The sequence below is a fragment of the Solanum pennellii genome, chromosome 10, assembly GCF_001406875.1.
Source record: "Solanum pennellii chromosome 10, SPENNV200".
Taxonomy (NCBI): Eukaryota; Viridiplantae; Streptophyta; class Magnoliopsida; order Solanales; family Solanaceae; genus Solanum; species Solanum pennellii.
In genome coordinates this window covers 2487123-2551755 of record NC_028646.1, presented here as the reverse complement: position 1 = coordinate 2551755, position 64633 = coordinate 2487123, and the positions used below count along the sequence as shown (strand labels likewise).

Sequence of the window (64633 nt, the reverse complement as noted above, 5' to 3'; positions counted from 1 at the left end):
GGGGGGGGGGGGGAGGGAGGCGAAACGGGTGAAATGTGGGACAGGTTAAAAAAGAATACGAAATGAGATGAATTGCGAATTATGTGATTCTATATGGTTTTAAATTTAATTTTAATTTTTATATATGTCATAAAAGTGATAAAAAATTATCTTAATAAAATCTACTAAAATATTGAAGAAAGTTCTAGCTCTTTGTGGAACTAAAATAGTCTCTTTTGTTTGAAGATGGAACAATTGAGATATAAAAATTCATTTCCTAGTTTAATAGGATTTAGCATTTTAATATTAAGATATTGTATATTAATTTGCATTATTACTGTAAGATACAGAGATGTTACACTTCTGATGTTTTTCTTTCCTAATTTATTATCTCATGATCTTTTTATTCATTACGAGAAAGAGTTTCTTAATTATAATATAGTTCATACATAACCTTTATTTGTGTTTGGATAAAAATGATCTTTGTCGTTTATGTTTTTAAATCGCCAATACCCTTAAAATATTGTTTTTTTTTATATGTGCTGACATGACAGTCCATATAGATAATCCAACATGACAAAAATCTCTTCCGGTTAATTATGTGTTGTTTATCCTTATTCATTTTTATCATAATTTTTTGTTGTTTTTTTTTTGAAAAATAAATATCAAAATGGTTATCTCATTGTCTTGCTTGAGTTATTGTTCGAACTTTGAAATTCCAATTATGAAGTGTGTTGAAGTTCGTTTAAGATAATAGCTATGTGCTGAGTGATCGAGTTTATTGTTTGGATTTTGATTTTATTGAATCTGAGGCTGAAATTTAGTTCTCAGGGTTGAAAGATGTTGAAGAACTGTTGAAGTCATTCTTTTTATGTGGAACTCGAAAATAGCTACTCATTTGAAAGCTTGTTGATGAGAAATTTCTAGCTTTTATTGGATTTTAAAGTTCAAAAATTTGAAGACATTTAATTAAATACTAAAAATTGCTTGGATATTGCAATTGAAGCTGGAAGTTGAGAGTTAACACTTGATTTCTTAGCTTGAAGATTAATATTTGAAAATTGGGATGAGTCGAAATTCCAAAAAAGTATTTAAAAAATATATATGAAAGAATTCTTAAAAAGCTTGAAAATCCAAAAATCAAATTTTGTGAATCTGTGACCCCAATATTCAAACAATGAACTTGATTCTTCAACACGCAATCATAACCTCAAACAAACTTCAACAAACTTTGAAGTTGGAGATTCAAAATATGAACAACAACGCAAATCAGAACAATAGAAGAATTATATTTGATTTTCCTTTTGTGATAGGATGAACAAGAAGAAAGAACAACACTATTGAGAAGAAGGTACTTTTGTCATGTTGGACTGTTGAGGTGGACTGCGATGTCAATTCTAATGGTAAAAATAACGTTTTAAGAATATTTGTGATTCAAAATATAGACGGCAAGAGCAATTTTAATTTCAAACATAATTAAAGTGTATATATGAGCTATTTTGAATAATGACCCTGTTCCGTAAAAACAAAACAAAACTAATTCAATAACCTTTTTGAAATATTAATTCCTAAATTATTCAATAATTTATTGGTCGTCATTGTGACCTTTGACATTTGCTTGCTTGTGTTTTGGTTCCCCAAGAAAAACAACAAAAAAACAAAAAACGAAAGAGTAAAGAAAAACAAATACATATTTTTCAACTTTCACCACATAAATTCAATCTAAAATCTTAAATTGACTGCAAAATGTTCTATATTTGTCAAAAAGTAGAAAAAAAGTGTTTGTGAGTAACAAATTATTTTCTCCGTTTCATATCAGTTGATTATTTCACTAAATATAATTGTCTCATATTAGTTGTTCAACTAACTAAATAAGAAAATATTAATTAAGATTTTTCTATATACCCTTGCAATTAGTTCTTTTTGAAAGTGTTCACAATTGTTTATAAAATTTTCGAGAAATCTTTTAAGGGGTGAACTAGTACAATTATCTCTTTATTTAGAATTTTTTAATATATGTGTAAAAATAAAAATAATCAACTAGTGTAGAACAAAAAAAATACTTTTTTTTCTACTTTTAGATTGAGATTGAGTCGACAGTAATTTATATTTTTCTTTCATTTCAAATTATTTATCATATTCACTTTTAAAGAGTAAATTAAATTTTATATATTTAACATTTTATAAAATTAACTATAATGTAATTTATCTCATAACAGTTTGATATATAACAAAAATTTAAAATATCAGATAGAATTTATATAATTAATTTTTATAAATAGAATATAATAACTATTTTGAAACAAGATATACTACTAAAGAAATCTAGTTCTTGCCTCTTGGGAAAATTTTAAATAAAATGTGCCAAAAACAAAATAGAGCCCACTTTCACAAGACGTATGCCAATTCATACGAAGAATTTTTTAGAAACTTTGTGAACTAGGGTGGCATATCGGTCAGCTTCTGTTTGATTTTAAAGTGTATCGATTCTATTTATCAGTTAGCAGTTTATAGATAGAGTAAATTATTGCATAACCATTTATAAGATACTGACTTATGGGTATTGACTGTTATCAGCTTAGTTATTGGTTTAACCGTTAAGTTTGACACAAAAAAAATCATTAGAAATTACTTAGAACAAGGTGATTAATCAAATGAATCATGCAAATGAATTGAGATATTACATCTTGCTTAAAAGCAAACACTGACACATTATAGAATAATCGAGAGTTTGAGACAGCCAGAAATATAAGTATGAAACTAAACACTAAATCAAGACTTTATAAATCGAATGATATAAATATAATTTATTAATTTACTATCGCATTATCGATTAACCTGTTAAAGAAAAGACCTAAAATTGTGGAACACTGATAACTTGATAATAAAATAAATCAAAATTATTATTAAAAATACTAAATCAATAACTCGTTACTGATAAACCAATAACTTTTTTCTATTTGAATTATTAATTTTGATTTGATTTTGAACAGTCCTATTGTCAATCGATGATCTTGCCTAAACATTTGATATAAATAATTTTTGACAATCAATCTACTATGTCAATTTGTTTATTGAGTAAGAATATAAAATTAAATTATTATTGATTGAAAAATAAATATTTCTACTCATTAGTGATGTCAAAGATGTAGTATCGATTGTGGAGGTAATGATTGATATTAATGGCCAGTAATAACGATGATAATAGTCGGTGTCAATGACTAGAAATATTATTACTGGTGATAGTTATGATGGTGAAACTTTATTGGTGTTTTAATGAGTGGCTTGACGATACTGGTTAGCAGTGGTGTTGGTGATTGTAATAGGGGGATGTTGGTTGATATAGTAATTGAAGATGTTGATGGTGGTTGTTGAAGAATGTGTGGTGATTGATAATGTGTAAAAATATAAGGTTCAATTTATGCATCGACTAAATCGGAAGTTTAAATATTGTAACAGGGGGATGTCCAATACATTGCAAATGATACACTACTTAATAGGAGAGATGTATCTAAGATGCGATGAATGTATCCGAGAGGGAATAGGGATCATAAATTGATCAGAGATAAAAAAAATTTGTAATTTTTTTAAAAGATAGAAACTTTTAAAGATTATAATATCTTAAGTTGTGCATTTACGTGATTTTACCTTAAATCATACCTAAGGAGCCAAGCCCAAGTACCAAGTCATCCCTTCATATCCAAGTCCATGAAATGGGCCCAAACATGGACGTGGTTTTAATAACTAGCCTTAAGAATATAGCCACTTTTATTAACATCATTTGGTTATTTCACTTGTGTATACCAGCTTTACATTCAATGGAAACTCTATGCTACAGATTTCTCATGAAACTAAGGCCAATATACATAAAATAGTAAGGATATAACAAAGAGATAACTAGATCAATTATATTGTATGAGGTGCAACGTTGATCAGTTAAGAATTCTAATATTTTCGAAGATGAAGGTTATAGAAATGAAGTTATTGTAATCAATGTGTGGTCATACTAGAAGAGATAGACTTAACGGTGAAGATATTTGTGACAATGTGAAAATGACTTTGATAGAAGACAAGATGTGACAAGCAAGATTGAGATAATGCAGACATGTAATTAAGAAGGAGATGCATGAATACCTTGTACAGAATTATGAGAGGTTGACTACGGAAGATATTATAATAAGTGGTGGAAGTATACCGAAGTATTAGAGAGAGGTGATTAGAAAGGATAGGGATTTGTTTCAGCTTATCAAAGATGTGATTAAAAATCGAAGAGTATGAATCGGAGGACACAAATTATTGGAATAGAAGGTTATTGGTAACTCCATGCTCTTTTTTTTTCGTTATTCGATTTATATTAAAATCTAATTAAATTTAAATTCACATTAAAAATTATTTAAACTTAAAAATAAAATATTTTACATTCAAAAATTGAATTCAAGGATCCTAATTTAAAATTAAAAAAAAAATTCTTGTTTCATTATAATTTTTGCCAAATATTTATGTATCAAAGCATAAATTATTATTTAATATTACACTTGAAAAAAGGATCATTTTGTCTCATGTATATATGAAAGAAAGCGTGTAATTAATTAATATGATATGGCAAAAAGGCTGCTGCTTCATGGTATGTAGACATAATTTGTCGAATTTTTATTAATTAAAGTTTTCCTTATTTTGCAAGAAATTATGAAGTTTTTTCAACAAATGTCTAACTTTTAGTTTGTGTTTGTACGAAAGGAAAATATTTTAATTTTTTATTTGTAATGTTTGATTGATTAAAAAAATTTTAGAAATATATTATCTAAAAAAAGTCTTATTTATTATGAAATTGTGTTAATTTTTTTAAAAAAAAAATTGACTAAAAATGAGATAATGTAATTAAGTAATGTCACTCATATCTAACTATACACCTTATACCCAATATCTCGTCTAAGAAATCACTAGTTGATTTATAAACAATTTTATTCACCCATTATTTAGATTTTTTTTAAAAAAAATCTTTAACATTTAAATATGTATTTTAAATATAAATATAAATATATTACTTTTTATATAATAGAACGACTCTTAACATTTAAATATCCATAACCACAACCATGCACCATCATTGTTAATCAGTGCAGTCTGTCTTCAGACAACTACTCACCATTTACGATCATAACCATTATTTCCACAATCACTTTGGATAATCACTATTATCGCTCAATCAACGTTAGCTATCACAATTTATTAACAACTACCATTTGTTACTATCCATAACATCATCGTTACGTCAATCACTATCACTAATCATAAATTCCTAGCCTTGTTAATCAAAATTATTTGTAATTAAGTCCATATTCATTGTTGCCAAGCCAATAGGACCCATTTAGGGGTCCCCCTATTTGAAATTCTACTTATCTTAAGCCGAAATATGAAGTGTTTTTACACTGTGTAAAGAATGATCAATTTTGTGACTACTCTTTTAAGTCACTAGGGTTATATTATAATATGTTTAAGTTTATATGAATGAAAATATATTTTGATTTTTTTATATTTTATTTATCAAATTTCAAAGATAAATGATATGTCACACTCTCACAAGACCTCGAAAAAGAAATTAATAGCATTTTAATTATATGTATAGATAGAATTTTACGTAAACAATGTCAGTTTATTATCGCAATTCATCTTATGAGTAAGTTTATGACGTAGGAGTGAGAAAATTTAAAAGTTCAATTCTGAAAGACATAAACCATATTAAAAGGACTCCTAGTCTATCGTCTGTTATATTGTGTATATATATAGTATTATAATTTACTTGTTAATCATTAATTATATCAAATCAATCTATTGCGTATATTAATGTTTAAATTCTTAGCATATAAAAAATTTCACTTTCTAACGAATTAATAAAACAATAATTAATGGAAAGCAACTAAGGTTTTGTGCCCTATAATATATTTCAACAATATTAGCTCTTTGATAGTTGCTTGTACCTGTTTTATTACTGTCATCCCCCATAAAAATAAATAAATAAATTTATAAAAAAACTTAAAAAATAATAAAAGAGTAAATAAATACACGTGTTTCAAACTTTGTTAAGTACGTCAACTCCCAAGTGCAAAGACTATATATTTAACTAAATTAAAGATTTGATTTCTTAAATATATTTGAAGTTTAAAAAAATTTATAGATTTTAAATTTTGATTCTTTTCCGAGTCTATTACTTTTTCTGTCTCAATTTTCATTTAATTAATTGAGCATAAAATTTAATAAACAAAGCGAAAATTTTAAATCTTGTGAATTTAAATTAAAACATATGTATAAATATGTTATCTAACTTGATTTTAGCTCATATTTATGTTCATTTTTTAGAGTATACAAATAGACATTTAAAATTGTATAAAGTTGAACAAAGAAAAAACACACACGTCGCACATGACATCCTACATGACAAATTTGAGTCATACATGTACTATGTCACGTAGAAGTCATTTGTCTACTTGTGCATCCCAAAATTAGAACTTAAAAGGCACAAAAATGAAATAAGATCAAATTAAATGATACACTTATAACAATCTTTTCGAAACGAACGGAAAAAATATGACGTTCTAAATACATACATATATGACGTTCTAATACAATGTCACTAAATATTTTCTTGGCCAAATACATAAACAAATCCCTAAACTTGTTGGGTTTTTTCCCCATGTACTTCAACTATGTTATTTTTCAATTGAATCATTGAACCACCCATAATTTGTTTCTTTAAAACACTATTGGTTGATTTTGATCAGCTTTTTCTATTGTAAATGTTTTCAATTGTGTTTGAATTGTAATAATTTTGATTGAAGGAATGAAGACAAACTGTGTTAGTCTCATTTGTTTTCTAATGTATTCAAATGACTTCAGTAAAACACAATTATTCTCAAACATATTTACTATCAATTGGACTAATGATTTATGGAACAACATATGTATCCTCTATCAATACCCCTCATAAATCTGATTCCACATCAGACAACGGTGTTTGTTTAAACGGAATAAATTATGGGGGTTTAATGATTCAATAGGAAAATGACGTAGTTGAGGTACCTGAGGGAAAAAACCCAACAAGTTTAGGGATCTGCTTATGTATTTGACTTATTTTCTTTTTGCAACATGCATGTTTTTGTTGACCCAAAAGGGAACCAATCTACCTTAATGACCTATAAAAGTAGTTATATTATATTATTATAATAACGTATTGGGAATTGAACCACCATATATTGTACTCAATATAGGCCAAAAAGTTTCTAAAAAATATATCCTTAATAGATACATGCTTTTGGTCTAACCTTCAAATTTTAATAAATTTATTTGCTCAAGGCTTTGTTGCTATATTACTTGTATCGTTAATTTTCGAGTTTTTGAAGTAAGGTTCAATATTTAACGTATCGAAAAAATGGAAAGGCGTATGAAGTCGAAATTACCTCCGGCCGGTCCAAAAATGGAAAGAAAATATGTGGAGAAAAATAGAAGGAATTATATGAAGAAACTCTATAATCAACTTCATTCCTTGATCCCTAAGTCTAAGGTTTGTTTCACAAAATTCTATGTTTTTGTATTAAAATATTGAGTTCGATTGGTTGAATCCATGAATTGTGTGTATAATCAATCATTCTCCTCTTCTCGAAATTCTGGATTCACCTCTACACTGCTCAGGATAATGATCGTTTGCTCTTACATCATGTACATGCATGCAATGACAAATTTAGAGTATGAGTTATGGGCTCGATCGAACTTTAATTAATAGCTTTGGTCCAAAACCTGTATTTTATTTAAAGAAAAATTATATGGATATATGGTAACAAATTATAAATTTGAACCCTAACAACTAAAAAGAAGTAACAAGGGTTCGGATCAGAATTTCAAATTCATAAGCTTTAAATTTCGACTTCGCCTCTCTCCATGCATGTATATTTCTTCTAATGTATCATTTACAATTTTGAGTGTTGCAGGAAACAATAATGACAGTGCCAGATCAAATAGATGCAGCAGTGAATTACATAGAAAACTTGAAAATGAATTTGGAGATGAACAATAAGTACTTCGAAGAATTGAAAATGGGCCTAAATAAGGCCCAATCACTCAATTCAACTAATGAGCCCGGCCCAATCACAAAGTCACAACCTCAGATTGAATTCCATGAAATGGGCCCAAACATGGTCGTTGTTTTAATAACTAGCCTTAACAATATAGCCACTTTTATTAACATCATTCGATTATGCTATGTGGAAGGTGTTGAAGTTGTGTCTACAAGATTTGAACTCAATGGAAACTCAACACTACAAATTTCTCATGAAACAACTAAGGTAATGATGGAAAAATAAAAGTTGAAAGTTGAAAATTTTTTTACAAACGAAAAATAGCTGATGTTTATGAATCGTTATCGACATTCAATTTTTTGCAGATTAATAGAAGCTCAACGATGGAATTAATAGGTACAAATTTGTGTGATAAGATGAAGGAGTTAATTTATGGACCCTCTTATATGGAATCTCAATTACATTTGTGGGACTACAAAATTGAATTTGATACATTGGAGTACTACTTATTACCAACAAGAAGTCAAAATCAAAACATGTATAGTTACATGCAAAATTAATATTTTATTCCTACCTTTTTATGTTTTTTCATTAGTATTGAGTTGTAAAATTATAAACTACGGATGTGCTTGGTAGGAAGGAAAATATTTTCATGAAAAAAAAATATTTCTATTTATTTTTTGATATTTGATAATTAAACATATATAAGATATTGTCTAATGTAGTTGATTACTATTACTATTATAATAATTGTATAATTATAAATAATCTAATCCTGATTAACTTCGGCTAGCGCAGGAAATAGCAGTCTAACTCCAATTATGCACATTAATTGAGCCACATTAATATTCAACTTGTTCTATCTTCAATATCTTTTATCTTCGACAATGAGAGATCCCAAATCTATGTCCGAAATCTCACAGACACACTTATACTATACTAAGGTCCTATTACCTCCTGAACTTATTTTATAAATAATTTTCCACCCATTTTCGATCTACCTGGCACTATCTTATGGGCCCAACATGTGTTGATATTTTTTTCAAGCTAGTGCCACGTAGTGCGAAAAGGGGTAGAAAATTATCTATAAAATAAATTCAGAAGAACAATAGAATATCTCTGAGATTTCGAGTATAGATTGGAATACTTATATATTTTCGCTTATTTTTATATCAAAAAAGTGTAGTTTTGTCTGATACAATAACGTGTGTAATAATTGATATGAAGAGTGAACAATGAACATAATTTATTGGTCCTTCAATATTCTTTCTACTCTACAAAATCAAAATGATTCTCTATTCTTAAACTTTGAAAAAAGAATTTAATTTTGTTTGATATGATACAAAAATGCTGCTACTTTAAGGAATATTGTGACCACAATTAATTTGTGTAGAACATTTAAAAGTTGAGTGCCTTTTTCCATTGGTACTGAAAATTAATTAAAAGACACGTATCAAATTAAAGTTTCTCATTGTTTGCTGGAAATTATGAAGCCTTTTCTATGTTCAATTTTTTATTTGATATGTTATACTATATCATATAATTTATAGAAGAAGAATTTTTTGTTAGGTACATACTAAATAAATTAACTAATACTTGGTAAAAGTTAAAAAGAGTTGAATTAGTTAACATGTGTATAGAGGGGGTATGATTAAATTCGTATTTGTTATCCAACCTGTATTATAAGGTTAGCCTAAAACGACAGAAACAGAATAAGATTAAACAGAAAGTAAATAAAATATAACAAGTAATCCGAGTCCACAGAAACTACTGTGTGTCCTTAAGAAATTTAATCCCCTCACTGTATCCGAGGTTATGGATTAATTTCTCCCGAGATAAAACGGATTAATCCTGTTAAAGAAATAGCGGTACCTCAAATTTCTTTAACTTCAGCGAATTTCAGAACAGGAACAAGTCACACAGACTCAGTCGATCGACACTTTGATTTATTTGAGAGAGAAAATTTATGCAGAGCAGGAAAATTCAGTGTTTGAAAAAATGAAAAATTGACTTCCTTTTATAGCCATTTTCAGCAAGAAACGTGTCTGTTCAGAGAAATCTGTTCAGACCCGTTTTATCCAGAAAGTTGTGTCTTCTGGAAAAAATAATAACTTTTCAGAAAAATGTGTCTGTTAGGAAAATAACGGTTTTTCGGAAAGAGTAACAACTTTTCGGAATGTTACCATTACCCGCAAATTTATAAAAGATAATATTAACAGGATTTATTTGATTTAACAAAAACTGATCCGAAGCCAAGCGACGATGACGGCGCGAGGGGGCATCTTCTTCTTAGTTCTTTAAGAAGTAGTGGAAGCGTTTCCTTATATAAGGACAACAATTTCCCTTTCTTTTGTCGATATGGGAGAAATGACTTTTCATTTGCACTTTGCAAATGACTTTTCATTTTCCCTATAAAATAGTTTCCTCACTTTTCATATTCTCTCTTTTCTTTTCTCATTCACACTTGCTAAACCCAACAGTATTTACGTCAGAAAATTTTGTAGTGGAAGATAAAACATTCGCCAGCTATGGCGTCTCCAGCTACTTTGAAGGACTTGAATCTGAGACCTCTTATTGGTGTAGTTTACGCACAATGTAATAAATTAAAGTTGAAAATAAAATAACAGAAAATGAATTAAAAAAATATTTACGCTGAGGCACGAATAACTCGCTCTCTTTTCGAAGATAATCTACATCGATTCAACAATATCTCACTTGACTTGTCCCATTCATGATACAACAACCCAACAACGTTGTACAACTCAAACAACTTTAAATTAGTTGAAAATTCCAAAACTCCACAAAATGTACACCTCCCTTTAACATATATAAATCATTATATAGTTAATATAGTTAAAGACTTAAAATATTTTATTTCTCTCAACTCTTTTTCGTTACCAATACATGTTTTAAGATATTTTTCACACTTAACATATTCCATCTCTTAACCAACACAGAGGAAGTTGATGCACCGTTATTTATAGGTAAGAAGTCTTCTATGTAATAAGTTACCAAAAAAAAACTAATGGTAATATAATTTACTGTTAAGATTAAAAATAAGCAGGTGTAAATGTGGAAGCTAGCAAAGAAAATCTCGAAAGACCATAAGTAAGAAGACAACAAGAAATACACCAAAAGACACAAAGATTTAACATGGTTCGGTCAATCGCTACCTACGTCCACAAAGGAGATGAACAATCCACTATAAATATGAGAGTACAAAATATAGAGAGAAACAACCTCAACCAATTCACTCAGAATACATGGGAGGTTCACACAAGTGATAACGTATCAAGCTTGTGACCTACAAATTCTCCCCCTAACCAAAACTCCCAAAGCCCTTAAGACTATACTGTGAATGCTGATTAAGTTAGAAAAAACATTCCTCTATTTATAGAGTTCTAAACATTTTCCTACCAGAAAAAAGATTAGTCAATCCAAAACATTTTCCTAAAGGAAAAACCTATTTACGGTAAGAAATTTAGAATAAATAAAACCCGAACTAATAGTCATTCTTCTATCACAATTTATACCACAATCAGTCTATAACTAACATATGTACATTAATATAATAATATGCATATACATTAATGTAATTAAAAAATAAAGAAATATTTATCACTGTGCTCCATCCCTTCTTAAATAAAACGTATTTAATTTAGTGGGAAAAAAAATNATGGTTCAATCATCGATTATCGAACCACTAAACCTGACTCCATCATCGAATCTGGCTCTGATACCACTTGTTAGAACCGGAAATAAGCAGGTGTAAACGCGGAAGCTAGCAAAGCAAACCTCGAAAGACCACGAGTAAGAAGACAACGAGAAATATACCAAAAGACACAAAAATTTAACGTGGTTCGGTCAATCGACCTACGTCCACAAAGGAGATGAGCAATCCACTATAAATATGAGAGTACAAAATACAGAGGGAAACAACCTCAACCAATTCACTCGGAATACATGGGAGGTTCACACAAGTGATAACGTATCAAGCTTGTGACCCACAAATTCTCCCTCTAACCAAAACTCTCAAAGCCCTTAAGACTACATTGTGAATGCTGATTAAGTTAGAAGGAACATGCCTCTATTTATAGAGTCCTAAAACTTTTCCTACCAGAAAAGGATTAGTCAATCCAAAACCTTTTCCTACAAGGAAAACCTATTTATGGTAAGAAATTTAGGGCAAATAAAACCCAACAAATCTCCCCCTTGGCCTGAATTTCTGACAAAATAAATTTGTCCACCTTCTTCACTTAATCTTCAACAACTTGCTTCTCCTCTCCATAATCTCCTTTGCAAAATTTATGTCTCAACACAGAGAACCTCTCTGAAACAATTTCTCCAACAAAATCTTCATTACTGTCAAAAAGGTTGCGGCTAGAACTACACCCGTCAAGATGAACACCTCCTTCTAACCTGGTTCAATCATCGATTATCGAACCACTAAACCTGACTCCATCATTGAATCTGGCTCTGATACCACTTGTTAGGACCGAAAATAAGCAGGTGTAAACGCGGAAGCTAGCAAAGCAAACCTCGAAAGACCACGAGTAAGAAGACAACGAGAAATATACCAAAAGACACAAAGATTTAACGTGGTTCGGTCAATCGACCTACGTCCACAAAGGAGATGAGCAATCCACTATAAATATGAGAGTACAAAATACAGAGGGAAACAACCTCAACCAATTCACTCGGAATACATGGGAGGTTCACACAAGTGATAACGTATCAAGCTTGTGACCTACAAATTCTCCCCCTAACCAAAACTCCCAAAGCCCTTAAGACTATACTGTGAATGCTGATTAAGTTAGAAAAAACATTCCTCTATTTATAGAGTTCTAAACATTTTCCTACCAGAAAAAAGATTAGTCAATCCAAAACATTTTCCTAAAGGAAAAACCTATTTACGGTAAGAAATTTAGAATAAATAAAACCCGAACTAATAGTCATTCTTCTATCACAATTTATACCACAATCAGTCTATAACTAACATATGTACATTAATATAATAATATGCATATACATTAATGTAATTAAAAAATAAAGAAATATTTATCACTGTGCTCCATCCCTTCTTAAATAAAACGTATTTAATTTAGTGGGAAAAAAAATACTTTTCAAATTGAGACAAGGATTATGTTGATTTCATCTAATATATAAATAATTCATTTCCTAACGAAGAACATGAACTCGCTATACCAATAGTTCTCTGCCCGCAACCCCAGCTCCTACTTCGAATGATAGAAGAACGAAACAATAATGATGGAAAGCAGCTAAGAATTTCTAAGACCACATATTTATATTGATTTTTTTTTAATCAACGAAAAATTTGATTGTAAGCTCAATTATTATCTTAAATGTATTTAAAGTCATTGCAGGAATTTATAAATTTTCAAATTATAAACCTTCGTTTAAGTATTGAGTTTGACTGAGCATAAAATTTAATAAGTAAAAGAAAATCCATGAATCACAGTCTTAAATTAAAAATGTGCGCAATTCTTTAAATTGTGTAGTTTTAAACTCGTTAGGCAAAATGTTTAGAAATGAAAACTTACTAAATATTTTTTTAAAAAAAAAAAAAAAGAGACCTATTTTGGGATAGAACAGGCAAATTTTGTAGTTTTCACTATGAAAAGTAAAATACAATTTTAATTTGAATGATAAAGTGCACACATAAAATGTAAAAATTATTGATTTACAATTATGATGAAAACGTATTTGAAAGAAAGTTGATCCAGTTGAATGAGGAGGGTAATTTTTTGAAATTGTAATTGATAAGAATTTTCAGTGATATGTTTATTTTTAAAAATATTATCTCCCCTGATTTTTTTCTTTCTGTTATCAAATAATTTTATTCTCGCAAAACAAACAAATAAAAAATATACATTAACAAATCAAAATATTGAAAGTATGCTAAAGAATCCTGCTATACAACAAAATATTGACGTTTTGAAAATTTTTCTATTTGAAAAAATTGAAAATGGGCCCAAACATGATCGTGGTTTTAATAACTAGCCTTAATAATATAGCCACTTTTAATAACATCATACGATTATGCCATGTGGAAGGTGTTGAAGTTGTGTCTACAAGATTTGAACTCAATGGAAACTCTAAAGTGCAAATTTCTCAGGAAACTAAGGTAATGATGGAATTGAAGTTGACTTAAAAAATAATAAGTATTGAAAAAATAGCTAAACTTTGTGAGTCGTTGTCGAAATTCAATTTTTTGCATATCAATCGAAGTTCAACAATGCAATTTAGAGCAACAACTTTGTGTGATAAGATGAAAGGAGTTGATTCATGGACCATCTAGCAACAATAATATGGAATCGAATCATTTTTGGGATATAAAGTTGAATCTGAAAGGTTAGGATTTGATTCATCGGAGTTATTACCAACATTAGGTCAATATCCTAACATGCCTAACAATTACATGCAAAATGTTTTCATTGGACATGAAAATAATTGATTTAATATGGTTCATGAACATGAGTTTTTGTTGTTGCCAATCATCTCCGGTCCTTCAATTTTTGGATTAGAATAAAAGAGTTTTAGCTTACTTCTGTTTCAACTATTAAATTTAGCACTCTTTAGAAATATCGCTAAAGCCTGTAACGATATTGAATCTAATGACTTTTAATTAATATCGGCACAGATTTACACTCTTTATGATTATCTACACATATGTTGCCGCTAAAAGTTATTTTTGTTATACGAAAGAAGACAATCCATATATAATGTTATTTTATATATAGTTATTGTTTTTTTCCTTTTTTAACTCTATATTTTTTGGCAACTCAATTTATGGTGTTACACTTTGTTTGGATGCTTGTTACGTACTGTTTCATAATGTATCGTATTATATCGTACTATATCATTTTAATAAATACAGTGTTTAGATAAATTGTATCATTCTCTATTCATAAACAACATGCTCTAAGATTTTCTTATCGTATTTTAATTTCCGTGACGTGCTTTTTCTAATAGTTTATTTTTAAAAAAATATATATATTATCTTTATACAACTCCTTTGTATTAAATCACAAATTTTAACTATTTTATTAAATAGGCATATCCAATTAAACACTACTACATAAGTTGAATATTTTGTTTAGCCCACTTTAGGCAAAATTTCCTAGAATTCTTCTAATCATTTGTAATTTTGTATAAGTCAATGAAAAACATTTTGAAATTCTAATTATCTTAATCTAAAATTGGCGCTATTTCACACTGGATAGGGAATTAATTTCCTTTAGTCTATAACTCCATTTGTCGATTTACATAAATTGAAACGAATAAATAATAATAATTTTGTCGTTATACTTTTTTTTGTGAAACGAAAGAAATAATAATAATTTTATCGTTATACCCTTTTTGTGGAGAAATTTCTCAGGGAATTTCTCATGTTTCAATCAAATCAATTTGGAAGAATGTGCACGAGTCAATAATGACTTGACCCAGCCGAAATTGCCGTCAAGTTTTTCGTTTCAAATTAATTATTATTTTATTAACGGAACTATTAGAATATGAAATTTTATTTTTTAAAAGTTAGCGCTAAAAGATTATATTCGGTTATAAAATTATTGAATTTAAAAAAAATCATTTTAAATTATTTGAAAAAAATTAAATATAATAATAAATTTGAGACGAATAAAATAATATAAATGAATTCTTATATAATTTTTAGTTCAAATGTGAAAATGAAAACAGAAAAAAAATTTAAAAAATAGAGCCCACTCCATCAAGTAGAAAGTGACCCAAATTAAAAGACATGTGTCATTTTAATTCGGAGTATTTAGATATTTTTCCTATTTTTATTCCTCATTTCGTTTAATATATTAAACTAATAAATTAATTATTTAAATGTGTTTAAAATTAATATTTCACGTTAGTATGGAGATTAACAAGACAGAGTTATGTTAATGTTGAGGAATTTTATATATTTATTACTTTAGAAAATTTGATGAATATTAAGTACTCTCCATTTTAAAAAAAATATTTATTTTCTTTTTTATTCTATTTTAAAAAGAATAATTTCTTTCTTTTTTTAATGATATTTTAATTTCAATTTTTTACGTTACATGTTTAAGGTCACAAGATGAAAAGATAATTTTATACATTTTATCTAATTTTAATATAAGATCACGAAATTCAAAAATCTTTTATATAATCTTAAATTCCGTATCAAATTAAATTAAATTATTCTTTATAAAACGAGCAGAGTATTAAATTTTGATTCTCATCATCTAGAACATAAGAAATCAATTTTGTCTTTTTTTTTCTTTTTGGGAAATATCTTAGTAAGTACTCAAACACAGCACGTGTTTCAACAGTCAATTCCAAGTCATAAAACGGCCAGGTTTTTTCACATTGAGCTTTTCTTTTTTTAATTTTATATATATATATAAATCTGGATCGTGATTTACAAAATTTATTTAGAAATAGGTCTTTTAATATAAATTTTTTCATAAATTTAAACTCGAGATCTCTGGTTAAAGCAAACAATTTCATAACTATACCACTATCTATGTTGATTTAGTATATATTTTTTATTCTCTCACCAATAGTATTATTATTATAAAAAATTATTTCAATTATCGTATTTTATTATTATTATTATTATTCACTTTCACATTTATTTGAAGTGTAGCTTATTCATTGTTGTAATTTTTTATTCTTAATTTCGATATGTTTTACTTAAGCTGAGATTCTATCGAAAGTAACTTTTTTATCTATATATAACAGGGATAAGATCGTGTACACTTGCATAAATTATTTTCGTAATAATAATAAAAATAAAACTTAATATTATGAAATAAAAATATCTTTAATCCACTTGCTTTTTTTTTTGGCTTCTTGTGGTTGACCTAGAGAAGAAAAAACAGTGACTTTGATGGAGTCTATAAAAAGAGTTTTTAGTTTTATAACAATATTATATTATTTTCAAGTGACATACTTTTCTTAGAACTTAAAGTAATTCATTTACAAATTTGCCCTTTCCTTAAATAAAGTTGAAAGAAAAAAACAGAGAAAAAGTTTCTAAAAATGGAAGGTTGCCGGAGGTCAAGTTCAGCTCCGGTAGGGGTAAAATTGGAAAGAAAAGATGTGGAGAAAAATAGAAGGAATTATATGAAGAATCTATGCAATCAACTTTTTTCATTGATCCCTTCTACTCATCACTCTCAGGTTCGCGTTTTCTCCTCCTCCATTATAATTTGTCGTACAGGTTAAAAGAAGTCTTGTTTATTGACTTACATTTTACGTCATGTCAAATCAGACAAACGAATTGAAACAGAGAAAGTACAAATGGTTGACTCATAACTATTAGTACCATTTTGTTACTTTTATACGTAGACTTATAGTCTTATACCACAGCATTGAAAGTACTGAATTAAGATGAGTTTATAATGAATGAGCTTGAAACGCGTATAATAATCAATTTTATTGAATATATTGCAGGAAACAATGGGATTGCAAGATAAAATCAAAAGTTCAGAAATTAAATTGGAAAAAAAAAAGATACACTTGGAAGAATTAAGTAGGATGAGTGGTAGAAAGAGGCCCAAATCAGCCAATTCAACTAATGGGCCTAGCCCAAGTACAGAGTCATCATCATCACCTCAGATCCAATTCCATGAAATGGGCCCAAATATGGTTGTTGTTTTAATAAATGGCCTTTATAATATAGCCACTTTTAATAACATCATTAGATTGTGCCATGATGAAGGTGTTGAAGTTGTGTATACAAACTTTACACTAAATGGAAACTCTATGCTGCAAATTTCTCATGAAACTAAGGTATGATTTTGTATTCTTCGAAAAATAAGTTATATTTTGATATTTAATCGTCAACATATTTCGTTAGGATAACATTTTTCTTTTATAGTTTTTCTCAACTATTCATTCTAATCCTATAAAATCAATATGCATTATCTATCTTTAATACTCAAAAATTACTCCTATCAATCGTGATAATTGTTATTGTTTTTAAAGAGCATATTTCATCGTTCAATCAAACACTAGAAAATATATCATTTTTAAAGTTGTTTTCAGAAATTGGCTTCTATCGTATTAAACACATCATGAATGACATTTGTCCTTTGTTAAAATTAGTGATTCATAAATATAATTGAATTTCTTATGTCAAAAATATTTGTACAAAGATTAGAAAAATGCATGACATTTCGTCACTATTTTTTTTAATTGTAGATCAACATGAGTTCAACAATGGAATTGAGAGCTGCAAATTTATGTGATAAGCTGAAGGAATTACTTCATGGAAAATCACATGACAATGAATTGGAATCCCAATTATATTTATGGGATTATATAGTTGAATATGAATTATTAAAAGGTTATGACGTAGAATTTCTACCATCAACAAGTCATAATCCAAATATGTACAATTAATTTATCTTATTATTTCACTGTAACAATTAAAATTCATTCATATTATGTTAACATCTTTATTTTAAATTAAATGAATATCGAACCTCTTTTTATTCTTCAAAATAGTTGAATTACCAGAATAAAATAGGAAAAAGCATATTCATTAATCAATTAATTCATAATATTTTTTTACAAAAGCATGTTAAATTTATTTGTTAAACAAAATTTTATCGTCTTGAGTTTGATGAAATATTAAGAAAATATAGAGGCATTGAATGCACAAAAATAATTAAAAATAATCTTTGTGCTATAATCTCCACCCCATTTTATTATTGGCAACGTACAGCGCTAAATACACTATAAACAAAGTGTATCAGAGACTCTAATTTATTGCCTTTACCCTCGTTAATTAACTCAATTTATTTTGATTCGCTTATTAATTAATTTAATTTTAAATAAAAATGTAGAGGCATTTGAATGCACAATAACAATTGTAATTAATAATCGTGCCAGAATATCAACCACATTTTACTATTGGCAACGTACAGCGCTGTATACACTATTAAAAAAAAGTGTACCAGAGACTCTAATTTATTGCCTTTTTATTAAATAATAATAATAATAATTAAATCAATTTAAATAAATAGGCTCAGAAAATAAGAATTGAGATAAATCAATAAGCTTATAATTAAGCTTTCTTAGTTTGATGGTATAAAATTTCAATCATCATTGCCTTAAATCATATAAAATTGAATATAATTTTTAAGTATCAGAAAAAATAAAATCTTTTCTCATACACAGCATTTGGCGTACTGTGTCAGAAGGTGTCCTAAGATTTTATAATTTCATCATATACTTATATAGACTATAAAACATTATTTTTTGAGATAATAATTATCGAAGAAATTAATCTTCGATCTCACATATAAGATCTGAAAAAGATAAAATAAAGGTGAAAAGAAAAAGATAAAAAGATAATGAATCAGAAAGAACGTAGCGAATAAGGATATATTTTTGAATCATTTGAACAAAAATTGATCATCAATTCTCCTTATATTCATCATTTTCATTCAATAGATAGAAAAAAAAATACAAAAAATACAGAGAAAGAAGAAAAATTGAGATCGGCGCAGTGTAAAAGAGTTGTGTACAGAATTGAGGGATTTATAGGAGGAGAAGAGGAATATGGAGCCCTAATTAGATTAAGGCCCATCTTATTTGATGGTTAGGCCCAATTACTCCCACCAAGTCCAAAAGCCCAATTTATTATATGTTTCACTTTATATTTATTTTAACTTATTTGATTGATTTCGAATTTCAATAATAACATATCGTGTAGATCTAGGTGTTTTTCGATAGATTCTCGGCTCAGGATAGTAACAGACGTAATGAAAGTAGAAGAGATAATATGTAGTAAACAGAACAATAGATAGTGATAGAATAGTACTACAACAAAATAATGTTATGATTGAACTATACACAGGGCCAACTCAACTACATTAGGCGCCTAAAGCGAAACTGAAGAGAGGGGCCCTAATATTTTATTTTTTTCATCATAAAGGCTTTTATTTAAAATCTACTTTTCTAGTTATTTTAGATGTGAAGTCATTATGTACTGTTTTGTAATCAATTTATTTTGATAATTCTTTTTTCAAATGGTAAATAGTCAATTCATTCAATCTCTCTTGGGACATTATTGATCTTAAAGAAGATTTAATCAATTTTAATTTTGAAAAAACTTCTTTCGGCTGAGGTAACGGTTTAAAGGAACTGTTAACATTATTCTATAAGAAATATGTGTATTTGGAAAAGTATAAAGTCTTTTTATTTGATTGAATATTTTCGTTAGATCATTATCTTCTACTTGTATTAGTTTCCTTGAGACTTTTAATTCAAAAATATAAATTTAAACCATCAATATCAGAAAAACTATTACATGTGAATTTCGGCTAAAGTCCATTCTATATATTTATTGACTTATCTCAAATGATTATTCCTTTTTCTAATTTTTTATTAGAATGACCATGCCATTGTTCATTCATTTAATTGACAAAAATTACAAAATATTATAAATGTGTTTTGTACAAGCAAATAATATAACAAAGGAGGCTAACTAGGGAAGTTATACACACTACAAAGAGTGGTCCAAGATAAATATTATTTATTCTCTACTATTTCTACAAATATTTAATTAAATATAAAACATTGAATCTTAGAACAAGTCTCTTAATATATTTTTTTAAAAATAAATAAAAATCATATATTTTTCAGAACGGAAAAGGGCCTAAAATACCCTCGAAGTATTGAAAATGGTACACAATTACCCTCCACCCACCTATTGGCCCCCAAATACCCTTCACATCCACCTTTAGGTCCAAATTTACCCCTTCATTAACGGACCAAAATTAAAAATAGTTAAATAATAATTTTTAATGACGTGGCACTCAACCATTGGTTGTAATTTAATTATTTAAAATAATTTTAAACCCACCCATTTTAACAAACCCACCCATTTTAACTAAACCCACCCATTACTTTTAAGTCTAATCCTTGTCCTATTTGGCCATATGCCTTTCCAGCAAATGCAGCCGCAATACCCAATAATGCTAGTGTGGTTGCCAATCCCAGTGCAAATGCAATTGAATCTCCAACAACCTGTACACAAGGATTGCCTAAGTGTTAAGAGAGAAAATTGAACTAGTACTATATAACTTCACAGATTTAAACATAAAGACAATAATAAAACACAAAAATATATAATAACATAGATATCGATCGATCAATCGAGAGAAGAAAAGAAAAGAAAAACAGAGTAGATTATGAGTGCTTACCTGAGCGCGAGAGAGGAATTTGATTTGATTATTAGGTGCTTTGCTTTTTGGCGTTAAGCTTTTGTTTGTGTTTTGAAGTTGGAAAAAATGTGAATCAAAGAGAGAGAGAATGAAGAAAGATGAGCAGAAATTGTTGGTATTTAGTAGCAGTAGAAAGGAAAGAGGGAGGGAGAAGAGAAGCTTTTCTTAGTTAAAATGGGTGGGTTTAAAATTATTTTAAATAATTAAATTACAACCAATGGTTGAGTGCCACGTCATTAAAAATTATTATTTAATTATTTTTAATTTTGGTCCGTTAATAAAGGGATAATTTTGGACCCAAAGGTGGATGTGAAGGGTATTTGGGGGCCAATAGGTGGATGGAGGGTAATTGTGTACCATTTTCAATACTTCGAGGGTATTTTAGGCCCTTTTCCGTTTTCAGAATATACTATATTAATATGTGAAAAAAGTGTGATCGTAAACTAATAAATGATATTGGAGTAATGAATTCAAATAAGTCTAACGATGTTGACACTTTTCTAATTTTTGTTAGCCCTAATCGATACAAAATTTGACGTATATAGTGATTTTATATTTTATCGATATTTTTGTCATTTTTTGCATGTGTACACGTAGAGTTTCTTTATTATTTGTTTCAATATATTTTTTATAATTTTTTTATTTTTATTTTTTTAAAAAAACAGAGAGATTGAAAGCTCTTTTTCATTCATGAGTCTATTTTTTTGGTCCTAATCATAAGACTTTGTGTAGACATGAGGTTATGAGGTGACATGAAAATGATTAAAGATTTTTTTTTCTATTCTTAATAATTCATGTCGATGATGTGAAAATAAATTTAATAGTTTATTCCTAACAAAACAAAAAAATAAACTATACATTGTGCAACATAAACCCACTGGCTCCAAAGTTTTAATGTTGTACCAATTAATAAATAATATTTTTTTCCATCTCAAATTATCTAGGTAAAATTGTATATGATAGCAAACTATTAATTCAAATTTAATGTTATAAATATATTTTGATTTAATTATACCTTATAGCAAACTATAGCTATTTTCGCCACTCTCCTTGGTGAAATCTCGCTCGCTACTCTCGTTTGGTGACAGTATCGCTCGCCTCTCTCGCTTTTATACAAACACAAATGTATAAAATGTGTTTGTGTTTGTATAAAGCGAGAGGAAATTGTATAAATGCATATATTTCCATTCACCTCTCTCCCCTCTCCTAGATCTCGCTCGCCACTCTCCCTAATCCGCTCGCTACCTCGCCTCTCTCACTTATACAAACAGAAACGAAATGTATAAATTGCGTTTCTGTTTGTATAAAGCGAGAGAAAATTGTATATACACATGCAAATAAGTATATTTTCATCCTATACACTAATAATTATACAATAAAAATACTTCCCTGCCCAGTTTCTTTTGCCTTTCTCTCTTTCTCGTTTTATGCAAATTCAAATTGTATATAATTTCTCTCTTTCTCGTTTTATACAATTCGCTTCAACTGTATATGTATAGCGAACTATATATATGTATGTTTGTTATGGAGCGCAATTATGCAAACTTTGGTATAACATACAAATATGAATTTTATGTTTGCTATATGTGAAAGTTGTCAAATTATCTATTGTGTTTCTTGTTTACAGTACATCTCATAAAAAATATTAATTAGAAGGAGTATTTTTAAAATATATATTTACTTCTACTTATTATTATGTCTTAAGATAAGATATACATTAATTAAATATTTATTTTATTGAGTTGTTTATAGTCTTCAAAAAAAATTACTAGTAAAAATAAAATGATAAAAGAAAAATTAATTTTATCAAAAAAATCCAAAATATCAAATAATTTTATACAACTAATTTTAAAATTACAATAAAATATTTTGAGAAACACAAATTACTTTGGAAATTTAAAAGTACCAATTCAATTGCTCCAAAGAAGCAAACAAAGGCAGTTATATTTTTTAAAAAATTATTAATTAACTTGATTAACTTTTAAAGTTAAAGTGACAAGTAAATTAAATTTATGAGAAGAAAAAAGTGACAAGTAAATTAATCTGCTAATAAATTCCTCATATAATAAAAACATTATCGAAGTCTTCAAATTATAGTATGAGTTCTCTAATTTCTATATTTTTGACCAAAATTGGCCCTTAATTCATTTTTTTCGTCTGCAAAAAAGTAAAATCAGTGCCAAATGCAAATTTAGGCTGAGTCCCACTACATATATCTATTAACTTATTATAAACAATTAATATTTTTTCCAATTTTGTATTAAATTTGACGATGTCATTGTCCTTTTATCTAATTGAACTATAAAAATTAAAAGTATCGTTATAAATTATCTCAAATTATTTTTTTCCAAATAAAAAGTCAAACATATTTTTTGAGATATATTACGAGAAAACACGTGATACATAAATAAAATTTACTCTAATAAAGATGTTTGAAGTAGCCTTGGCCCTAGTCGACATAAGAGTTTACATTTGCAATTATTTATTTTCTCGATGGATAATGTTAAATAGTCAGAAAATTTAATTACAATTTAGTTAGAAAATTTTAAAAGTGTATAATATATATATTTTTTATTTTAAAGTAAACTGATCTTTTTTTATTTTTTAATTAAAATATATTAAAGTTCAAAATGTAAAAATATTCAAAAGATAAAATAATATAGGTAAAATATTATTATAATAAAATTTTCTGGCCAAAAAGATTTTTCCGATCTCGATATGTTTGTCATTTTTTTTTGCATGTGTGCATGTTGAGTTTGTTTTTTTTATATATATTTTTGTCATTTATTTGGAGACATTTCTTGTAATTTTTCTATTTTAAAAAATGAAAGAAAGAGAGATCGAAAGCTCTCTTTCAAAATTGTCTTTTATTGAGTTCGGCGGTTTTAATTGTAAAATTAAAATTCAGTTTTTTTTTATAGGTTATGAGTAGATATGAAAATAAATAAGAACAAATTAATTTCATATTGATTATCTTCCTCTACTATTACCATTTTTGTTTGATCGCAGATTAATTTAAAATTTGAAATGGTGAATTTTCGTTGGTCGCTAATTGATCTAAAATTTTAAATTTATGAGTCTCTATACTATTATTATTTTAACATTATTTTATTTATTCGTTTTTTAATAAAAAATATTTTTTTCGATTTTTGTGTGTCATCCTTGAGCACAAGTACTCGTGCTTATTTTCTTAGTGTCATTCTAGCATTTTTGCAAATATTCATCTTGTATGGTTATAACGATAGACTTGTTTGATTTTTGAAGTTTGAAAGATGACATATAAAATGAAACGGAGAGAGTGAAAAAATTAAATTTGTGTTTCAGATAAGGAAATACGTATAACATGGAAAGCATACCCAAACTATGTATTTAATTTTTTTTCATTTTTAATTTGTATAATAATATTTAACGGATACAAATTGAACCTTACAAATTAAAAGTATAGTTATAAATTATCTCAAATTAAACATATTTTTAAAATATATTAGGAGAAAAATTAAAAATGTAATAGAATATTTGAGTTATGGAATGGAATAAAGTCTAATTATGATGTTGGCACTTTTGTGGTACCTCACAAGATATTATATCTTCATATTTTTGTCTTTTTTGTTATTTCTTGATATTCTTTGGAGACATTTTTTTTTTGTAATTTTCCTATTTAATAAAAAAAAGAAAAAAGAGAGATAAAAAAATGAATAAGAAAAAAAAGTTAACATTTCATATTGATTATCTTTCTCCTGCACTCAATGCTCCAGCCTTTCATTGCCCCCTTCATCGGTTGATCTAAAATTTAAAGTTTGTGAGTTTTTTTTCTAATATTATCGTGCTAATATTATTTTATTTATTCACTTTTAATTAAAAAATAGATAATTTTTTTATTTTTGTATTTCATCCTTAAGCAGAAGTACTTATGCTGATTTTCTTAGTGTCGTTCTTGCATTCTTTGCAAAGTACCATGGTTTATTGTTGTTGCTAATTGAGTTCCTACAATAACCTCAACATATTTCATCAAATTGATGATTAGTTTTACAAATTATAGAAAGTTGAAACAAAGCTAAGAAAACTCTTTATTTTAATAGTACAATAAAAGAATTTGAGACTTGATAACAAATACTTATCTTGCATGAACCAATTGTTTTTATGTTCAATGAAAAACTAATTCAACTTAGAAAAAAGTAGGAATTTCATAAATATTTTGCATGTAACTATACATGTTAGTATTTTGACTTGTTGTTGGTAATAATTCCAATGCATCAAATTCAATTTTGTAGTCCCATAAATGTAATTGGGAATCCACATCATTTCCATCATGAGAGGGTCCATAAATCAACTCCTTCATCTTATCGAACAAAGTCGTTGAACTTTTATTCATCTGCAAAAAATTGAGTGTCAACAATAATGACTCACAAGCTTTAGCTATTTTTTCGTATTCGAAAAAACAATTTCAAACTTTCAAATACCTTAGTTTCATGAGAAATTTGCAGTGTAGAGTTCCCATTGAGTGTAAAGTTGGTAGACACAACTTCAACATCTTCCTCATGGCATAATCGAATGATGTTATTAAAAGTGGCTATATTATTAAGGCTAGTTATTAAAACAACAACCATGTTTAGGCCCATTTCATGGAATTCAATCTGAGTTGGTGACTTTGTAATTGGGCCGGGCTCATTAGTTTGATTGAGTGATTGGGCCCTCTTTAGGCCCATTTTCAATTCTTCCAAGTGCTTCTTGTTCTTCTCTAAATTCATTTTCAATTTTTCTATGTAGTTCACTGCTGCATCTATTTGATGTGGCACTGCCATTGTTGTTTCCTGCAATTAGAAAAAGAATATGTTACGCGAAACGGATTCAGGAGTTTGAAGTTTATCTGTTCTGTATTTTAGTTCTTTCGTGATGTTGTATATAAAATTTGGACCAAAGCTATTGAATTCTACAGAATAACTTTTAATCTATACTCCGACTTTGCATGCATGCACAAATGATTTAAGCTAAAAGCAAGTGATCATTAATAATCCTATATAAGAGAAAAGGAGAATAATTGGATGCATGCAATGTAGGAGATTCAAGATTTAAATTTTATCAGTTTTACTGACTAAATTCATTGTAATATTATATATATCAAAATTTGAAAGCTATGAATTCAGAATTTAAATTCAATAATAAAAACTTTAAAGACTAATTACCTTAGAGGTAGGGAGCATGGAATGAAGTTGATTACATAGATTTTTCATATGATTCCTTCTATTTTTCTCCACATATTTCCTTTCTAATTTTGGAGCTAATTTAGACTTGAGGCAATTTTCCATTTTTTTTTTTGTGAGTACTATTTTTTTATTTTTTAAAAAACTTTTTTTCTCTAGTATTTGCCTATTTGGATGAACTAAAAATATTGTTAGCTCTCAATAGTTTATTATGAGAAGTGTTCCTTTTATAGATTCCACACACCAAGGCAGCAGCTGGTGCCCCCCTTGGAGTCAAAAAGAACATGCATCATGTTGAAAAAAAAATCAACTAAAAGAGAATTGATCCAATTCATGACATAAAATCATTAATGGGAATTTGCCAATAAATTAAAATTGAAAGGCAAAGTTTTACGAGTGTTGATTAGATCGACTATGTTGCATAAAGCGGAGCATTATATTGTCTAATCAGAAGATGAAAGTTACGGAAATGAGGATGTTGTAATGGATTTGTCGGCATACTAGGAGAGATAAAATTAAAAATGAGAATACCCAAGATAAGGTGAAAGTGACTTTGGTGGAGTACAATATATGGACAGTGACGCAGAGACGGTTCAGACATGTGAAGAGGAGATGCATGAATGTCCTAGTACAGAGGAATGAGGTTGGATATGGATGATTTCAAGAAAGGCATAGACAAGACATGATGACATAGTTGAGCTTATCGAGGATATGACCTTAGATTGAAGGACGTGAATAATACACAAATTAGGTTAGAAAATTAGTTGGTTGTATAGTCGTAATCTTTCAATTGGTTCATATTAGCAGTCATAGTAGCTCTAGTATATATTCTTATTTTTCAATTTTTGATACTGTTTGTTATTCCTTATATCTCGACTATCGTATTGTTTGTTGTAGTTTATGTTCTGTTACTATATATTTTTTATTTTGTAATAATTATATGTTGTTTTTCTACTTTCGTTATCTTTAATTTTTTGGACTTGAGCTGAGAGTTTTATTAGAAACAATCTCTTTAGCTACCTAGCTCTAAGGTAAAAGTACGGTATGCGTAACACAATGCCTCATTTTGTGGAGCTAGTATATCCGAAACAATTTCTCTAGCTACCTCTAAATTAGAAATAAGCTATGATATACATACACTTTACCCTCTACCCTCTCAAATCTTACTAAACTGATTATGTTACTGTTATTGTGATCGTTGTTATAGTAATAATAGTGCAGTGTAATTATCATATATCTCAAATCCAAAATTTAATCAAAATCCTTCTTAATTTTTAGGAATAAGTAATTTTGAAAAGGGTGTGTGTGTGCCAAAAGCAAAAAAAAACCCAAATAATTTATAAATATTAATGTGAATTCAAAATTTATGAATTTTTCTACAACAATATAAAATAAACATAATAATTGATCTTTAGTTGACTTAATTAATATCCATTTAATATAAAAAAAAAAATACAGAATCTTTGCACTTAGGAATTGACTTATGAAAGGTGAAACACATGTACATTCCTTGAGTCTTTAGTCCCTTTTTTGGTCTGTATTTTATTTTGGGAGAGGGAATAGTGAGGAAACAAAGAGCTAAATCAGCTGATATTGTTGAATTTATATCACACGCAAAAAATTATTTTGTAAAAACATTTTAACCTTACTATTAGATTCTTAGTGAAATATAGTAGTCCTATAATGACTCTTGTTTATATGATTATTTTTAGGTCAATCTTACTTATAAGACATATTATAACAGTAATAGATTGATGTTGCTTGAGCAAAATTTTATTAGGGAAAAGGGTCTGATATACCCCTCAACTTTGTCATTTGGAGTTAATATACCCCTCGTTATAAAAGTGGCTCATATATGCCCTTACCGTTATACAAACGGCTCACATATACCCCTGCCGTTACAAAATGGCTCACATATACCCTTCATTTAACGGAAGTTAAAAAATTAGTTATAGATTTATATTTATTACTTCTAATTTTTTTAAAAAAATTATTTAGGGGTATATATGATTCTTCAATCAAAGTTCAAGGTATATTTTAATTTTTCATACATAAATTATTTTTTGACTTCTTTTATTATAATTATTTGAATTTCTTATTCTTATTTTGTTTTTTTTCCCTTTCATTCCTTAGTTTAAAGAATAAAAAACTAAACTATTTTTTTTGTGTGTATTGTAATTTAATTTCGTATTCGAAGAAAAAATTTGGTCATCTACAATAAGTTTTACAAGAATATTAGTGAAACATAAATAAATTTGATTATCAAAATAATAATTATAAATTAGTCATTGAAATAAAAAATAGTCAAAAAAAATATGTTTGACGAGGATTATATTTACTTATATGGAATTATATTTTTTAGAAAAAAATAATAAAAATTTAGATTAAAATTATTATTTTTTTCATTTCCGTTAGAGGAAAAGGGTATATGTGAGCAATTTGTTTACAAGTAGGGGGTATATATGAGCCACTTTCATAACAAGGGGTATATTAGCTCTAAATGACAAAGTTAAGGGGTATATCAGACCCTTTTCCCATTTTATTATAATATACACACGAAAAAAGATATAAAATTGACACTAGAAGTTGTCCTGAATTTTTAAAAAGACATTTAAAGTTTGTGGATATTTTATTACCCCATAAAACTATTTTAAGTCAGTGTCACGTAGCATTTTCATTTTTGTGAGCCTTCACTTCTTTATTTTGATTCCATAATTCAAGATATTATCACCGCAAAATAAATTTATCGTGACTATTGAAATGCTTTAGGATTTTGATGGTCATAGAGAGAGAAGAGTTAAAATTTAAAGGGAGTTTAGGATTTAATGGAGTGTGTCATAATTAAGATGTGAATGAGTCAAAATTTTATCTAATTCTTACTAAATGGATTGAAAAAAAAAGTGTAATTATATTAATAATTGGGATGGGACACATTATTTACCTTTGAATTGAATCTACATAAATACTTTTGTTAAACCACTCAAATGTAAAACCACATTGCCAATTTCAATTAGTCAAGTCCTTGTATAAATTGACTTGACAACATTAATTAGAGACTATAGACTTATTACAAATTTAATTTGATTCGACGGAAACATGCATTTCCTCGGGGTCCGCGTGCTGATTCATGCGATATGTCATTTGTTTTTGTATGTGTAAATTAAAATAGATTGAATTAATAAAATTTCTTAGATTAAAAGGAATTGAGCTAAAATGAACTGAAAAATAAATTCATATAAAGTTCAGCTCGCTCAATTTTCACTAATTTTTCATTTAATTCTTATAATTTATCTAAGCGTAAAGTGCCTCATACATATATATAAAAAATTATGTGTCAACTTGAGCAACATGAGTTTATCAACTCATGATTTAAATAAGTTGAATTGAACATGTCAAAATGAAACGAATTAATAAATAAGTGAATTATTAACCTACTAATTAAGAAGAAGTGCAAGAATCATGTTTTCATAGGCTAGTTTTGTATCTTTGTTAATAACAAAAAGTTTGATAATCATCAACTTAGAAAAAGTATGAGTTTTATTAACATTTTGCATGTAACTATACATGTTTGGATTTTGACTTTTTGTTGGTTATAATTATTCCAATGCATCAAATCCAATTTAGTTTAAATAGATCAAATATTAAATGTTAGTTTAAACAAATATAGTTTGAGTTTCATTTGAAAAAATGTTGATAACTAGAGTAAACAATATTTTATGTAATTATTAGTAGTAAAAAAATTCAAATTCAAAATTTTAAATTTTATTTTGTAGAGTTTGTACGATATTGAGTGAGTAAATTATATTTGATTGAGGAAAAAAACACTAGTTTTTGACAAGGAATCATAAAATGAGAAATTCCATAGGAAAGTTATGCACAAGTGGTTGCAAATTAAATTTATTAATTTCTCTGTTTTAATTTATGTGACATTGTAACCGAATAATAAGAAAAGAAAAAAAAAAGTTCAAATTAGGGTTTGTTTTGGACAAGGAAATTCCTTATCCAATGTAAAACAGTCCCATTTTCGGCTATAATTAGAATTTCAAAATGTTTTAAATTGACTTTGTCAATATGAAAAAAGAAAAACTATATACAAAAAAATAGGACTGACTAAATATATTGTTCACCACGTATGAAAATGTTATAAAAAAGAGAAAACAATTAAATTTATGACTTTTTTTAAGAATATAGCGATATTAGCGTAGTCAGAAATTTAATTAAAAAGTATCATAATATTAAAAAAGTGAACACATGTGGAATGTTATGTTAACCTAACTAAATAATGTAAATTTTTTAATGAACGAGATTTTGTTTAACGTATATTAATATAAAATAATTTTATTATTGATCATATACTATTAAAAAAATGTGCCACATAAGCTTGAAAATATGATAAGAGTGTCTGAATATTTAAACACATTATTTAAAAAAATCATTGTGTTTATGTTGAAAATATTTAGTGATAAGTCCCATAAATAATTTAATAAAATTAGTGAGAAAAAAATAATAGGGTTTTTATATAAAAAATTAAGAAGCTTTTCTATATTTCAGTGAGAATCTATTTTACAGTATGATTTTCTAGTGAGCTTGTTCGACTCATGGTAAATCATTTGAACATGAAAAGAGTCTATTTTCTCCACGGGACGATCTAGGTCCATAGCTGAGGACCTAATGGACGTCCATTAAGACCTTAGTAATGGACCCAGCTCATCCCACAGAAAAAATGGGCGCATTTTAAAGTTCAAACGAGCTCCAAAACAGGTAAATGCAGATTTTGACGATTTTTATGTGCTATAAGTCAATGGTTTTTTGTGATCCAAAATTTTTGAAATAAAATGGCCAAATTTTTTTATGGACGTCCGTTAAAATCTTTTCTATGGACCCAGTTCGTCCCACGTGAAAAACATGCCTATTCTTAAGTTTAAACGAGCCCCAAATTAGACAAATGCAGATTTTACCAGTTTTCGTGTGCTATAATATACAAATTTTTGTGATCCAAAATTTTCAAAACTAAATCGATCATGGAAAATGGGTGAGATAATCATGTTTTATAATACAAATTTATCACTGATTCAGGATAGAAAAACAATTATTTTTAAAAGTGATAATATCCATATTAATTAATGTATAGTCTTAGCCCTTATAAACTCTTGAGAAATGATTTGGAGAATAAATAATTAATACCAAGGTTAAAATATAAAGAAAAAAATATATTTTTTTGTCTTGATACATGCTAAAACTAACAAATAAAAATACAAATATATTCTTAATATAGTAAACAAATAAAAGTGAACAAAAAAATTTATTTTTCGAATAAAAAATCGAAGAATTGAACCTGATAGAAAACACCGTGAATCTAATAAGACACTAAACTTTTAAAAAAAATTAAATTTTACACAATCTCAATTTTGCATGTTTGTATTTTGACTTGGAGTTGTTAATATCTCCAATGCATCAAATTCAATTATGTAGTCCCATAATTGCATTTGAGAATACTCCATATAATTGTTGCAACATGGCCCATAAATCAACTCTTTTATCTTATCACAAAAACTTGTAGATCTAAATTCCTTTCTTGAATCTATGTTAATCATATCCACCTAAAATAAATCAAATAATATTAGTAAAATGTTAGTTCTAGTTCAGAATAAAACAATAGTTAAGATAACTAAGGGTGTTGTTTCTCTGTTTCAACTGTTTTTTTTTATGTACAAAATAACTTCAACTTACGAATACTAAATCGTTTTTTCAAATATCAACTGATTCATGTCGAAAACTTTAACTTTTTTTCCATCATTACCTTAGTTTCATGAGAAATATGCAATGTAGAGTACTTTCCATTGAGTTGAAAGCTTGTAAACATAACTTCAACACCTTCCTCATGGCATAATCTAATGATGTTATTAAAAGTGGCTATATTATTAAGGCTAGTTATTAAAACAACGACCATGTTTGGGCCCATTTCATGGAATTCAATAGGAGGGGTTGACTTTATAGTTGGGCCGGGCTCATTAGTTGGATTGAATGATTGGGCCCTCTTTAGGCCCATTTTCAACTCTTCCAAGTGTTTCTTGTTCATCTCCAAATTTATTTTCAAGTTTTCTATGTAATTTACTGCTGCATCTATTTGATTTGACACTGACATTGTTTCCTGCAATAATCAAAATTGTATTAGAAGAACAAATACGGATTCAGAAGTTTGAAGTTTATAAGTTCTGAATTCTGTAGTTATTTCAAGTAGTTCGATCCAAATGTAAAACAAATATAGAATTCAAATCAAAGCTACTGAATTCTACGGAATACCTTTTACATTATGTACTCCACGGGACGATCCGTGCATCCAAAAAAATGTTTTTGCCAAGAGCAAATAATATGGGAAAATGAGAATAATTCAATGCATGCAATAGCATAACAATGCAGATTAGACGGATTTACGATTTAAATTTAATGGATTCAACTATTTAAAAAAAAACATTGATCAATTACTACTAATCAATTCGTTGTAATATCAATTATAGGTTCGATCTAATTGTAATATCAATTAGGTTATAACTTTCCATTTTTTTCTCTAAAGTATTACTACTATTTTTTTGAAACTTTTTGCCTAAAAATGTACTTTATATACCACCAAGGCAGCTGGTTGGTTTCCCTTTGGGACATCATGCATGTGAGAAAAAAAAATTAGTTAGATATAGTAGTAATTAAAAAGTCATGTACACGCAATAACAAAAATAATTTTTAACGATAATAAATAGATATATTAATAAAAAATAGTAAAGTTTTTACTAACATTAGTTTAGTGTCATTAGATCGAATATCACTAAAGGCTTTAGGGACATATACAAAGAGTGATAATTGCCGCTAAAATAACATATTTAGTGGCAATTGAGCTATTATCGCTAAAATAACATATTTAGCGACAATTAAGCTATTGCCGCTAAAACTACATATAATAATGATAAGCATTAGGATACGGGGTAGGATGTATGCATAGAGCTTACCCAAACCTTTGTAGAGTAGAGACTATATATTTCTGATAGATCCTCAACTGGAAAAAAAATTAAATAGGACTCTCCTGAAGTAGTATAAGGAAAAATCGATATGAGCAATATTTCTTTAAAAAAAGTCGACAACTCAAAGTAATTTGATTTCTTATTCATTTATGTTTCCTATTATTGTAACAAAGAAAAGTAATGAAAGAAAATAACGATAACAAAATAATTCAAAAAATAAAGCAACAAATAATATGAAGATAGGAATATATAAGATCTTATGTGAAATACTAACAAATAATTAAATTCACTATTTGTGACTTTGACTTGTAAAAGTTGAAATTGTTCCATTAAAGAGCTGAAATTGTTGAAATATATTTATATCACGTGAATAAAATTATTGAATAGTTTAGGAATTTAATTAGCTAATAATGGGAGATAATCAGACAAAAGATTATCGTTAGATCGGTTGTTATATTTTGTAAAAATTTAAACTAATGATTTTTTCAATTTTTCTTTAATTACCCTCTTGTTACTAAAAAGGTGACAACGTAACATAAATGTTTTTATTTATTTTTATTTCAAATATTGTTTAGGCTTAAATATCTTGGGATGTGCTAATGTTAACAATTTAAATAAAGGGAAAAGGGTTTGATAATACCCCTTAACTTTGTCATTTGGAGATGATATACCCCTCGTTATAAAAGTGGCTCATATATGCTCTTACCGTTATACAAACGGCTTACATATACCCCTGCCGTTACAAAATGACTCACATATACACTTCATTTAACGGAAGTTAAAAAATTAATTTTAAATTCATATTTATTACTTCTATTTTTTTTTAAAAAATTATTTAGGGGTATATATGATTCTTCTATCAAAGTTCAAGGTATATTTTAATTTTTTTCATACATAAATTATTTTTTGACTTCTTTTGTTATAATTATTTGAGTTTCTTATTCTTATTTTGTTTTTGTCTTTCATTCCTTAGTTTTAAAAAAAAAAATTTAAATTATTTTTTCTGTGTGTATTGTAATTTAATTTCGTATTCGAAAAAAAAATTTGGTCATCTACAATAAGTTTTACAAGAATATTAGTGAAACATAAATAAATTTGATTATCAAAATAATAATTATAAATTAGTCATTGAAACAGAAAAAGTCAAAAAAAATGTTTGACGAGGATTAAATTTACTCATATGGGATTATATTTTTTAGAAAAAAATAATAAAAATTTAGATTAAAATTATTTTTTTCATTTCCGTTAGAGGAAAAGGGTATATGTGAGCCATTTGTTTACAAGTAAGGGTATATATAAGTCACTTTCATAACTAGGGGTATATCAGCTCTAAATGACAAAGTTGAGGGGTATATCAGACCGTTTTCCCTTAAATAAATAAAAAATTGTCTTTGAGAATTAATAAAAGAATTAATCAATTAGTTACAAAAGAATTCAATTCAATTACATACATTTTTGTCAAGTATTTTTAGATTAAAATGTGAAAAGAGGGGTATTTTTGAAACAAAAACAAAAAGTGAGTGACATTTTTAGACTAAAAAAATATAAAATAAAGATAAATTTGAGTCATTTTCAATAGATTAGATTTATTCTTTCTCCAATCTGATTTAAGATGAATAACCGAGTTTTTCCCCTACGATTGACACGAAAATTCCTCTCGATTATACCAAAAACATAATTTAATATAGTCCATGAAATAAAAGTTTAAATATATGATCTTTCTTATTTTTAAAATTGAACTTACTTAAATAACGTATTACAGTAAAAGAATGATGTCAGTTGTCTTTTTTTCCTTTTTATTTGTTCCATTTGCTTTCCAGGAGTCAAACAACCTGAACTTCGACCATTATTAAGAAATCACTAATTTTTTTGTTGAAATTTCCCCATGAAAAAAAGGTTCCAATAGCTATTCTATAGATACTTCGATTGAATCAGTGAGAAAAGAAAAAAAATCTTTAGTGGTTATTTCAATAGGAATATGTTTCTCAAAATGTATTTTTTCAGTGAGCTGGTTTGATTGGAATGGAGTGAAAAAATTACATTTTATAGCATAAATTTCTCATTGAGTCACGTTAGAGAAAACCTCTATTTTAATTCTATTGTGGACTAAAATTCTAAGATGCATTTCGTTTATTACATTTATACGAGAACAATTGCAATTTATAGTATTTTTCATACAGTTCTCGAACATCAAAATTTAAAATATTAGAATCATTTTTTTAATTTTATTTATTTTTAAAAATTAATTAAATTGACCCATAAATCAAAACATGACAAGTAAAAATGGATCGAACGAGGAAGAACTAAATCCCTTTGTTATAGCACTCAAATGTAAAAGCATCTAATTTCGACAACAACGACTATGACTTATGGAAATATGCATACATACACCTATAATGTTTGTTAAACATAACATGAGAATAAATAATTAAAGACCTAAAAGAGGATTAAAAGTCATAGCCAAAAGATAATTAGGTGAGGGTGTGGGGTTAAAAATAGTAATTCATTCGTTCGATATTGTTTGTCATGATTTCTATTTTTATAGTCAAATTGTAAAAATTTTGACTAACATTTTAAGATGTATGTTTTCATCATATTAATATACCAGTGTTTTAAAAGGCGAGGGTGTGAGGCGAGACGTTTTATACAGTATGGGGCGAGGCGTAAGCCTCGAGACACGGGGCGTAAGTCCCATGGATTTACGGGGCGTAGTCGCATGTATACTCAATTTTATAGTTTTATTACTAATAAAATAAGCATAAGTAAACTTTTCAATGAATTATGATTTTTATGTGAGATAAAAATTAATATTCAATAATGAAGAAAAAATGGTTAAAATTATTATTTGAGAAATATCAGTAATCAATAATAAAGATATGATTTAAAGCAAAAAAAATTAAAAAAATAAGTAAAAAACGCCCGGGCGTACGTTTTTACGCTTAGGACTTACGTTTTTATGTTCAGGGCTTACGCCTCAAATTTTAGGACTTACGCCTTATGGATCTACATTTTTAATTTACACCCCAGATCGTTTTTGGTATGCCTCGCCTCGAAACTCGCCCTGGGACTCGCCCCAAAAACGTTTTTGAAAACACTGTAATATACAAAAAATTGCAATTTATAGTACTTTTCATATAGTTTTAGAATATATATCTAATTTTTTTGTTTAAAATATCGAATTAATGTAATTTAATTTAACTTTGAAAATAGTCAAATTGACTTTCGAAAAGCACAACATGACAAATAATTTCGAACTAAGGAAGTATATGTGGTGGGGTTCATAGTCGAATCAGACAGCGTTACGTGGCAAGAAAAATAGGTCAAATATGACTCAACAACGTTGAATATTTAATAGTGCCTTCTAAAATGAGTTCGGAGTCTAAAGGGTATAAAATATTAACAAAAATTCCAAAATGGTATATAAAATTTTATATTAACCAAAACGGCAAAATCGCTGAAACAACAGCGATTTACTCCACCAGAAAAAGCAAAAACACTGCTACTGCAGCGATTTTGCAAAATGAGATTTTTTTTAAAAAAAAATTCAAATCGCTACCTTGGCAGCGATTTTCAAATTTTAAAAAATTTTTTTTTTTAGAAAATCGCTGGCAGCGATTTCCATTTAAAAAGAAAAATTAAAGAAAATCGCTGCCTAGGCAGCGAATTTCAATTTTTTTTTTTAAAAAAAATTTTTGGTTTAAAAATCGCTGCCTTTGGCAGCGAATTACATTTTTTTTAAAAAAAAAATTTAAAAAATTGAAAATCATTTTTAATTTTTTTTTTTAAAAAAATCACTGCCTTCTTTAATTTTTTTAAAATGAAAATCGCTGTTGTTCCAACGATTTTACCGTTTTAATTAATATAAATTTTATATACCATTTTAAAATTTTTATTAATATTTTATACCTTTAGGCTCCGGTCTCCTTCTAAAGTCAATCTTATGACTTGAGGGCCCCAAATAAAGAGAATTTTGGACAGTTGTTGAAAAAATCTTATCAATAGATATAAAATTACTAAATTTTGTCTCATGTAAGACAAAATTAACCTTTTCAAGGGTATGAATAAAGAAAAATATTCTTTTGCTCCAATCATACTCAGTTTAAGGGGTGTGTACACAATTTGAGTTGAGTTGCTTTTTCTCTTACAAAAAATACTCTCAAATAATTTTAAACTTTTTAAGTCAAAACAAATTAATTATGTTTGATTTTTTCATGTTGATTTGATTTAGTTTTTTAATATTAATTTATTGGGTAAATCGATTACCCATTAAAATTGTAGCAATTTACTATTTTATTCCTCAATAATATTCAAAATAGTCAATACCTTTCTAGTTGTTGTATTGTCTTTTAGCCTTTAATTTTACACTTCACAGTAACTTTGAATTCAAAACTTCACATTATCCAAAATGTTAATAACTAAAGTAAGAACCATATTTCTCTTAATTTTCTTCGTGTTACGGTTCTTTTCATGTTAGCTATTACTTTTTCAATTGTATGAGCGTCTGTAAAGTTACATCATTGTCTCGTAGAATCAAATTGTTTCTATAAGCATTTTTTATTGATTAACCATAAACCGAATCGTTAAGGACCAAAATTAACAGATAAAAAATCGATAAAAATATCCTATTGATTTAGCATATTTAAAAATAAAAAATCGATATAAATCGAACCAGTAAAACATAAAATCGAATTGAGCCAACCATGCACAACCGCCTACTTGTTAATATTACTTGGGATAAGGCACAAGCACCCCCCGCTTAAGGCGAAATGAACGCAGACCTTAAGTTTCAGCTGCAAACACAATGCAGAACAAAAAAGTTACTATAGGATGGTATACGCGTTGGTTCAACGAATGCATGTAAAACTTACAGTTATAAAATTTGTGGATTCGCACCACAAGATCGTCATTTCCCATGCTGTGTTGTTCTTCTTGAATCCTATTTGCAGAGACATCAGCAGAAGAGCTACAGTGATACAATTCGATGAACTGCAATGTAGGTATTTCCGCTACATCATCAGGAATCTCAGAGAGGCAATAACAGTTCTTCAGAACAAGACTCTCAAGCTTAGGGAATTGAATAGAATTGACTATCCAGTGGATAAGATCAGTACCATCCAACAGTAGGAACTTTAGCTGCTGAAAACGTTCGTCAGTTGACTCCCATTCTGATCCTTGGAAAGCATAATCCTTCAGCTTAAGCACCTCAAGTTCCGGTAACATACAGAGTATTGTCATTTGGTTCCATGGAAGTTGGCACCCCCGCAACGTCAACTTATTGAGGGTTGGTGGGAAAACATCACATTCTTTAAGTATCCATGGTTTAACAAAGAAGCACTTGAGTGTTTCAAGTTTTTCCAACAGAACCAGCTTCTTGAGTTTCCCAGACATCTTTTTAGCAGTCAAGTGCTCTTCTTCACTTTCACGAATTCCTAACTTCTTCAGTTTAGGCATGCCTTTGAAGATGCGCCTTTTGATACTACCAAAGGTAATGTAAGAGAGGGTTTGTAGCTTGGTTAATCCCAGATTAGAGCGACTAAACTCACTTGGATGATAAGAAAAGGCTGGCCACCTGGTTAATCCAAGATTAGAGCGACTAGACGTGCCTTGATAATCTTTTTGTTCAGATTGAACATTAATAAAGTAGCAGCATTTCCTGAAATAGAGATGCCTTAATGGTTCAATCTCCCATATCTCTGCCGGCAAACAAATACTAGCCTGGTGACTGTAACGAATTAGTGTCTGAAGATACCTAAGATTGCATATTGATGGAGGGAGCATAGTAAAACTGGCTAGGGCAAGATACCTCAGTGAAAACAGTTGCCATATTTCACATGGTAGATGGTCAAATGGCTGAAAAGATATATCCAAAACTGTTAACCATGTGAAGTTAGTAAAGGTGATAAACGAATCAACCTGAGAACAGGATCCAGGAGTTCCATCTCTTCCAAAACAAAGAAAGGAACTTGCATGAGGAAGTGAAGGTGGATTAAAAATGATCTCTAAACGTGTCGATGAAGCTCTGTTAAAATTGAAAATGATACGATGCTCAAAAGATGCCACGGATGGAGAAAGAACCACATTTGATTTAGTAAAGTAGATTGATCTCTCCTTCCATGCTTCTCGTATGATTAAATCATGCAACAGATCATGAACCTCGCATGTTTTGACTTTGCCACTTGAGGTCCTTTTCTTAACCATAATAAGACTTCTATCTATAAGATCTTTAAGGTATCCCTCAGCAACTTCTTCGAAGTCCATTTCAAATGTGTATTCTAGAAATTCCGCTGCAATCCATAGCTTGATTAGTCTTGAAACACTAATCTCATAGTCTTTTGGAAAAGCTCCCATATACAGGAAGCATGGCTTCAAGTGATGTGGCAAATGTTTATAACTCAAGGCAAGTAAGTCCATGCATTCTTCTGTTTCCTGACTCACAATTAAACCAATTTTATGTGCCACGTCTTCCCAACAATTTTCCGTCTTGCTGATCTTGGAACAAAATCCAGCCACCACAACTATTGCTAGTGGTAGTCCTTGACATTTCCCAACAATTTGCTTTGTAGCTTTCTCCAGTTCAAGGGGGCAATTCTCCCTTCCAAACACCTTTAAGTTGAACAACTTCAAGCTCCGGTCCACACTTAGGCACCGCATGTAATGAGGAGGACTGCCTGAGCTAGCGTAGATACCAACATTTGCTAGCCGACTAGTAAGTATGACACGGCTTCCATTTTTATCATCTGGAAAAGATCTTTTCACAACATCCCATGCAGTGGTGTCCCACACATCATCCATTGCAATGAGATATCTCCTTCCTTTCAAACTTCTGTAAACTTGTTCTGCCAATTGCTCAGTACTTTTTAGGTAAGTGTAGTCATTGACCAGTGAAAAACACCGCAAGATGCCCAACAACATTTCTCTATGTTGATGCATTTGAGATACAGTAATCCAAGCACGAACGTAGAAGTGATGCTCCATGTAAATATCATCATAAACTTTTCTAGCAAGAGTCGTTTTGCCAATCCCTCCCATGCCAACAATTGAGACGACATCTAGCTTTGAAAGAGGCCCTATAAGTCGAGATTTTGACAGTCATTAAGTCATTATCAAGGTCTAATACAGTAGCTTGGAGATGGGGACTGCATTCTGAATCACTCTCCAGGGTATCCCGTGTTGGTAGAGCATCATTTTCAGTTCGAGCATTCATAACCTTCATCAAATATGCCTTTATGCTATCGGAACCTTCAGTCACTACCTCGTTCTGGAACTCTTCCCAACTTTTTGGATAGAAACCAGTTCTACTCTTTTTCAATTCATATAAGTCGATGCTACCTAGAAGTTCAGTTGCCATACATTTAACCTGCTTTTCCAAATGTTCCACTTCTTCTGGAGCATTTTTAATTGACAAAGAGTCCTCTAAAAATGCATGCCAGGAACTGACTGCTTGACGTAATGCAGGGTAACGAGAATTGTCACCTTTCAGCATTTCCTGCAGTTTTTGTTGAAGAGATACGACAGCAGCATGAGCCATTTCCTCTTCTTCCCTCCCACAGATTGATTTTTTAATTTGAATGAGATTATTCTATGTTGTGCTTAAATTGGCCCTGCAAATATTCCATTTAGACTGATTTTTGTAAGAGAAAACAGAAGGGTAAAGGCAAGAAGGATAAAGAAATAGGAAATTAACTTGCATAAATGTCAGTATATTTATGATGACACTAGCTAAATACTTCCACTGATGTAATTACACACAAGTCCAACGTCCAAATCTGCGATACTGGCATTTACTGTGGACTCTTGATGAGGAAGAGAAGTCGAAAAATCAAACAGCTAAAAGCAAAAGAAAAAAAAAGAACTTTGTTAACCTGTCATCCGAAACTCACTGGTTTAACTAACTCGAATTCATGCTCAAAATCCTGAACCCACCTTTGGACCCTTAGTGCCACCAAAGGGTGAAGGCTCTATACCAGGAGTTTATCCATTATCAAAACTCACTGGTTTAACTAAATCAGAAATGCTTTTCCAAAAACCAAAAACTAAAATCAGATTTTCTTTTTAAAAAGAGTACTTAAAGCAAATACGACAGCAACAACAACAACATACAACGAAACAAAAACACCTAAAGAAAATATTCTCATAAATAGTTTCCAAAACTTTTTCACAGATCAATTAGCTCTCCAAAGTCAAACCAAATCCAAATATATAAGATCTCTTCAAAAACATTTCTTAACCAGAACAGAGAAGGTTCACCAAAATCTCAAGTGATTATAAGAGTTCAGATTCCGAAGGATGACCATACTTCTTAAAAACCCAAAACAGCAAGCAACTAATATTATTTTTTCTGATGACTGCAAGCAACTAATATTATATCATTTTAAAAAGTCCAAACACTCCAGAATAGCAACAGAGAAAACAACAATCAACAACACATAGCTAGTATAATCCCTACCTTCACGGGATAGAGAGGTTGTTATGATAGACAAAGAAAAAAACAAGCAACAACAACATAGCTAGCATAGTCCCTACGTTCGTGGGATAGAGAGGCTGTTCTGATAGACAGAAAAAATAACAATCAACAAAAACATAGATAGTATAGTCCCTACCTTCGTGGGATAGAGAGGTTGTTCCGATGGACAGAGAAAATAACAATCAACAACAACATAGCTAGTTTAGTCCCTACCTTCGTGATATAGAGAGATTGTTTTGATAGACAGAGAAAATAACAATTAACAACAACATACATAGTATAGTCCCTAGTCCCTACTTTCGTGGGATAGAGAGGTTGTTCTGACAGACGGAGAAAATAACAATCAATTTATATATATTCAGAGTTGTAAATTCAGAACAAACATACCAGTCACTGAGCTGAAAAAGATCACAAATGAAAACGCCAAGTGGAAGATGTAATCAAGTAGAATAAAGAAGTACAGGAATTTGTACAAGTGTTAGCAAAGCAAAAGTAATGTTGTAAAGAATATGCATCAAGAGGAATGGGAATAAGATGAAAACAAATGATCAATAATTGATCTTTCACTTTCAACTTGTCAATTTTTAAGCAACCCCACACAATATAAAATGTTCTCATCTGTTTGACTTGAGCAACACTATACAATCCTTTCTTATTTATTTACTTTTGCTTTCTATTCTCCAAAAGGAATCTACATTTTCATCTGAAAAAAGGTTCTATTTTATTTTTAATAATTAACTTCTATTTTAATTTTTGTTTTTTACTACATGATGCTAAAAGTTACACTGTAATTACATTATAACAAACATACATATCATTATAACTATTATATTGTGTAATTACTAGGATGTGCAGGTTGATAATTTTAAGGTGATTTCTAAACACACTCTACATAAGAGGGAGGAAAGAATGTCCATTGAAGAAGAGTTAAGTAATCAGGACAATGAAATCTTTGATTCAAATTGAGGAAGGAATATGATCTTCAACTTGTATATACATTGTGAAGAGGTCCATCAACAGTCTCCTTATAAATATATTGATGTAGTTTTGCACCTTATAGTGAATATTGATGTAATCATCAAAGAGTTGGGACATGGTGAGAATATGAAGTACATAGAAATAGGAAAGTGCAATACTAGAAAGTTTGGGAGCATGTCCAACCCTATCACTAGGATGGAGCTAGAGGGATGTAAGGATTCATTTAAACCCCCTAAGTAATAAAATTACACAATATACAAGGTCATAAAATATTTTTAATGTTATATGGCAGAGGGTGAACCCCTTGGTGAGAATCCTGTCTCCGCCACTGCGCTATCCAGCTAACCTGTTTCATACATGTGCACCATATCAAAGGATGAGTAAAGGCAAAACTGCACGTAAATATGATAAAAAGAACAGTATCCTATCACAAACATAAATACAATGTTAGCATGCAATTTAAGACAGATTTCAGATCAAGAAGAAAACATATACTTGCTACCAAACTATCTTAGGGAAGTTGAGAAATTAGACAATGTGCTGCATAACTAGTGTCAACAATATTACCATGAATAGATAATTAGGACCGCATGGAACAGCGAAAAAGACAGGGTTAAGATCAGTGCTATCAAACCAATTGCACTGTCACTTAAAAGTGATAAAGCAAAGTGCAACTGTTTGATGGCCCAAACCATGCGCTTTAGATGAAATTGAGCTTCAACGCAGGGTACACAAAGTGATCCTAATAAGTAACTGATGATTCTTTGATTCTCAACTTTATCAACACTGGCCACATAACTGTTTCACAAAACGGTACGTACAAATAGTTGCAACATTTTTCATGTCAATTTGTATACTGGTCAAGGTTTGCATAGTTTGACTCTCTAGATGCGAAACATGACAGCTAACATGGGACGGAGGGAGTGGCTTTAAGACAAGGACAAATGTGTGATTGGACTCACTCAGCAAGTGCACACAAACAAACCGAAAGTTCCATATGAAAATATTATTTCTAAGAGGATTCCAATCCCTGAGAAGGTGTTTTAGCACCCCTTCTGTCAGTCCTAATGATATGCGTGCTGAATGAACAAATTAAATCATTTTAGTATTAGTCAACCAATATAACCAGAGATGGAGTGAGGACTTCCCTTAGGGGAGTCAAAATATAAAGGATACACCGACGAAAAAGTCAAGGTAATTCACCATATGAATAAAAAATTTACTTATCTACACAGAGTAACTTTCGAGCAAACCTTGGAGAAGGTGGTTCGACCAATATTCAATACGTAGGCCCACCACTGTATGTACATAGTATCATCCCAAAAAAACCAAGTTGATGAATCATTCCTGGGAAAAGATTCACTTCCCTGGGAGAAAAAAAGGTTTTGTATCATAACTGCGACCTAAATAACTCTTGATATCCTCAGCAGTCACAAAAGAATTAGAAGTTTAGAAGTTGAAACCTCTGCATTAGCCTCATTGCTTGTCAAGGCAGCACGCCAAATTTAAAACAAATGCAGGCCTTAGGGTTCAGCTGCAACATAATAAATGTTACTCTACAGTTTATAGACCGCGGATGTGGAAATATACAAAGGTTTAGACTTTAGATAGAGCAAAAACATTATTATGGGATGGTATTAGTTGATTTTGTAGTTTGTGCAAAAGAAAGTTTTATTCAATGCACCAGAGAATTTGATGAACGAATATAACACTCACAGTTTGGGAATTTGTGGATCCGCACCACAAGATCATCATTTCCCATGCTAATTTGTTCTTCTCGAATCCTATTTGCAGAGTCGTCAGCTGAAGAGCTACAGTGATACAATTCAATGAACAGCAGTGTAGGTATTTCCGCTACATCATCAGGAATCTCATACAGGCAACCACAGTTCTTCAGAACAAGATTCTCAAGCTTAGGGAATTGAATAGAACTGGCTTTCCAGTGGATAAGATCAGTCCCATCTAACAGTAGGAATTTTAGCTGTTGAAAACGTTCGTCAGTTGATTCCCATTCTGATCCTTGGAAAGCATAATGCTTGAGCTTGAGCACCTCGAGTTTGGGTAACTTGCACAGTATCGTCATTTGGTCCCATGGAAGTTGGCACCCCCGCAACGTCAATTTCTTGAGGGTTGGTGGGAAAACATCACATTGTTTAGGTATCCATGGTTTGATAAAGAAACCCTTGAATGTTTCAAGGTGCTCCAACAGAACCAGTTTCTTGAGGTTTCCAGACATTTGCTCAGCTGTCAAGCACTCTTCTTCACTTTCACGAATTCCTAACTTCTTCAACTTGTGCATGCGTTTGAGGACGCGTCTTTTTATACTACCAAAGGTAATGTAAGAGATGGTTCGTAGCTTGGTTAATGCAAGATTAGAGTGCCTAGAACTTCCCAGAGAATCTTTTTGTATAGATTGAACAATAGGAAAGTAGCAGCATTTCCTGAAATAAAGATGCCTTAAGTTTTTGATCTCCCATATCTCTGCCGGCAAACAAATACTAGCCTGGTGACTGTATCGAATTAGTGTCTGAAGATACCTAAGATTGCACACTGATGGTGGGAGAACACTAAAACTGGCGAGGGCAAGATACCTCAGTGTAGATAATTTCCATATTTCACAAGGTAAATGGTCAAATGGCTGAAAACATATATCCAATACAGTTAACCATTTGAAGTTAGTAAAGGTGACAAACGAATCAACCTGAGAACAGCATCTAGGAGTTCCATCTCGTCCAAAACAAAGAAAGGAACTTGCACAAGGAAGTAAAGGTTTATCATAAACATGCTTTAAATGTGTTGATGGGGCTCTGTGAAAATTGAAAATGATTCGATGCTCAAAAGATGCCACTGGTGGAGAAAGAATGACATTTGATTTGGTAAAGTAGATTAATCTCTCCTTCCATGCTTCTCGTATGATTAGATCATGCAACAGATCATGAACCTTGCATGTTTTTACTTCGCCACTTGAGGTCAATTTCTTAACCATAATCAGACTTCTATCTATAAGATCTCTTAGGTACCCGTGGGCAACTTCTTCGAAGTCCTTTTCAGGTGTGCGTTTTACGAATTCCGCAGCAATCCATAGCTTCATTAGTTTTGAAACAGTTATCTCAAAGTCTTTTGGAAAAGCTCCCATATACAGGAAGCATGTCTTCAAGTGAAGCGGCAAATGTTTATAACTCAACGCAAGTAAGTCCATGCATTCTTCTGTTTCCCTACTCACAACCAGACCAATTTTATGTGCTACGTCTTCCCAACAGTCTTCCGTCTTGCTAATCTTTGAACAAAATCCAGCCACCACAACTATTGCTAGTGGTAGTCCTTGACATTTCTCGACTATTTGCTTTGTAGCTTTCTCCAGTTCAAGGGGGCAAGTCTCCCTTCCAAACACCTTTAAGTTGAACAACTTCAAGCTCTGGTCCACACTAAGGCACTGCATGTAATGAGGAGGGCTGCCTGAGCTAGCATAGATACCAACATTTGCAAGTCGACTAGTAAGTATGACACGGCTTCCATTTTTCTCATCTGGAAAAGATCTTTTCACAACATCCCATGCATTGGTGTCCCACACATCATCCATTACAATGAGATATCTCCTTCCTTTCAAACTTCTGTATACTTGTTCTGCCAATTGCTCAGTATTTTTTAGGTAAGTGTTGTCATTAACCAGTGAAAAACACCGCAAAATGCCCAACAACATTTCTCTATGTTGATGCATTTGAGATACAGTAATCCAAGCACGAATGTAGAAGTGATGCTCCATGTAAATATCATCATAAACTTTTCTAGCAAGAGTCGTTTTGCCAATTCCTCCCATGCCAACAATTGAGACGACAGTTAGCTTTGAAGGAGGTCCTATAAGCCGAGATTTGATAGTCATTAAGTCATTATCAAGGTCTAACATAGTAGCTTGGAGATGCGGAATGCATTTTGAATCACTCTCCACGGTATCCTGTGTTGGTAGAGCATCATTATCATTTTGAGCATTCATAACCTTCATCACATATGCCTTTATGCTATCGGAACCTGCAGTCACTACCACTTCCTGGAACACTTTCGAACCTACTGGACTGAAATCAGGTGATCTTTTTTCCAATTCATATAAGTGGATACCATCTAGAAGTTGAGTTGCCAAATCTTTAACCCACTTCTCCAAATGTTCCACTGCTTCTGGAGCATTTCTAACCGACAGAGAGTCCTCCAAAAAAGCATGCCAGGAACTGACAGCTTCACATAGTCTAGGGTAACGCGAATCGTCACCTTTCAGCATTTCCTGCAGTTTTTGTTGAAGAGACACGACAGCAGCGTGAGCCATTCCCACTTTTTCCCTCCAACAGATTGTTTTTTCAGTTTTTATGATAAATTCAATGTTGTGCTTAAATTGACTCTGCAAATATTCCAATTAGACTAATTTTCGTTAGAGAAAATAAAAAGGGAAAGGGAGAAAAGAAAGATACAGGAGAATTAACTTGCATAAATGTCACTATAATTATAGTGACAAGAGCTAAATATCTCCACTAATGTAATAACACACAAGAGGACTCCAACACTGCGACATTCAAATTACGCTAACTGGGATCAATTTTATTGGTTTTTGAGAAAGAAAAGTTGAGAAATCAAACAAACAACAAAAAGCAAAACAACAACATATCCAGTGTGATCCCATAAGTGAGGTCTGGAGCACAAAAAAAAGTTTTAAAAAGAAAAGGTAAGTTAAAGCAGCCTCATTCTGGCTTCTGAAGCTATACATAACCCCTTGTTGAATATCCCAGTTCTTTTTGTAGCAAATTTGACTAAACATTATAAATATCAGGCAAACACATTATGATGAAGTACCACAATTATCCCAGTCTTATTTTTTTTATTCGACTAATTCGAATTTGTGCCACGTATAGCATTAGCCCCTTTAATTAGAAAAAAACAAATAGTATTAGAATAAGGAAACATATTTTGATTCTAGGAAACAGCAAGAAAGAAGACATCAATCATTTTGTATGTATATTCAGAGGTTGCAAATTCAGAAAAAACATACCTTTAGTTCTCAAAACACCAAGTGGAAGCAGTAATGAAGTGAAATAAGACAGTATACCAGTGATAGCAGAGCCAAAATAAAACAAATGATGTGAAGGAGAAACAGTAAGAGAAGTGGGAAAAGAATGAAGTCACTTTCCACACACAACAAAAAAGAAGGAAAGATCACTTTCCAAACTTGTCAATTTCTAGACATAAAATATTAAATATCTCATATGTTTTACTTGAGCAATACTATGCAAGTCTTTCGCCTTTTTCTTTATTGTTTTCTTCCTTTTTTCTAAAAGAAAATTAAAGGTTCCTTATCTTTGGTAGTAGGGTCAGAATAGTCCTTTTAAGTTTATCAAATAGAGCACTTTTGGTTTCCATCAAATATTTATCAAACTCTGATTGAAATGGACCAAAAATAACATAAACTACAAATGGCGTACTTCCAAATGTGAGTTCCCATTAAGTACTTCTCATTTTCACTGTTCTAATTAAATTTATCAATTGGAGTTTGGTAAATATCTGATGAAGAGCAAAAGTGCTCACTTTTGACAAACTTAAAGGACCAAAACTGCTCAAGTGATACTTAAGGGACTATGTTGAATCTACTACCAAAGATAACGGACTATTTATGTTGTTTTCTCTAATTACACCTGTACAACCAAACGTGATGCTGGGAATTACACTGTAACTGTATTATGACAAACAGCCATGTCTTTGTAACTACTCCCTCTAGCTTCATTCATGTGGCATCCTATCATTTTTAGTTTGTCCCAATATGAATGTCATCTTTCTATATTTAGAAATAATTCAACTTTAAAATTCTCATTTTACCTATAATGAAATAATTTTTAAGTCATACTGATACAAATGTCTAAAGCTTCTTTTAGACAATAAGTTTCAAAAGTCTTCCATACAAACTTAATTTTCCCGGTTAGTCAAATAATGTCACCTAATTGAAATAGAGTACTATACTGTGTAATTAATAAGATGTACAGCCTAGTAATTATACAACAATTTTTGAACACACTCTATATAAGATGGGAGAAAAAGATACATTCACAAAGTTGTTAAGGAATAAGGACAACTAAACCTTTACATCAAAGTGAGGAAAGAAAATAATCTTCAAATTGTACATATATATGGTAAGGAGGTCCATCAGCAGTGTCCCTATAAATTTCCTGATGTTTTACTATTTTCTTCCTCTCTTTTTTTTCGTTTAGCACCTTGTTGTGAATATTGATGGCATCATCAAAAGCATGAGACACAGGGAGAATACAAAGTATATATATAAGAGCAATGACTAGTAAGTTTAAGCCAACCTATCCTCAGGGCAAAGCTAGAGGGATGGAACGGATCCATCCAAACCCATTTTATTGGGGAAGTGCACTGTATATACAGTAGATGATGAACCCCCGTGGAGAAAATTCTATCTCCGCCACTGCGCTATCTTGCTTGCTTGCTTCATCCAGTTACATCATTTTCTCCTGCAAACATGATGCATGAAAATGACATAAAAGAGAGTTATCATAACATGTTTGATGCAGAAAATGAACCAAATGACCAGGTTGACTTTTCAAAAATCAGAAGACCAGGCCTACTAACCTTCTAGTTAGCAACTTCAGAAGTCGACGCGATTTACTGACTAAATATCTGGAGGATAGATGACAAGCTTGAACACATTGTCCTTGATATCTCCTTCTTGTTTCTCCTGCTGAATAATCCTGGCAGATGCTGCAGCAGCGGGAGTGGGCCAAAAGAGCTCCATATTCTGGAGGGAAGAAACCTCCACTAAACCAAATGGGATTTCATTAAGGCTTGAGCAGTGTTTAAGGAAAACTTGTTGCAGTCTAGGGAAGTGATGGCCTGAAGCATTCCAGTGTTCCAAATTCGTCCTTCCAATATGCAAGACCCGAAGCAGACGGAAGCCTCCATCAAGCGGTTCCCACTGTGTTCCCTTAAAAGCATAGTCTTTGAGTTTCAGCACTTCAAGATTTGGCAGCATACCTAGTGTAGATATATGGCTCCAATCAAGGAAGGTGTCTGATAAAGTCAGCTTCTTCAGGTTTGGCGGGAACTTGTACGATTGGGGAAGACCGGGTATTTGACATTGGGATGGGGGGAGAGGAAATGTGTCATTAAGCAGCTTCAGAGTCTCCAGGTTGTCCAATTTGGCAAGATTATCAAACAAGCTTGAGTCTCCATTTGTAGCCACAAGTGTAGCTAACTTCCCACGAATTCCTAACTTCCTTAGACCAGGAGTTCGTGCCAATATATTTTCTTTACAACAATCAGGCAAAACGGTGGAAATGGTCTGGATGTTTCTTCTTACAAATGGATCCGCATTATCCTTCCGTGTTTTGGCTGGAGGACCACGTAAACAGCTCAACCCACTTGTGTACAAGTGCTTGAATTGGGACATTTTCCATATATCCACTTGAATGTCAAGCTCACGTGACTTTGTCCCGACAATTAGTGTCTCAAGGTTCCAAAGTTTGGAGATTGATGCAGGAAGCACCCTGAAATTTCCTGAAAGAGCTATATACCTCAAATGAACTAGCTGCACTATCTCAGTTGGAAACCTTGGAAAATTGATATACTTTAAGTCCAACACCCGTACCAATCTAAATGCTTCATGGAGGAAAGATGTATGTTCACGAAGCAATTCCATTTCTTCCGAGGCAAAACACAAGAAAGAACGGACATTTGGACCAAAAGGCCTTGAGGTTATGAAGTCCAGAAAATGTGAATGCACGCAAAGACGACGATGATATTTGGAAATCGGGCTCAAAGAATGATTCTGAGCAGATTCTTTGAACACCTCCAGGAATTTCTCCTCAGAACCCATTTTTACACTCAAATCTCGCAACATATCATGAATGCGACAAGTCTTAATTCGCCCACTGGCCCTCTTCTTCGCGACTAAAACTAGATTTCTGTCAACAAGATCCTCAAGATATTCTTCTGCTGTATCCTCCAAGCATTCTTGCCCCATTTTCTGTACGAATCCTTCACTAGTCCACAATCTGAGTAATTTCCACACAGGAATTTCAAAGTCTTCAGGGAAGACCCCGAAATAGATGAAGCACACTTTCAAGTGATCAGGTAAATGCTTATAACTCAGTGCTAGAACATCCATGCATTGCTTTGGATCCCTAGCAACATATGAACTAACATCATTAGCAATTTTCTTCCACCAGTCACGTGTTTTTTCTTTCTTTAAGAGAAGACCTGAGACTACAACAATTGCAAGCGGTAGCCCATAGCATTTTTTGGCAATTTGTAGTCCAATATCTTCTAACTCTAAGGGGCAGATTCCTTTGCGGAAAACCTTCTTTGAGAGGAGCTCCCAACTTTCTTCATGAGTCAGAAATCGTAAATGGTGAGGGAGACCTTCAGGGTTAGCATGCAATGCGACCTCTGTGTTTCGAGTTGTTAATAATATTCTGCTCCCGCTAGCTGTCTTTGGGAAAGCCATTTGGAGGTCATCCCAAGCCTCCATTGTCCAAACATCATCAATGACAACAAGGTATCTCTTGCTTCTCAAATGACTAAACAGTTCTCCGGCCAATTTTTCATCATTCATTTTATACATTTCATCTGTGATGAGACTTAAAGAATCTAAAATTCCAAGAAAGACCTCCTTTCGACTATACTGCTGAGACACATAAATCCATGCACGGTTATAGAAGTGGAATTCAATGGAAGGATCAGTATAAACCTTTTTAGCTAAAGTTGTCTTTCCCAGGCCACCCATCCCGACAATCGAGATGATCTCTAACTCCTCTGACCCATTGGTAAGTCGACTACTTATTTTCCTAGCCTCGTCATCAAAGCCCACCACATTTTCTTCTTCCACCATCGGAACTCTCTTTTGTGGTGGACTTCTATGAGAAGACTCTCCACCATGTAAGCTTTGAATCCCAAACATCTTCTTGTCATAAATTTCCTTCACCTTCACCTTGATCGATTCAATTTCCTTTGCAACATTTCGAAGCTTTGACGAGTGATCAAATACGTGAAAGGCTCGCCTGACAGTGCTCCTAGCCTTTTGCATTGCTGCATTAGTCACGAACGTGTCAATTATATCCTCTGCCTCATAAGCCACAACAGTGATTTGGCTTACCAACTCTCTCACATATTCATACTCACTCCGCTTCTCCCGAGAGTCCTTAAGAAAAGCTTTCATCAAACTAAGCTCTCTGTGAAGAGACTCAACTTCATCCTTAACTCCTGAAAGCAAATCCACATGATAAAGGAGTAGTTGTTTCAAATTTAACAAGAGAAATTCGACAACCGCATCAGCCATCTCTCTCAATAGTGTGCACTCTCCCTGAAGAAATCTGAAAGTGCAAGATGCCTGGAATCAATTTTCAGCTAGAGCACCATGTAAACAGATGTATTCTCTTTGTAGGAACACAAATACATAGTAATAGATTCAACACTTGCATATACATACTACGACAACAACAACAACAAACTCAGTATAATACGCAGACCTTACCCTTACCACAACAACAACAAACTCAGTATAATACGCAGACCTTACTCTTACCTTGTGATTTTGGCTATTATAATTCAAAAGTTTTCCTCGAAAATCTAAAGTGCATGACTAACTTCCCATAGCAATAGTCCAATTACAACAACATATCCAGTGAAATTTCATAAGTCGGATTTGGGGAGAATAGAGAGTACGCAAACCTTATCATTTACCCATACCTCGTGGAGGTAGATAGGTTGTTTACAAACCACCCTCCGCTCAAGTGCAGCAAATCAAAGTAATTACGAAAAGGAAAAAACGGAGTGAAAAAAAAAACATGACAATAATTCCTATACCAAAACAATAATTATTTCTCCTACATACAAGCCTCAAAAGTCTAAGAAAATTTTGGTTCTTAATAATTTGAAATATTTCCCTGAAACCATTTTTTAAAAACTTTTTCCCAAAGTTGAACTCCGAAAAATATATTTGGCCAACGAAAAAAAAGCTCTATTCACTTTTTTCACTAAAAATTAGTCCAGAAAAATCAAAAACAACTCCAAATTTGTATTTATAGCTAAATTCAACTCCAATTTTTAAATATCATTTTCACTTGCAAAAAAAAAAACTATTTTTTTTCAAATATTCACAATTTTCATGGCCAAAGGCCTCTAAATTTGGGGGAAAAAGGTCCAAATTGCTCAATTTTATCCTTCATTATACCTCTGAAGCTCAGATTATTTCTTTTAATCCCAAAATTGCAAATAAAAATATGCTAAAAGACTATAATTAAAAAGAATGGAAGAATCAGAAGACTTACCAGTTGTTTGGTATTAGAAATAAGTTTTTTTTTTCTCAAAAGCAACTTTTATGAGAAAAATTAAAAATTGAAGCTCAATATATGGAAAAGCAAGAATTTTTATGAATTCTATTTTTTTTAGATTTTTTTAAAATGATTTTTTTCCCCAAAAATGCAATGAAAGACTTTGAGATCTTTTAAGTCAACTTTAGGGGTTGTTTGGTGACAAGAGTAGATTTTGAATTATATCAAAGATCAATAATTAATATCGAGACATTAAAATATTTTTTCAATTCATTTTTATTGATTCTCTATTTTAAAATTAGATTTTTATTTTTATTTATTACTTTTAACGGATTAAGAAAAGATAAATATTTTTTTAAACCTATGATGTTATTTAGAATATAACAAATCAAACGGTTAATAAAAAAATAACATTAGAATAACTAACCTTTAATACAATGTATTTTAAAACCAAACAATGCCATTAGTTTTTTTCAAAAATTAAATATATTATAGTATGTTATCGTAGATTTAATTAATTTGATAGTTGACCTCAAAAAACCCGAAGTCTTTCATTTCTGTCTACTCTTTTTTCCCCTATCTGGTACACGAGCCTATTCAAGTGAAATTCTTTCTACTAAATCTTTTTTATATTTAAAGGTTAAAATCGAGAACTCTAATTCAGTTTTTTTAGTTCAAAAGTCAAACTCAAGAACAACAATAACATATTCCGTATAATCTTAAAAGTGGAGTGTGACAAGCAGAGATATTGTTTCCAAATTCCAATTAACCCTCAACTCATTAGATAGACTTCAAGACACTCTACTACCCTACTTCATGTCAACCCGAGCATGGATCGAGAGCCCAAACGGGGATAGACGTGTCTCTGACCCCATACAAGTATATAAATGACACTTGGATCTGACTCAATCTCGAAAATTAATACATAAAAGGAAGATTGCAACATCCATTTCCCAATCAATATGGGACTCTAACGGAATCCTCCAGAAATACATTATTTTTTGAGAATCTAACATGCAACCGTTGACATTTTCTCCTAACCACTTCTAGTAGCCATCCCTTTCTTTATATACTTGAAAGAATATTGGAGATACAATATCTAACCTCCAGTTTACACAAGTTTTACAGACATTATAAATACAACAATGAGATAAATTTGGAGCATAAAACAAACTTCTAAGTTGGGAGTCACCAAAAAGCATAGCAGTATCCTCTCCTCACACTCTGGAATTCAAGGCTTCTTGAACAACTAGTTAGCTCTCCGATTTTTGAATTGACAGTTGTACTATCACCTCATTTGGTAGGCAGCACTAGAAGATGGCGCGTAGGGGCAGGCCATTGTCTTCCTTTCTTTTCTTTTAACAATCTGTAGCTTTGGTGATCTTGGTTTAGTCACTTGTTTGGAAGACCTGTCACGCGTGAAAGTTTTAGAATATGCAGAGAAACAGGAATGTAGAAAAAATAAGAAGAGAAACTCGCGAACTTGCTGTACATACTTCTGAGGTAGAAAAGGATGATCAAATTTAGGCACCGGTCTTGCATGGGGGACCAAAGTTCTCCTCAGTTGTTTCAATGCTTTCTCTTCCTCCATCTAATCCATGAATGAAAATAACAAGAAATTTAGAGAAGTTTACACATATCAGCTTAATGTAAGTCATTAAGCATAGCATTCGTCATGTTAGTGCCATTACTAGGATGCCATGCTCTCATATCTTGCAGATATAGGACTAAGGAGTCTCATACGCGTTACAGAATTTATGCAAGTTCCAAAGCAATCAAGAGGTTCAAGTCTCATTTATGTCATAAACGAAATAAGAATTAAATCCGATTTCATCACAAAATTAGATCAAATAACACAAAATCAGGATGCATTACCATTCTTGCAGATTCTGTCTCTTCTCTATACCTCTTATGCATCACCTCTTTCTGCTTAATCTGCAGAACAAACTTGTGACCTGAGCATTGGATGACTAGCAGCAACAGCTAAATATGTTTGATTCTACGATGGGAATGAAATTACCTTCTTATCGAACTCAGCTCTATCAAGAGAACGGTGATCTACATTCAGTTTAAAGTCCTGAACTTCAGTGAGGGGTTTACGTACTTTCTCAGGAAGTGGAATAGGGTCCCTGCATTAATGTTCAAAAAATTATAACCCCATGGTGGTACTGAAAATATGACACAGTATGGAAAAGCTTATTCTTTTATATATCTTACTCGGCCAAGACTGGTTGAGCCTTAAAATTCCTCATTTTTGCTTCTTCCTCCTCCATTCTTCGCCTTTCTTCCATTTGCTTCCACGTCTCCTGCTCATGCTTAACAAGACTCTCCAATTGGAAAGGTTCTGGTCTTGTGCACCGCTTAGGTTCTGGCTTTGGTGGAATCTGGCATGACAAAATAAGGTAATGACGAACGTAAGAATGTGTTTGTGGACAAGATCCACACTTTAGAGTAGAGGTAAGAAAAGATTGGTTAAGTACCACTGGATAATCAGTGGTGTATGGATATGGAGTTGCTTTGCGCATTCTGGACCTCTCCTCCTCGATTTGTTTATGTAGAATTTCTGTGAACAATTTCCTCTCTTTCTCCGCCCCTCGTTCCTGAATGCAATGGAAAGCCAAGCCATGAGGAACTGTTTTAAGCTAAAAAGGAAAAAAAACAAGAACATAAAAACTACATACCTCAGTGGAGAGATGGAAGGGATTTGGAGAGGTGTTTCTAGGAATAGTCTTGTCGTTTTGAGGTTCAGAATTAAGGGAAAGCTGAAAACATAGAGAAAGATACAATGAGAAGAAAATGAGGGAAGGATGGTAAGATTATAGTAAGAAACATGACAATGTTAGACCTTGTCAAACAGCATATCAGCTACATTGGCTGGGGGTGGAATTCGTTCATCGGTGGCAAAATGAAATTCTTGAGGCACTGTCACCTGCCTCTTTGTGTTGCAGAACATCCCGAAATCTCCTTTACTTTCAAAAATCTACAATTTGAGGAGGAAGTCAGCAACAAGGGAAAAACTAGAGACCAAGAGTTTTCCTGTATAGTGATCGGTAGGTGGCTATCATTACCTTCTTATTCAAAGGCCTTGCCTTAAATTTGGGAACTTTTTCGAGTTCTTCCTTTTCCATTTCTTTGGAGCTTCTAATCCTTGGAGGTCGAGCTCTTAGTGATGTTTTAAGAACAGGTGACTTTGGGGCTGTAAGATGCGACGATTTCCACTGATGACTCTGCGATGAATGAATTGCTATATTCAGTAATTTAAACAAATAAATTTGTTTTTTATCAAGTGATTACAGGAAGCACTCCCTGTACCTGAGTAGATTCTATCGATGCAACTGTTGATGTTTCCGCATTTTGATTTGCTCGTGCCATTGTTTGCAAATGAAATTCCTGCAGAAGTAAGATACAAAATTTATATCGAATTTACGCTGAAAATTATGACTTTGGCAATCTATATGATACCTTAAATTCTGGAAGTTGAGGTATACTCTTCGGTAAAGTTGGTAGAGTTGGAACTTCCAATATCTGTTGCAAATATTCAAGATAAAATTGGAAGGTAAGATCAAAAGATGCAGTTAAAAATCGCGAAAGGGGTGAACGGATGTCTAACATGAGGTACCTTTTTGTTCAACGGGCGAGCCTTAAACTTTGGAATTTTGGCCATCATTTCTTCCTCTTGCTCAGCTGAACTCTTGACTCTTGTTGGACGAACACGTTGAGCTGTTACAAATTCAGGTTCTTTAGGCCTGGTCAATATGAGCTTATGCTTCCTCTGCATCTGTCCAGCTGGATCATCCTGGAAAGTGAAAATACTTTAGAAGAAGTGTAAGAGGAAAAAGCTAGTTAATATTCAAGTAAAGCTCCAGTGACTTACATGTGTAGTAGAACTGCTCATGCGAGGCAGTGACATCTCCCTGGTGCTAGATTGGAACTTTTTCATCATTTCTGCTATCGAAACAAATGGGGCAACTGGTTCCCGAACATACATCTTAAGAGGAGAAACAAAGTTAAGTTAGAATCACAACACCCAAATTTGTGAAGATTCCAAAATGCAAGTAAAGGAAAATGTCGTCATGCAAACCTTTCTATCCTGTTTATGAACTTCGGCAGTCGAAGAGAACAAGGTGGAACTGCTGCTAGCAATCCCAACTTTGGTTTTGTGAGGCAGATTCTGGGGTTTGACATTGAGAATCTACCATTTTCGGAGGAAAGAAGAAGCACGGTCAGCTAAAAAATGAAATATTATGTATGTCCCGAATAAGATCTGAAAGATAAATTCACCTGTCTGGATTTTCCGCCTTCTAGTTTCTGTCTTTTTATAGCTTGGTTTTCTTGGGAAAGATTATGTGCTCCAACAGCACTTTTCGCGATTGTTTGCCTACACATCAAAAGCAATTCGTTATTTCTATCAGGGCAAACTTTTTTGGAATGACCAAACAAAAAAAAAACAGCGCTAAGAAGCTAAAACCATTAACTTACTTTCTGACACTAGCTGGATTACTACTCTTCTTCAGCTGTGACTGTTGCAGGTGAGCTTTTGACTTTAATGCTGAAGGGTTTCTAATAATGCTGGCAATCTTTTTAGCCGTCTGTCGCTTCTTGGAATCAGTCTTCTCGTCACTCTTCTGAGATATCATCGGTGGTGCAGGGGTGCTAACTTCTGTCACAAAAAAGGGCATTATTAGATGCATTATGAGCTGACGCGGGGGGAGGGGGGGAATACAAGTGACAAAGCCAAATGATAACGCCTTCAGCGTAACCAACCTTCCACATTTGACTGCTGCTGTACAGATTCCTGCTAGTAAATAAAACCAAATTGAGAAATAGATCCCACAAATAGTGATAAAAGTGCTGTGCTTTCTGCAAGATGTGGATACATACCAGATTAGCAAGACTGCTACCAGATTCTTCGGTAATCTCTGTTGGCATAACCTCTACCTTACTTCCAGAAGAAGCAAGCTCAGCTGCAGGTTCTTCAATCTCATTCGGCATTACAGCTACCTTACTTCCAGAAGAAGCGGGCTCAGCTGTGTGTTCTTCAATCCCATTTGGCATTACCTCTACCTTACTTCCAGAAGAAGCGGGCTCAGCTGCGCATTCTTTTATCTCATTTGGCATTAGCTCTACCTTACTTCCAGAAGAAGCGGGCTCAGCTGCCCGTTCTTTAATCTCATTTGGCTTTACCTCTTCCTTACTTCCAGAAGACTTGAGCACAGCTGCAGGTTCTTCAATTCCATTTGACCTTACCTCTTCCCTACTTACAGAAGAAGAGGGCTCAGCCACAGGCCTGTTTCAGATAAACAATGAACAATCAGTACATTTTGAGTAGGAACGTGATGTCAAATGAAAGGAATACGAATTCGCGTCAAATTCATCTTAATCAGTAGACCTTGCATTGTCCTGCAATTCTTCGTCTTTCGTAAAATCACATAGGCTCTCAAGTTGAATTGTTCTACCACTCTTCTTGATTCTTTGCATAAAAGCTGCCAAAGACAAAAAAGAAATAGCCAATCAGAATTTCGTCATCAATTTTCCAATGTCTTGAAATAGAAAAGAAATCATCTGACAGATGAAGCAAGGCAAATATTTCTCCATGTCATCTCTGGTTGCATGTCTAAGGTCTCAAAGTAGTAAATTTCTGTTCATATAGGAGTTGAACAACTCATTCTCTGATCATGTTTGTAAAGGGTTGTATGAGAATGCTGCCAAAATCAGGCAATCAATTATGTCCAAGGCTTAATGCTGGTGAGACACTGATACTGAACAAGTATTACTATTTGAAAAGAGGGTCAAAGAATTCTTGAAATTGAAACGAGGGAAGCAGGACAGGGCCAGCAATGTATTCCGCTCAGATATAGAACGGATCGACTCAGGGCGTGGAACAACTTGGATTTGGAGGTAAGTTTGGGACCCATGCTAAAGTGAATCTATACACTCTAGCCAATTCTCAAAGAAGTAATACATGAACTTCCTTTCAAAATAGATAAAAATTGATTGGGTTGGAGGGAGAAGGATGAATTAGAGCAACAAAGAGCTAAATCTCAGTGGATCATGGCAGCAACTTCACTCTACCACTTACAATACTTGTCTCGCCTATTTAGGTCACTCACGAAGCATTCTACCGCTACTCTATGGAAATCGTACTTCAAAGTTGACTCATTCCCTCCCTCTCTCCCTCTACCTAACCGTAAGGCTATAAAAACAATGGGAAGAAAAGTCTTATTTCTGGCATAAATGCTGCATAAGCCAACACAGAGATAACCAAAAATCAACCTCACATTGCAATTGATACTTTTTTTTCTGAATTGCACTCAACAACAGCAACACAGATGGTTATCAATCTACATTGATCATATAAAATGAATGATATACCCACACTCCCTTAATCAAAATATCCCACAAATGAACAAAAATCTTATAATCTCCATTCAAATTTCGGCTCCATCAATCCAAATTACTCTTATGAAACTCTTTTTCTGTATCATTCAAAATTATAACCCTAAAATTTTGAAATTATGATCAAAATACAAAACTACGTTAATTGGGAAAATATACACACTAATCCAACTACCAAACCCTAAAAAAAGTGTGAAAACCCCAAAAATCACAATCGATTGAAACTTGAAAGCATTAAAAGCAATAAAATTCAAAGTAGACAGACTTACGAGAAGGAGCATAGCTAATTGAAATCTCGAACCATAATTCAGCCTTCCGCTTATCCTCATCAGTCTCTCCATTGATGAAGTCATAGAATCTCGGTGCCGAGAACTCATAATCATCATCCATAACAACTGAGTTCAAATCCGCCATTTTCTTCCACTTTCACAATATCTCTGCAACAAAATGATGCGAATCGTTTTCCTCTGTACTCGCGATTTTGCGAGAAAAAAAAAAGGAAAAATTGATTGATTCCTCTCTGTGTCTTCCCAAAAATGAAAAAAACAGAGTAGCAAATTGGGATTTACTTAGAGATTTTGAATGTAACGGTCGAATTTTTTGAAAAAGAAAGAGCTTTAAGTGACTTTTGGAATGTGCACTACTGTATAACGGCTAGTAGAAGGGAGATTTATGTCCTAATATAAAATAATATTTTCCGAGTTGTAAAAATTGTTACTAATATTTATATTAGGATAAATTACACGAGTTTAATATTATCAAAAATTGAAATTAATAATATATCTTTCTTAAATAATAAATATCAAGATGAATATGTATATTTATTTTTCATTCAAACAACTAAGTTTGAACTCTTAATTATTTAAGTAGTATAACATGAGGAAGATATTAGATGAATAATTTTACTTATATTTTATTCAAATAAAAATAAACAACTATTATTGTCATAATCAAAGTCTAAACTCTTAATTATTTAAGGTCCATAGCAAGAGGAAGATATTTTTCAAATCTTAGCATTGAAAAACAACTCAATTTTTTATACTTCTCATTTAATTTTGATATCATATCATTATTTTATTTTTTTAGTAATTTTTTTAAAATAATTTAACCTTTTAATTTCAAAAAAATAATAATTTAACTTTAATATTTTATTTTATTATAGTTATGAACCCAAATATGTTAATGCATAACTTTTCTTCTTTGAGTAAAAGTTTCTTATAAATCAACATTCAGTTAAATTATATCAAATAAATTTAAAATGTATATCAATATTCAATTAAACTGTATCATATAAATTTAAATTTAAAAAAAAATATTTTTTATCAAAATATACCATATAAATCAAAATGAAACAAGAGGAAGATAATAAAAACTATTAATGTCCTAATCGAAGTCTATACTCATAATTATTTAAGGTATATAGAAAGAGGAAGATATTTTCAATCTTATCATTAAAAAGCAACTCAATTTCTTATATTTCTCATTTAATTTTGTGACATCATTTTATTTTATTTTTAAAAAAAAGTCATTATATATGTTTTTAAAATAATAACCTTTTAATTTCACAAAAATAATAATTTAACTTTAAAGATTTTATTGTAATATAGTTATGAACTCAAATATGTTAATACATAAGTTTTCTTTTTTAAGTAAAAGTTTTTAACAAATCAATACTTCGTCAAGCTATATGATATAAATTTAAAATGTATATCAATATTCAGTTAAATTATATTATATAAATTTAATTTTAAAAAATTATATTTTTAATCAAAGTATACTGCATAAATCAAAATGAAACAAGTATACTTTTAATTAAATACACCATATAAATCAAAATGAAATGAGTATATTTTTATTTTTTTTGTGTTCTTGCTCTTTCTTTTCGTTATGTCACCTTGATCATTAAAAATTATTATATTTAATGAAGAAAAATATGAATATATAAGTATGTGTTATCGTGCTCTTAAAGGCAAATTATTTATATTGTTTTCTGTAAAGCAATTAAATTAACTGTTTTTCCTGAACTAAATAGTCAAAAGATAAAAATTATCGTCTTCATTAAAATTTAATCCACAATTCTCTAACACAAAACTTCAAATTAAGTATCTTCTTACCCAAAACTAATATAAAACTAATCAAAATCACGAGATCCTATTATTTTGTTGCCTCTAAAATAATATATCTCGTTGAGAAAATGCTCAGCAAAAATTACAAATTAAAGAACATATTATTTTACATGTTCAATTTTACTTGTCATGTTTTACTTTGTGAAAGTCAATTTATTAACTAATCTCCAGAGCTATACTGCGTCTGATTATCAATAAAAATTTATCAAGCACTCACTGACTGTTTTACAAAGAAATTTCCTCAAATAAAGAAAACATATTGTAATTACAAAATGAATAAAAAGAATAATTTTTATCTATCGAAATTGTGAATATATAATATTTACATATTTTGATCCCTTGATTTTTCTCTATCAAAATTCACTTTATGATACGAGGATAAAGTAATATATTTCTCGAACATAAGATGATATTGAATATTCCCTTAATTCTTCTCTTGTAAATTTTCTTTATAATTTGAACATTATTAGTAAGGTTTTTTTCTTTTATGTATGATGAGTTTAATCTCATCACAATATATTTAATCAGCGAATGGACTTAACTATAATATTTGATGTCTTAATTTATTTATAAATATCTCAATAACTTATTAAGTAATAACATGATAAAATTATTATATAAAAATAAAAGATAAATTTTTTTGAAGGGAAAAGGGTATGATATATTTCTCAACTTTGTCATTTAGAGCTGATATACTCCTTGTTATGAAAGTGACTCATATATACCCCTACTTATAAACAAATGGCTCACATATAACCCTTTTCCTCTAACGGAAATGAAAAAATAATTTTAATCTGATTTTTTATTATTTTTTTCTAAAAAAATAATCCCATATGAATAAATTTAATCCTCGTTAAACATATTTTTTTTAATTTTTTTTTGTTTCAGTGACGAATTTAAAATTATTATTTTGATAATCAAATTTATTTATGTTTCACTAAGGTTTTTGTAAAACTTATTGTAGATGACCAAATTTTTTCTTCGAATACAAAAATCAAATTACAATATAGACAAAAAAAAATAGTTTAAATTTTTTTCTTTAAACTAAGGAATGAAAGAAAAAAATAAAATAAGAATAAGAAACTCAAATAATTATAATAAAAGAATTAAAAAATAATTTATATATGAAAAAAATAAAATATACCTTGAACTTTGATAGAAGAATCATATATACCCCTAAATAATTTTTTTAAAAAAATTAAAAGTAATAAATATAAATTTAATTTTTTTTAACTTCCGCTAAATTAATGAAGGGTATATGTGAGTCATTTTGTAACAACAGGAATATATGTGAGCCGTTTGTATAACGGTAAGGGCATATATGAGTCACTTTCATAACGAGGGGTATATCAGCTTCAAATGACAAAGTTGAGGGGTATATCATATGCTTTTCCCTTTATTGAATAAAAATTATCCAAACTTATGACATATGTTGATTAATTAATAATGGATATATTGATAAATATGTATATGTATAAGGGATATTTTAGTTTAATAATTTTCTATTTACTTTTTTAAAAAAAAATTAACTTCTTTTCAACGATAGAAAAACTATTTCTACTTCCATTTAAAAGCAATTTTAAGAATCTATCAAACATATAATTTATGAGTTTTTTTCGAAATAAACGCTTTTAACCTCCCAACAGCAAAAACAAACTCTTACTAAAATATATTTTAATATATTTAACCTTTTTTAATTTCTTAAATTTCTTAAGAGAATTCCAGTAACCTCATTTAATTTTTTACTTAAAATAGAAAATTTCTTCCTAAGAAAGAAAGAAAAAAAATTATTTCTGCAACAGATTCCAATAATAAAGGAAGACTAAAACTAATAAAAACAATTTTTCATTTATTATGCATTAATTATATAGTCACCTAAATTGAATGATCATTGAACTAATAACTGTACTTATAGATTATATATAGTTCCATCAGTGACCATAATTAGAACCACGAATAAATTTTAAAAAAAATTATATGGCAATCAAAAATCAAGCAATTGTATTTCTTATGGTCATAGTTCCACTGCCAGGTGCCACGTCAATATTGGACTTCATTATACCCCTTCCGTTACAAAATGGCTCACATATACCATTCATTTAACGGAAGTTAAAAAATTAGTTTTAAATTTATATTTATTACTTCTAAATTTTTTAAAAAAATTATTTAGGGGTATATATGATTCTTCAATCAAAGTTCAACGTATATTTTAATTTTTTTCATACATAAATTATTTTTTGACTTCTTTTATTATAATTATTTGAATTTCTTATTCTTATTTTGTTTTTTTCTTTCATTCCTTAGTTTAAAGAATAAAAAATTAAACTATTTTTTGTGTGTGTATTGTAATTTAATTTCGTATTCGAAGAAAAAATTTGATCATCTACAATAAGTTTTACAAGAATATTAGTGAAACATAAATAAATTTGATTATCAAAATAATAATTATAAATTAGTCATTGAAACCAAAAAAAGTCAAAAAAAATATGTTTGACGAGGATTAAATTTACTCATATAGGATTATATTTTTTAGAAAAAAATAATAAAAATTTAGATTAAAATTTTATTTTTTTTCATTTCCGTTAGAGAAAAAGGGTATATATGAGCCATTTGTTTACAAGTAGGGGTATATATGAGCCACTTTCATAACAAGGGGTATATCAACTCTAAATGACAAAGTTGAGGGGTATATCACACCCTTTTCCCTTTATTTATTTACTAATCATCATAATATATTTTCAGTGATGCCAAACACATCCTTAAACATATTGTAATATCGTGTGGTTATATAAGTTTCATCAAAATAAATATATGTTATTCATTTTATTTATAAGGAAA

At 30.5% G+C, this 64633-nt stretch overlaps 5 protein-coding genes, 3 non-coding genes and 2 pseudogenes across 14 annotated transcripts; 2 read left to right on the top strand and 8 right to left on the bottom strand.

Annotated features, from left to right (window-relative positions):
* The first annotated feature begins 7405 nt into the window (after positions 1-7405).
* On the top strand, positions 7406-8608 carry LOC107002123 (transcription factor bHLH162-like). Its single transcript, XM_015200033.1, has 3 exons — positions 7406-7537; positions 7962-8315; positions 8414-8608. The coding sequence occupies exons 1-3, from the start codon at positions 7406-7408 to the stop codon at positions 8606-8608; spliced, it is 681 nt and encodes a 226-aa protein (XP_015055519.1).
* An 8368-nt stretch (positions 8609-16976) lies between these two features.
* LOC107002017 lies at positions 16977-18539 on the top strand. The gene is made up of 3 exons (XM_015199950.2): positions 16977-17240; positions 17514-17852; positions 18264-18539. Exons 1-3 carry the CDS (start codon positions 17100-17102, stop codon positions 18462-18464), a joined length of 681 nt encoding a protein of 226 aa, XP_015055436.1. The 5' UTR covers positions 16977-17099; the 3' UTR covers positions 18465-18539.
* Positions 18540-19088: 549 nt separating this feature from the next.
* On the bottom strand, positions 19089-19178 carry LOC114074519. Its single transcript, XR_003574947.1, has one exon. It is a non-coding gene; the product is annotated as a small nucleolar RNA snoR116 (small nucleolar RNA).
* A 27-nt stretch (positions 19179-19205) lies between these two features.
* LOC114074509 lies at positions 19206-19303 on the bottom strand. Its single transcript, XR_003574938.1, has one exon. It is a non-coding gene; the product is annotated as a small nucleolar RNA snoR31/Z110/Z27 (small nucleolar RNA).
* Positions 19304-19418: 115 nt separating this feature from the next.
* On the bottom strand, positions 19419-19515 carry LOC114074510. The gene has a single exon (XR_003574939.1). It is a non-coding gene; the product is annotated as a small nucleolar RNA R32/R81/Z41 (small nucleolar RNA).
* A 5945-nt stretch (positions 19516-25460) lies between these two features.
* On the bottom strand, positions 25461-32641 carry LOC107032622 (annotated as a pseudogene).
* Positions 32642-38112: 5471 nt separating this feature from the next.
* Positions 38113-44485, bottom strand: LOC107002324 (annotated as a pseudogene). Its single transcript, XR_003574914.1, has 5 exons — positions 44415-44485; positions 44205-44318; positions 42110-43297; positions 38378-41110; positions 38113-38299 (listed from the first exon to the last, which is right to left on the bottom strand). The product of XR_003574914.1 is annotated as a putative late blight resistance protein homolog R1B-14 (transcript).
* Positions 44486-44507: 22 nt separating this feature from the next.
* LOC107032621 (putative late blight resistance protein homolog R1B-14) lies at positions 44508-49430 on the bottom strand. 2 transcript variants are annotated; one of them, XM_027912603.1, is made up of 2 exons: positions 49293-49430; positions 44508-47338 (listed from the first exon to the last, which is right to left on the bottom strand). In XM_027912603.1, the coding sequence occupies exon 2, from the start codon at positions 47264-47266 to the stop codon at positions 44627-44629; it is 2640 nt and encodes an 879-aa protein (XP_027768404.1). In that variant the 5' UTR covers positions 47267-47338; positions 49293-49430; the 3' UTR covers positions 44508-44626. The 2 variants fall into 2 exon arrangements, with proteins under 2 accessions (XP_027768404.1, XP_015089703.1); XM_015234217.2 differs by lacking the exon at positions 49293-49430 and adding an exon at positions 47984-48883.
* On the bottom strand, positions 49041-53424 carry LOC107002325 (putative late blight resistance protein homolog R1B-14). 2 transcript variants are annotated; one of them, XM_015200299.2, is made up of 3 exons: positions 53271-53424; positions 49576-52313; positions 49041-49457 (listed from the first exon to the last, which is right to left on the bottom strand). In XM_015200299.2, exon 2 carries the CDS (start codon positions 52277-52279, stop codon positions 49616-49618), a length of 2664 nt encoding a protein of 887 aa, XP_015055785.1. In that variant the 5' UTR covers positions 52280-52313; positions 53271-53424; the 3' UTR covers positions 49041-49457; positions 49576-49615. The 2 variants fall into 2 exon arrangements, with proteins under 2 accessions (XP_015055785.1, XP_027768402.1); XM_027912601.1 differs by lacking the exon at positions 53271-53424 and adding an exon at positions 52672-52695.
* A 750-nt stretch (positions 53425-54174) lies between these two features.
* On the bottom strand, positions 54175-60311 carry LOC107002326 (protein TPX2-like). Of its 4 annotated transcripts, none has more exons than XM_015200300.2 (20): positions 59939-60083; positions 58663-58756; positions 58155-58560; positions 58038-58071; positions 57753-57933; positions 57555-57651; positions 57355-57465; positions 57148-57261; positions 56893-57069; positions 56736-56798; positions 56586-56663; positions 56342-56500; positions 56119-56253; positions 55955-56035; positions 55754-55873; positions 55491-55657; positions 55294-55402; positions 55149-55208; positions 54770-54864; positions 54175-54682 (listed from the first exon to the last, which is right to left on the bottom strand). In XM_015200300.2, the coding sequence occupies exons 1-20, from the start codon at positions 60081-60083 to the stop codon at positions 54562-54564; spliced, it is 2547 nt and encodes an 848-aa protein (XP_015055786.1). In that variant the 3' UTR covers positions 54175-54561. The 4 variants fall into 4 exon arrangements, with proteins under 4 accessions (XP_015055786.1, XP_015055788.1, XP_015055787.1 ...); XM_015200302.2 differs by having other exon boundaries at positions 54562-54682; positions 57753-57930; positions 59939-60311; XM_015200301.2 differs by having other exon boundaries at positions 54562-54682; positions 58038-58068; positions 59939-60311.
* Between the last annotated feature and the right edge of the window lie 4322 nt (positions 60312-64633).

Bases quoted from the DNA above. Each gene is read 5' to 3' on its own strand.
- LOC107002123 (XM_015200033.1), top strand. From the start codon at position 7,406: ATGGAAAGGCGTATGAAGTCGAAATTACCTCCGGCCGGTCCAAAAATG. The intron at 7,538-7,961 runs GTTTGTTTCACA...TGAGTGTTGCAG, and splicing joins CCTTGATCCCTAAGTCTAAG to GAAACAATAATGACAGTGCC. The intron at 8,316-8,413 runs GTAATGATGGAA...AATTTTTTGCAG, and splicing joins TTTCTCATGAAACAACTAAG to ATTAATAGAAGCTCAACGAT.
- LOC107002017 (XM_015199950.2), top strand. From the start codon at position 17,100: ATGGAAGGTTGCCGGAGGTCAAGTTCAGCTCCGGTAGGGGTAAAATTG. The intron at 17,241-17,513 runs GTTCGCGTTTTC...AATATATTGCAG, and splicing joins CTTCTACTCATCACTCTCAG to GAAACAATGGGATTGCAAGA. The intron at 17,853-18,263 runs GTATGATTTTGT...TTTTAATTGTAG, and splicing joins AAATTTCTCATGAAACTAAG to ATCAACATGAGTTCAACAAT.
- LOC107032621 (XM_027912603.1), bottom strand. From the start codon at position 47,266: ATGGCTCACGCTGCTGTCGTGTCTCTTCAACAAAAACTGCAGGAAATG.
- LOC107002326 (XM_015200300.2), bottom strand. From the start codon at position 60,083: ATGGCGGATTTGAACTCAGTTGTTATGGATGATGATTATGAGTTCTCG. The intron at 57,652-57,752 runs GTAAGTTAATGG...TTTGATGTGTAG, and splicing joins AATCCAGCTAGTGTCAGAAA to GCAAACAATCGCGAAAAGTG. The intron at 55,658-55,753 runs GTACTTAACCAA...TTGTCATGCCAG, and splicing joins ACACCACTGATTATCCAGTG to ATTCCACCAAAGCCAGAACC.